Source organism: Carica papaya, unplaced genomic scaffold (assembly GCF_054855325.1).
Source record: "Carica papaya isolate Zhongbai unplaced genomic scaffold, ASM5485532v1 h2tg000034l, whole genome shotgun sequence".
NCBI classification, from domain to species: domain Eukaryota; kingdom Viridiplantae; phylum Streptophyta; class Magnoliopsida; order Brassicales; family Caricaceae; genus Carica; species Carica papaya.
The window spans coordinates 27,364-99,452 of NW_028277155.1; the positions used below are offsets into that span (position 1 = coordinate 27,364).

Genomic DNA, 72,089 nt, shown 5'->3' on the forward strand with positions numbered 1-72,089 from the left:
TATTCCAAAAATTTTTTTTTGTGCCCAATAAAATAAAATTGGATTGTTCCATCACTTTATTGGCACTTTTTGTTCCTACAGGATTACTTTTTATACTAACATTTTCACAAGATATAAATTCGTCACTCAAGTATAGACATCATATAATTGATGAAGAATTCTATCAAACTTGTGTCCATAAAGTTAGTGAGAGATGCAACATAGAAGTGTTAGAATACTTTTTTTTCCAAAAAAATTAAGTTAACATGAGTCGAGATTGTTGTTTGAAAATAAAAAATTCCGGGATAAATTATCACCATCTTGTGATGGATGTCGTTTTGTCAATAAAATAATTACAGGCATATGAACCTGTAGCTCACCAAAAAACAAGGAAGTATGGAATGCATATTGAATTACAGAAAGGAAACGCGTGCTCCAATCACTCTTGACAAACGAGTTATAATACATAATCATAGTTGATAATTTCTCCCACATATATCTATTTTTCTGGGCTATTAATGTTAATTTTAATTTGAAGCATATAAAGTATCGAGCTTTTAGCAAGGTATATGTATACTTACAAAGTTATATATTGATATATCCTTCATATATTATTTTATCAAAATATTTAAAAGTTATATATTGTAAAATAATTTAATTTCATCACATAGACCTGGTTAAATTATATGAATTCACAAAAAAATCAGTTGAAAATTAACATTCAAATAATAGGTTATGTATGATATTTCATGAGTTTTTATTAATATGAAAGAAGATTGAATTAGATCAAATAGGCCAAAAAAAAAAAAAACTATCTAAATTTATTTGGTTAAATTTAAATTAATTGTAAATATTTTTCCTTACATGAGTTTTAATTAAAAAATAATTAATAAATCTAATAAAAATAAAACTAAATAATAAATTTCATAAACAATAATTATTTATTTAATAGATCATTTATGGAATTAATAAGATAAAATAATAATCTAAGAATATATATACCTTAAAATCTCGGTCCATTTAATCTGGACGGAATGAAATAAAACTCTTTAGGACATCTAATTCCAAATTGAAAATTAAATCAAACTATTGTATTCTAATTCGTTCTATTTAATTTCATCTAATATTAATTGTCTAGTATATGCCGAATTTTACCACTACTATAAACTCTAGGTACCATAACAGACTTTGCACTGAACTTGCTAATGAGTCCAATGATCTGCCCAAATAAGGAAAATTTGACCCATAATTTGAGGGATTGGAGAAATATTTTCTTTTGTTTTTCTCTTTTTGAATGATTGGGCAAATATTTTCAATCTTGTGGATTGAATATAAAATACCTCAAAGCCAATAAATATGAGAGTAATTTTTTTTAACATAATATATTTGTTAATATCATTTTGCTTAATGATTAAATTTTGAATTTCTATCTTAAATTAATAATTTAATTAAGAGATATAATTAATGAAGGGTGTACATATTAAATTAATCTATTACAGCGAGCATTACAAAAAAGTATCTATCTAATTAGTCGTTGAAACTAAAGAACTATTGTACACAAGCTATTCCAAAAACTAAAGAACCACTGTACACAAGCTATTCCAAAAACTTTCTTTTGGTCCCAATAAGGCAAAATTGGATTGTTCCTTCAATTTTCTGGCACTTTTTGTCACTGCAGGACTACTCTTTATACCGATATTTTCACAAAATATAAGTTTGTCACCCAAGTATGGACACCATATAATTGATGAGGAATTCTATCAAACTTGTGTCCATAAAATTAATGGGAGATGCAACATTGAAGTGTTAGAATATTTTTTTCTCAAGAAAATAAGGTTAACGTGAGTCGAAATTGCTGTTTGAAAATAATATATTCTAGGATTGATTGTCACCATCTTGTGGTGGATATCGTTTTGTCAATGAAACAGTTGCAGACATATGAACTTGTAGCTCACAAGAAAAACAAGGAAGTATGGAACTATTGCATATTGAATTATGGGAAGGAAGTACATGCTCCCATCTCTCTTGACAAATGAGTTATAGAACATAATTGTAGTTTATAATTTTTCCTATATATGTCCATTTTTTTGGATTATTAACAATAATTTTAATTTGAAGCGTATAAAATATCGAGTTTTTTGCAAAGTATATATATCTACAAAGTTATATATTGATATATATCCTTCATATATTGTTTCATCAAAATATTTGAAAAGTTATATATTGCAAAATAATTTAATTTTATCATATAGACCTAGTTTGTAACAACCCCAGTTTTCAAAGTTGGTTGTTATACTAATCAAACATGTAAGATTTATTCACATTATTTTTAATAAATAACACATCAAATCTCAAGACATCAACCTGCATAAATTTTCATTCCATTTGAAACTCATGTATACATATATATACTCGTGTATACTAAATCTCATTTACCTCATTTACAATGCCAAACTAGATTATCAAGTGTTAATAATGGAAGTATAAGTAATTCCATCTAAATGAGACATGTATATGTGTAATTATATCAAAACAATCTCATACCATGCTCTAAATCAACGATAATTGCTCTATGGTACGCCTTACTTATTCCAAAGTTTGAACACACGCTTCTTGTACATCCGATTCTTACTCTTGTTTTATCTGCTCTGTAATATATAACATGTAATGAGCTATATAGCCCAGTAAGTAAAATTTAAAATTCACATCAAAACAAGTAAAAAATTTACATCTAACTTCCCGGTACTGGGCATTATCCAACTTAACCATTTCCCTTCCTTTCTCTCACTATCATTGGTCATATATGTAGTCTCTGCATTCAGCATAGCAAACCCTAACCCATTACAACAAGTTTTTGCTCTGCTTACTCCTAATTTCCCTCCTAAAAAGTCATCTATTCACAACCATATACCTCCATTTGCCTGTCCCTAATTCTTCCCAACTTAGTCTACCCCTAGCAGGTCTATTTTCCTTTAACCATAATTTGCCCAGTATCTTAGTCTAACTCCCACCGTAAACCTCTCCTCAACTTCTTAAATTTGCCTAATGGAGCACCAACGCCTCTCAAATTATTAAGAACACCCTCACCAAACTCCCTACGTTTTTCTCTTCAGTTCAGCCCGTATTTCCCCCCTCTTCCCCTGATTTATTTTATTTCCCACAGCCCCTATCCTAATTTCTACCCCTAACGCTAATTACCATCAATCCAGCTTCCCTCTTGACATATTTACAACATTTCCATGGTGCTTAAGCCACTGGATATTCACCCATTCCACAGTTATAGCCATTAGATGTACCAAGATTGCAAACATAAAAGAAAAGAGAAAAGTAACTAAAACGAAGAAGAAAGAAGGAAAAAAATATAGATAAATAATTAGTTCTTGGGTCATCAAACCCTCGACCCAGCCACTTGGCCACAATAGAATCCCATATTCCTTCACCTCCAGATCATAGAACCGCAAATATTACAATTGCCCACCAATTGCATGTCAATGCCAATCACACACACCTGACGCATCGAACCCTCGACCCAACCACTAGGCCATAATAGAATCCTATATTCCTTCAAATTTGGATCACAGAATGGTAAATATTACAATTTCCCACCAACGACATATCAATGCCAATCACACACACTCAGGGCATCGACCCCTCAACCAAATAACTGGGACTACTGTATTGTAATTTTAGCATATTCCAAGCACAACAAGCACATGAACACAATGAATATACTAGAGTAAAGCAAATGTGTAAATCCCCAAGCATTAAACGTATGAGGGTCACCATGCATTTTTTAAAAAATATTCACCAAGAAAATACATATATATATAAATCGACACACATTTCAATTTTCCTCTTCCCCCTCTCTTCTCTTAATTAGTTCGGTTAGCCATTTTTTCCTCTCTCTGTCCAAGCTTAATTAATCACAGAATTTTCTCCATTCCCTTAGTTCAGAACCTCTTTAAACCAATCCAGTAAAGACCTCCCAGTTTTGAGCTCCTTCCCACAAACTTTTACTCTGTCTCTCTTTTCGTTCTTCTCTATTATTATTAGGAACTTTAACATAACTATCTTTGCCTCCTAGATCCTCCTCCTGAATCAGTTCTATACCACCCAAACACAAAAAGAAGAAATCACAAAGAACTTATAATGTAAATTTCTATTTGAGCAATGAAGAGCAAATGGTACTTGCTTCTCGGATATGTATAATGATGATTCAACACAGTCTCTCCTTCCTCTCCCTACACCCCCGCGTCAATGATGTTGCTCTGGTAAGTTCACTTATTGTTCACCCTCCCCTTAGCTTCTTTCGATATCACTATTCCCTCTCTCTTTTTCTCTCTAGGTCACCACTCTCATTCTCCCTCAAGTTTCCTCTCCTCTCTTTATACTAAACTCATCCTCCCCCCTTGTTGTGTTACAGGTGAGAAGAGAAAAGGGAGGTCATTCAGGCTTGGGGCTAGGCCTATGGGCTTAGGTCTTTTGGATTGGGCTGAAGAAAACATTGTGCTAGCTGGGTGTTACAAATCTCTCCTTTAAAAAAAAAGATTGGGTTCTCAAAATTTACGAGCAGGGGTTCAAAACATATTTACTCATTTCCAAGTTCTTCCTCAACTTGGTGGTGTCGTTATAATGTTATTACTGAAAAGATTTGTTTAGTTTGTAAACACTTCTTTCCTAACTTCTATGACTAAGGTATAATTGTTAGGATTTGGTCTCTTAATTCTAAATATTTTAACAGTTATAGTTATTAGTGTCTCACTGTAATTTCTTTAGAATTTTTTATCAAGCAAAAGGAATATTGATGTGATCTTAGACAACCTATAATTAGTTCTAAAAATGAAACCTTGCATCAATGAGGAATGCCCAGAATGGGAGAGTAGTTTCATCCCTGAACGCTGTCCTAATTGGGATTATTCCAATACATGGCCCAAGTTTTTCCAAGCTAGAATGCTTAAGGCCCAAGTAAGATTAATGGGTTTGAAGAATTGTAAGAAAGCCCACGCTCGAGGAGGAGGCCCACACGTGCGCCGAAAAAGTGGCCCAGCCCATATGGCCCATGAACATGCACATGTGCCCACATGAATCGTGTGTTTGAGTGCCAGGAGCGCCCACGCACGCGACCCTCTAGGCCCGCATGGAACCAACCACACGCGCGTAGGCCCAAGGGGCCAAACACTTGCACCCCACGCGGACAGGCCCGTAGACGGCCCAAACGGCCGAAGCCTAGCCTGTGCTTCTCGCGAACCTCCTCCCGCACAACACGCGCAGCCCAACTGGGCCGGCCCATCCGGGTAGCCAAAACCAGCCGACCCCTCTTTTTCCCTTTTTAAAATATTTAAATTACTTAATATTTATTTATTTTATTATTTTAAAATTTTTTAAAAGGCTTGGGACCTACTTTTCAAAATACCCTTGTGTTAAAATTAATTTTCACATATTTTTTAAATGGATTTCACATGGGATAAATACGGATTTAAATTAATTATTATTTTAATTATAAATCTATAGGATTATTTAATTAATTTATTTGGGATATAATAATTATTTTATTTTGTATTTATCTTACATTAAGATATAATTTTATCTAGGATATTATTTTATTAATTATCTGAAGATTTTTGTACTCATCTAGATTGTCCAGAAAAGGCTATAAATACACATTTACCCCTAGGATGTAAAACACACATTTGAGAATAAATTTGAGAGAATTCTTGAGAGTTTTGACTTTTTTTCTTTTATCATTTTTGCTAAAAATTAACTTCTTCAAGTTTTTCGGGAAGAAGGAGTATTTAGAAGTGTTGTTGAGTCAATGAGCGGTGATCAACTTATAGGTAACTCTGTGATTTTTTTTTTCTTGTTTATTTCTCTAGTCTTTGTTTTTACTTTCCTTTAGGATTATAAATTTAATTAGAGAGAAGAGTTTAATTCTAAGTGGTTATTTTTTTGGTATTGCATACGCTCAGTGAGTTTCAAGAGTAAATTCGATCCTCCCCCATACCTTATCGCGTCATCTGGTGTAAGAGCTTTGGCTCCTTGAAACCTAAATCTATCTTTATTTGATTTAGCATTTTGTTCTTAAATTAGCACTCAAAATTATTTGATTATTAATTCATATTACATCCTGCTTGAATTCATATCTATCCGTTCAATTCAAATAGTTCGTGTTATTATTCAAAAAAAAGTTAAATATCCAAAATTACCAAAAATGCCCTAGTTGCACCCTATAAGGCAATTGGCACATGTTTGCATTTTGTATTACAAAAACAAAATAACTGCCTACTTGGTGATCGGAAATCTTTTGAGAAATCAAAGGCAAAGTATGTTGCCTAACTGGTGTGAGCGAAAATTTTTATTTTCTTTCCGCACGCTATCCACATTTAATTCTAATTTGCATTTCTGTAATCTGCATCAACGTTGCATAAAGAAACTTAATCGGTCGTAGAGCGTAGCCGACGAATTGGGTGTAGTATAGGAAGATACACCTACTAATTATATCCATCAAGATTGATCAGATCCTTACGCATCAATCCAAATTGTCATTCTTTGTGATCTATATTTTTGTTTTCTTTATTTTATGACTGTTACATAATTAAGTGACTAATTATTACTAGTTGTTTAACGTATAAAGAGCACACCATTCTTTTTTTCTGTGTGCTTGTTTCTGAGCTTCAGTAGAAATCAGAATCCTTTAGGGTTCCTTGTGTCATAAGGACTAACGTGTAGACCTGATTCAAGTGATTTCGATTTCAAACGCTCAACTCGACAGACGAAGCTGTCAACTGAGAGATTGCAAGGTAAACATGAGTGAAGGTGAGAGAGAGATTTTCTTTCATTAACCTTTACCTTGCAGGAAAATTCACTATGTTTCAATAAAGTGACATGCTTTCATTCCGAGAAAGCATCATTGTTGTCCGAAGGGTCGTGAACCTATAAGCCCAATGAGAGGACAACGACCAGAGGGAGAACATATTCCACACGCGATGCCTTGTCCATGATAAGGTATGTGGAATGATCATTGATAGTGGTAGCAGTGCTAATGTGGCAAGCACTCTATTCATGAAAAGAGCAAGGTTGACATGCATCAAGCATCTAAATCCTTATCGGTTACAGTGGATGAATGAGTGTGGCGAAATTCAAGTTACCAAACAAGTCATAGTATCGTTCTCCATCGAAAAATATCACGACGAGGTATGTTGTGATATCGTACCTATGCATGCTAGTCACTTGATACTTGGAAGACCTTGTAGTTTAATAGACAGGTACAACATTACGGTCGCACCAATTGATATTCACTGAGAAAGGAAGGTTTGAATCATGTCCTTACATCTTTATCAACAAAAGAGGCACATGAAGATCATGTCAAAATTAAATAGTCCTTTAATGAATACTCAAGAAGGGTAGAAGAGAGAAAGAAGGCCATAGAGAAAGTCAATGGCCCATTAAGCATAAAGGATGCCCAACAGACAGCTAAAGATGGTCCATTGCGAGGAAGACCAAGACAGAAAACAAAGGAGTGTCCTGAAGACAGAGACATAATGTTGAGGAATATCTCTTATGAAAAGGGACGTTCAATTGTAATTACCTACAGGGAGATTCATTTTGACCTTAACCACTCTTTTCAAAGTCGTACTGTTTTTCTCTTACAAATAATTACCATAGTAAGTGGGCTACGAAGATTTGATCAAGATCCTAGAGGAATTATGAATGAAGTCATGACGTGCATCAACAACAAAGCAAACATGCCAGGGAGGTATGCGTGTTCCCTACTATAATCCCTAATCTTCTCCCTTGTGATGAAGGCTCAGATTCGAGGATGAATCTTTTTAAAGAAAGGGGAGATGATGTGATCCCAGACAGCTTAGAATTAGTTCAAAAAATACAACCTTACATCAACGAGGAACGCCCAGAATAGGAGAGTAGTTTCATGTTTGAACGCTTTCCTAATTGGGATTATTCCAAGAGATGGGCCAAGTTTGTCCAAACTAGAAGGCATAAAGTGCAAGTAAGATTAATGGACTTGAAGAATTGTAAAAAAGCCCATGCCTAAGGAGGAGGCCCACACGTGCGCCAAATAAGTGACCTAGCTCGCACGACCCATGAACATGCATGCATGCCCATACGGATCGCGCGCGCAGGCCCAAGGGGCCGAACACCCGTACCCTGCGCGGACGGGCCCGTAGATGGTCCAAATGGCGTAAGTCAGTTCCGGACGCACGCAGGCCCAAACGGCTGAACACCCACACCCCTCGCGGACGGGTCCACGAACAGCCCAAATGACCCAATCCCAGCCCGCAATTCTTGCAGGCCTCCTCCCTCGCAACCCGCACGGACCAGCCGGTCCGGCCCATCCGAGTAGCCCAAATCGGCCGTCCCCTCTTTTCCCCCTTTTAAAATATTTAAATTACTTAATTCTTATTTATTTTATTATTTTAAAACTTTTAAAAGGCTTAGGACCCACTTTTCATAATATCCATGTGTTAAAATTAATTTTCACATGGTTTTTAAAAGGATTTCACATGGGATAAATATGGATTTAAATTAATTATTATTTTAATTATAACTCTATCCGTTAATATTAATTAATTTATTAATTTGAGATAGAATAATTATTTTATTTTGAATTTATCCTACATTAAGATAGAATTTTATCTTAGATATTATTTTATTAATTATCTGAAGATTTTTGTACTCATCTAGATTGTTCGGGAAAGGCTATAAATAGACCTTTGCTCCTATGATGTAAAACACACATTTGAGAATAAATTTGAGAGAATTCTTGAGAGTTCTGGCTTTTCTTCTTTTAGTATTTTTGCTAAAAATTAGCTTCTTTAAGTTCTTCAAGAAGTAAGAGTCTTTAGAAGTCTTGTTGAGCCAAAGAGTAGGGATCAACTTATTAAGTCTGTGACATTTTTTCTTTCCTTATTTATTTCCCTAATCTTTATTTTTACTTCCCTTTAGGATTGTAAATTCAATTAGAGGGAAGAGTTTAATTCTAGGTGGTTATTATTTTGGTATTACATACATTGAGTGAGTTTCAGGAGTAGATTCGATCCTTCCCATACCTTTCTGCGTCAAATACTGTCTTGGGCTATAATGATCTTCAAAATTCATTAACGTCTAATGTTTTCCAATCATAGTATATGCAATTGTTATTACTGTACTACATGTTTTGAAAACATCATTTCCTATTCTCATTACATGGATCAATTTTTGATTACCTAGAAACCTTATCACTGCGGTACATCTGCAGTCTCCCAAGTTTCCCATGTCTACTTTAAGCTATTGTTTCCTAATTTTTGAAATTCAATATTTGATTATTTGGAGTATATTATCTTAAATCTTTAATAAAACCTCTAAGTATCACCAACATAGACATCATTCGTAAGGGCTTAGAGTTTTAATCTACTGTGGCTGTTCGTATTCATATAGGAAAGTTCACCAATACAACGGTTACTTTTACTATTCTGTTTCATATTCACATCCTCCAGGATAGGTGTGTACGAAACTAAATGGGTGTGATGGTTTTTGAAGTAACAGATGTTATTTGTGGTTCCTTATCATACTAGAGTTTTCAAGATCCTTTTTCCCTTTTTCTTTTAATTATTGGCATCTTCATGAATTTTACTTACATAAATTTTACATTTTTTGCTTACATGATATTTTTAATTAAAAAATAATTAATAAATCTAATCAAAATAAAAAGTAAATAATAAATTTCATAAACATTAATTATTCATTTAATGTGTAATTTACAGAATTAATAAAACAAAACAATAATCAAAGAATACATATATCTTAAAATGTCATTCCATCTAATCTGAAAGGAATCATATAAAATTTTTCTGGACCTTTAATTCCAAATTGAAAATTAAATTAAACTACTGTATTCTAATTCGTTCTATTTAATTCCATCTAATATTAATTATTTAGTATATGCCGAATTTTACTACTATTATAAACTCTAGGTACCATTACAAACTTTGCATTGAACTTGCTAATAAAACCAATGGTCTGCCCAAATAAGGAAAATCTGACCCATAATTTGAGGGATTGGATAAACATTTTCTTTTGTTTTTCTCTTTTTGAATGATTGGGCAAATATTTTGAATTATGTGAATTGAACATAAAATACCTCAAAGCCAATAAATATGAAAGTAATTTTTTTATAACATAATATATTTGTTAATATAAGTTTGCTTGATGATTAAAATTTGAATTTCTATCTTAAATTAATAACTTAATTAATGGATGTAATTAACGGAGGAGGGTGTAGATGTTAAATTAATATGTTATAGTGAGCGTTATAAAAAAAACATCTATATAATTCATCTCTAAAATTGAAGAACCATTGTACACAAGCTATTTTGAAAACTTTCCCTTGCTCCCAGTATGGCGAAATTGGATTGTTCCATCACTTTTCTGGCACTATTTTTCGCCGCAGGACTGCTTTTTGTACCGGCACTTTCAGAGGATATAGCCCCGTCACCCAAGTCCGAGCATCATATAGTCGATGAGGAATTCTTTCAAACTTGCGTCCAGAAAGTTAACGGGAGATGCAGCATTGAAGTGCTGGGATACCTTTTAGCTCCCAAAAATCAGCTCAACGTGAGTCGAGATTGTTGTTTGAAAATAATAGAGTCCGGGATAGATTGTCACCATATTTTGGTGGATGTCGTTTTGTCAATGAGACAGTTAGAGGCATATGAACCTGTAGCCCACAGCAAAAGCAAGGAAGTATGGAACTATTGCATAACGAATTACGGGAAGGAAGCCCATGCTCCGATCTCTCTTGACAAATGAGTTATAATACATTAATTGTAGTTTATAATTTCTCCTGTATTTGTCCATTTTTCTGGACTATTAATAATGATTTTAATTTCAAGCATACAAAGTATAGAGCTTTAAGCAAGGTATATATGTATCTACAAAGTTGCACATTGATATATCCTTGATATATTGTTTTATCAGAATATTTGAAAAGTTATATGTCGCAAAATAATTTAATTTTATCAAATGGACAGGGTTAAAATTTTTTTTTTATGAATTCATGGAGAAAATATCATTAGAAAATTAACACTCAAACAGTAAGTTATGTATGGCATTTCATGGGTGTTTGTTGATATTAAAAAGGAGACAATCAGTCCGGATAGGGCAAAAAAAAAAAAAAAAAAAAAAAACGCTAACGCCATCTAAATTTATTCGGTTCAGCTCAAATTAAATTGTATATTTTTTTTTCCTCACATGATGTTTTTAATTAAAATAAATAAATAAACCTAATAAGAACAAAACTAAATAATAAATTTCGTAAACCATACTTATTCACTTAATATGTAATATACGGAATTAGCAAAACAAAACAATAATCTAAGAATATACGTATCTTAAAATCTCAGTCCGTTTTTTCTGGAAGGAATCAATAAAAATTTTTAGGACCTCCAATTACAAATTGAAAAATAAATCAAACTACTATATTCTTATTGATCTATTTAACTCAATCTAATAATAACATTTTAGTACATACTGAATTTTAGCACTATTGTAAATTCTAGGTCCCATAACAAACTTCGCACTTAACTTGCTGACGAGTCCAATCAGCCTGCCCAAATAAGGAAAACCTGCCTCGTAGTTTGAGGCATTGGAGAAATATGTTCTTTTGTTTTTCTCTTTGAGAGAGGTTGGACAAGTATTTTAATCTAGTGGATCGAACGTAAAATACCTCAAAGCCAATAAATATGAAATTAATTTTTTATAAGGTAATATGTATGTCAATATTAGTTCGTTTAACTATTAAAATTTGAATTTCTATATTAAATTAATAACTTAATTAATGGATGTAATTAACGGAGGAGGGTGTAGATGTTAAATTAATATGTTATAGTGAGCGTTATAAAAAAAACATCTATATAATTCATCTCTAAAATTGAAGAACCATTGTACACAAGCTATTTTGAAAACTTTCCCTTGCTCCCAGTATGGCGAAATTGGATTGTTCCATCACTTTTCTGGCACTATTTTTCGCCGCAGGACTGCTTTTTGTACCGGCACTTTCAGAGGATATAGCCCCGTCACCCAAGTCCGAGCATCATATAGTCGATGAGGAATTCTTTCAAACTTGCGTCTAGAAAGTTAACGGGAGATGCAGCATTGAAGTGCTGGGATACCTTTTAGCTCCCAAAAATCAGCTCAACGTGAGTCGAGATTGTTGTTTGAAAATAATAGAGTCCGGGATAGATTGTCACCATATTTTGGTGGATGTCGTTTTGTCAATGAGACAGTTAGAGGCATATGAACCTGTAGCCCACAGCAAAAGCAAGGAAGTATGGAACTATTGCATAACGAATTACGGGAAGGAAGCCCATGCTCCGATCTCTCTTGACAAATGAGTTATAATACATTAATTGTAGTTTATAATTTCTCCTGTATTTGTCCATTTTTCTGGACTATTAATAATGATTTTAATTTCAAGCATACAAAGTATAGAGCTTTAAGCAAGGTATATATGTATCTACAAAGTTGCACATTGATATATCCTTGATATATTATTTTATTAGAATATTTGAAAAGTTATATGTCGCAAAATAATTTAATTTTATCAAATGGACAGGGTTAAAATTTTTTTTTTATGAATTCATGGAGAAAATATCATTAGAAAATTAACACACAAAAAATAATTTATGTATGGCATTTTATTAGTGTTTTTAGATATTAAAAAGGAGACAAACAGTCCGGATAGGGCCAGAAAAAAAAAAAAAAAAAACGCTAACGCCATCTAAATTTATTCGGTTCAGCTCAAATTAAATTGTATATTTTTTTTTCCTCACATGATGTTTTTAATTAAAATAAATAAATAAACCTAATAAGAACAAAACTAAATAATAAATTTCGTAAACCATACTTATTCACTTAATATGTCATATACAGAATTAGCAAAACAAAACAATAATCTAAGAATATACGTATCTTAAAATCTCAGTCCGTTTTGTCTGGAAGGAATCAATAAAAATTTTTAGGACCTCCAATTACAAATTGAAAAATAAATCAAACTACTATATTCTTATTGATCTATTTAACTCAATCTAATAATAACATTTTAGTACATACTGAATTTTAGCACTATTGTAAATTCTAGGTCCCATAACAAACTTCGCACTTAACTTGCTGACGAGTCCAATCAGCCTGCCCAAATAAGGAAAACCTGCCTCGTAGTTTGAGGCATTGGAGAAATATGTTCTTTTGTTTTTCTCTTTGAGAGAGGTTGGACAAGTATTTTAATCTCGTGGATCGAACGTAAAATACCTCAAAGCCAATAAATATGAAATTAATTTTTTATAAGGTAATATGTATGTCAATATTAGTTCGTTTAACTATTAAAATTTGAATTTCTATCTTAAATTAATAACTTAATTAATGGATGTAATTAACGGAGGAGGGTGTAGATGTTAAATTAATATGTTATAGTGAGCGTTATAAAAAAAACATCTATATAATTCATCTCTAAAATTGAAGAACCATTGTACACAAGCTATTTTGAAAACTTTCCCTTGCTCCCAGTATGGCGAAATTGGATTGTTCCATCACTTTTCTGGCACTATTTTTCGCCGCAGGACTGCTTTTTGTACCGGCACTTTCAGAGGATATAGCCCCGTCACCCAAGTCCGAGCATCATATAGTCGATGAGGAATTCTTTCAAACTTGCGTCCAGAAAGTTAACGGGAGATGCAGCATTGAAGTGCTGGGATACCTTTTAGCTCCCAAAAATCAGCTCAACGTGAGTCGAGATTGTTGTTTGAAAATAATAGAGTCCGGGATAGATTGTCACCATATTTTGGTGGATGTCGTTTTGTCAATGAGACAGTTAGAGGCATATGAACCTGTAGCCCACAGCAAAAGCAAGGAAGTATGGAACTATTGCATAACGAATTACGGGAAGGAAGCCCATGCTCCGATCTCTCTTGACAAATGAGTTATAATACATTAATTGTAGTTTATAATTTCTCCTGTATTTGTCCATTTTTCTGGACTATTAATAATGATTTTAATTTCAAGCATACAAAGTATAGAGCTTTAAGCAAGGTATATATGTATCTACAAAGTTGCACATTGATATATCCTTGATATATTGTTTTATCAGAATATTTGAAAAGTTATATGTCGCAAAATAATTTAATTTTATCAAATGGACAGGGTTAAAATTTTTTTTTTATGAATTCATGGAGAAAATATCATTAGAAAATTAACACTCAAACAGTAAGTTATGTATGGCATTTCATGGGTGTTTGTTGATATTAAAAAGGAGAAAATAAGTACGGATAGGGCCAGAAAAAAAAAAAAAAAAAAAAAACGCTAACGCCATCTAAATTTATTCGGTTCAGCTCAAATTAAATTGTATATTTTTTTTTCCTCACATGATGTTTTTAATTAAAATAAATAAATAAACCTAATAAGAACAAAACTAAATAATAAATTTCGTAAACCATACTTATTCACTTAATATGTAATATACGGAATTAGCAAAACAAAACAATAATCTAAGAATATACGTATCTTAAAATCTCAGTCCGTTTTTTCTGGAAGGAATCAATAAAAATTTTTAGGACCTCCAATTACAAATTGAAAAATAAATCAAACTACTATATTCTTATTGATCTATTTAACTCAATCTAATAATAACATTTTAGTACATACTGAATTTTAGCACTATTGTAAATTCTAGGTCCCATAACAAACTTCGCACTTAACTTGCTGACGAGTCCAATCAGCCTGCCCAAATAAGGAAAACATGCCTCGTAGTTTGAGGCATTGGAGAAATATGTTCTTTTGTTTTTCTCTTTGAGAGAGGTTGGACAAGTATTTTAATCTCGTGGAGCGAACGTAAAATACCTCAAAGCCAATAAATATGAAATTAATTTTTTATAAGGTAATATGTATGTCAATATTAGTTCGTTTAACTATTAAAATTTGAATTTCTATCTTAAATTAATAACTTAATTAATGGATGTAATTAACGGAGGAGGGTGTAGATGTTAAATTAATATGTTATAGTGAGCGTTATAAAAAAAACATATATATAATTCATCTCTAAAATTGAAGAACCATTGTACACAAGCTATTTTGAAAACTTTCCCTTGCTCCCAGTATGGCGAAATTGGATTGTTCCATCACTTTTCTGGCACTATTTTTCGCCGCAGGACTGCTTTTTGTACCGGCACTTTCAGAGGATATAGCCCCGTCACCCAAGTCCGAGCATCATATAGTCGATGAGGAATTCTTTCAAACTTGCGTCCAGAAAGTTAACGGGAGATGCAGCATTGAAGTGCTGGGATACCTTTTAGCTCCCAAAAATCAGCTCAACGTGAGTCGAGATTGTTGTTTGAAAATAATAGAGTCCGGGATAGATTGTCACCATATTTTGGTGGATGTCGTTTTGTCAATGAGACAGTTAGAGGCATATGAACCTGTAGCCCACAGCAAAAGCAAGGAAGTATGGAACTATTGCATAACGAATTACGGGAAGGAAGCCCATGCTCCGATCTCTCTTGACAAATGAGTTATAATACATTAATTGTAGTTTATAATTTCTCCTGTATTTGTTCATTTTTCTGGACTATTAATAATGATTTTAATTTCAAGCATATAAAGTATAGAGCTTTAAGCAAGGTATATATGTATCTACAAAGTTGCACATTGATATATCCTTGACATATTATTTTATCAGAATATTTGAAAAGTTATATGTCGCAAAATAATTTAATTTTATCAAATGGACAGGGTTAAATTTTTTTTTTATGAATTCATGGAGAAAATATTTTTTTGGCTTTGGTTTTTTCTTTTTCCTCAGTTTTTATGTTTTTATTCTGGCTTTGGCAATTGAATTGCAAACCTCAGGCTTGTCTTGCCCACTAACAAATATGATAACCACAGAGACAAAGAGCTTGTGGTTACTTCTTTGGCCATTGTTGAGCTTCTGAATTCTATTATGTCTTCCATAAACCTTCTAAATGGATCTGACAAATTCAGCTAAAAATTATATTCTATGGCCAGCATATGGAATAAGGTTAAATGAGTTTTATTTATTAGATAAGGACCTAACATCACACCAGGATCTTAAACACACTTGAAAATCTCATACTGTTGAGATCCTAAAAAATCATGAATAGTTACAATAGTTGATAACAACTCTCATGTACTCGAATAGTCATGGTTGATCGGATTCTCATGTACTCTTTTGTGTCCATAAATAATAATTGTAAATCAAAACGAAGATACGTAATTTTTGAAGAATAAAATCTCAGTTTATTATTCTCTCTAAACTTTATATCCCTCTCTCTCTTCTCTTCTCTCTCTGTTATCTCTTCTCTCTATATATTTTTCTCTTTCTCTCTCTAACAACCTCTCTCTATATATATTTCTCTCTCTTTCTAAAACATTTTTCTTTCTCTCTCTATTTCTTTCTCCCTCTAAAATCTCCACTCTCTCTTTCTCACAAACTCTCTTCTTCTCTCTTCCCAACTTTCTCTCTTCTCTCTTTTCAGAATCTTCTTTTCTTCCCTAAAATTCAAATTCTGCACCAATATTTTCTTAAATTCAACTTCTGCCCCACTATTTCCTCAAATACAAATTTTGCCCCAATATTTTCTAAATTTTAGATTCTGCCCAACCTTTCAAATTTTCTCATAATCACCCCAAAATCATTCAAAGTTTAATATTTTTCTAAATTGAAGGTCCGGTGAATTACATGTCAAAACCAGATCCTAACAATTTAGTATCAGAGGCAGGTTCCAGATCCCAATGGGAGCCGATGATGGCCGACATTGCGAAATTTTTGATCAGATAGAGGAAAAACTCAATCTGATGATCCAGTTGTTGAGTTCTGACGTTACCTCTCTGGAGGACGCAAAACCAATGGCCTCTATTGCAGCTGTGCGCGAAGTGCAGAGTGGGACTCTTTTTTTCCCTATGCGGCATGACGAAGAAGATAAAACAAAAAGGGGTAAACTGGCTTTTAACAAGGCAAACCCTAAAACCGGTTCAATGACTAAATCAGTTGAAAAAACCCTAAAACTGCTGGTTCGAGCCGGACTAATTCAAAGACAATATGAGGCCAGACTAAACCCGTGTCAAACCGAATTAGTTTATTGAACCAAACCGATCAGACCCCAGTGGACCGAATCGAACCACTCAATCTCTCTGTCACTCATATTCCCTTGTTCTCTCTTGGTCTCTCACTAATGAAAACAAAACAGAAGAAGGAGAAGCGGAAGAAGAGGAAGTGGAAGAAGAAAAAACAGAAGAAAAATGAAAAAAAAAGTGGGAAAGGAAACAAAAGAAGCGAAAGAAGAAAAGATACAAAAGATCCACATGAAGTTCTTCGGTAGCACATTAAAATATATACATATATATAAATTAATAATATCTATATATAATCATAATAAATAGTAATAATATCCTTAGATAGCAAATGTTGGAAGCTGAATTTCAACCTTGGGGACAAGGTTGATATCCAAGGAGAAGAAATTGTTGAGATCCTAGAAAATCATGAATAATTGTAATGGTTGATAAGAATTCTCACGTACTCAAATAGTTGCAATGGTTGATAAAAATTCTCATGTAACCTTTCATGTTTATAAATAATAGTTGTAAATCAAATCTAAGGAATGTAATTTTTGTAGAATAAAATCTCAGTTTATTATTCTCTCTCTAAACTTTCTATCTCTCTTATCTCTTCTCTCTTCTCCCTGTTATCTCTTCTCTCTATAAATTTCTCTTTCTCTCTCTAAAAGCCTCTCTCTATATATATATTTCTCTCTTTCTCTCTCTAACAGTCTCTCTGTTTCTAAGACAATCTTTCTTTCTCCCTCTAAAATCTCCACTCTCTCTCTTACAAACTCTCCTCTCTCCCTGACTTCCTCTCTTCTCTCTTTTCAGAATCTTCTTTTCTTCCCTAAAATTCAAATTCTGCACCAATATTTTCTTAAATTTAACTTCTGCCCCACTATTTCCTCAAATACAGATTCTGTCCCAATAGTTTCTCAATTTCAAATTCTGCCCCAACCTCTCAAATTTTCTCAGAATTACCCCAAAATCATTTAAATTTATATATTTTTAACTAACTAATTATTATATATATTATTACTTTAACTGAAAATTTAAATATATTATCATTTTTTTATTTTTAAAAATTATAAGGAAACATCAAATTCAATTTCATCTGAAGATAAATCAGGCTTATAGTCCTTGAGGACGAGCAGGGATCCTTTCAAATTCCATACTTCACGACTGCAGACTCTTTTCTTATCTTCCTCTTGATATATATATATATATATATATATATATAGGTAAACACTACGAACATCTCTTTTATTATATATGGTGTTCTTCCCTTGTTAATAGATATGGATAAGCTCTGTACAGTATAGGACAGGTAAGCTGCGTAAAACCTATGAACAGCCACCATTAATCAAAGTCAGAGCCATACTTTACAAATTAAAATTCATGAAATAATTTCCCACATCTCCACCGAGCCGCCTCATATGCTATATAAATACCCTACAACCTCAGGAACTCATCCTCACTTGTTCTATTGAATTTTACATATAAGAGAAACAAAAACAATTTAGAGAAAAAGGAATGGCGTCTGAATGCCCAGGTAAGTACGGATCAACTCTTCTTTTCATATATAAGGGTAATTAATTAGTGCACAATTATAAGAAATTATATACATATACATATATGTATGGGTGTTGCAGGTAAAAACTCATGGCCGGAACTTGTTGGGAAAAACGGAGATGAGGCAGGGGAAACCATAAAGAGAGAAAATCCAAATGTCTTGGAAGCCATCGTGTTGTTGGAAGGAACTCCGGTGATCAAGAATTTTAGCTGCAACAGGGTTTGGGTTTAGGTAAGCGATTGCAAGATTGTTACTCTAGTTCCTACTATAGGCTAACATTGCCCCACGTAATTTCATATAATAAATGTAATAATACATGGGCTAGTTTCTTGACTGATCTAGCTTCCATTGTAACCAAATAAATAAATAAGTAGTTTTTATTTAATTTTCAATAATTAGTAAATTCTCTTATGTTATTTTTCTTTAGATATTTATTTGAATAATTGGAAATAAATAAATGTGACTGATATTTTATGTGATTTAATAGTTTATTATATATTAATATTATATCCTATTTTCTAATTATATACAATTTGGATTTTAATTTGATTTAAAAATTTTATTTAATTTCAATGCAAATCAAATTTTGGAGGGTAATTAGAAACCAAACTAAATTAAACTATTTCGGTTTAGTTTTTCATTTGGGTTAAATTTTTTAGTTTGGACAAAATAACTTGTAATACCCAAATTAATTTTTTGTAATTTAAATTAATTTGTAAATGTAGTTTTTTTAATTTTTTATTTTAATTTAGTATAAAAATGAAAAAAATTTGAAAGAGAATGAAATTGAAAAGAATTTTGAAAAAAAAAACAAGTGAAATTTTGGATTTTGAGGGTATTTTTGAAAGAAAAATCGAAAACTATGGGTCAAAATGTAATTTAAAAAAGTTATACCACATAAGATGCCCGGTTAGTAGCTCTTACGAACTAGAACGCGCCACGTGGCAACGAACACTGACACGGTGCCACACGGGAGGCCACGCGGGCGATCCGCGTGCCCGCGATCGAACCGTCCATATTCGCTCCCGCGTGCACAGACGACCTGGATGTGTTCTCTCCCTAAACGCGCTTGGACGGTCAGATTTAAATGCGATCAACGGTCCAGATCCACTTCTTATTTAAACGCGATTGGACGGTTCATATCAGATAGCGATGAACGGTCTAGATTCACTCCCTATTTAATTGTGATCAGACGTTTCAGATCAATCGCGATGGACGGCCCATATTAAAAGGGGACGAATATAAATAATCCTCTTCACACCAAATCCTAAGCCTAGCCGTCAGACACCCTCATCGGAGAAAAAGACCCAACCGCTGGAAAGGAGAACCACCACCATCCACCGCCGCGCCGGAGCCACTTCCGATCGCCAAAAGAAGTAACAAAATTTCTTTTTGCTCAGAATTCAATTTTAAACACCCCCGTGGCCATATCGGAGTAAAATGATCAACCAATTGGCCAAAAACTACGGGCAAAGCCCGGCAGTGCCGCTGCAAAAAATTTAAAAAACCACATCCGATAAGGCCCTTTCCGATTTCTGTTATGCAAAATTTTTTCACCGTTTCCTTCTCTACAGGTTGACCAAAGTAAAACACTCAACCGCAAAAGCGAGCTAGCGGAGCCGCCTCACCGAAGAGCCCTGCTGCTGGTGAGTTTCAGTTTTTCAATTTTTTCGGCCAACTGGGGTCCCTTAATGTGTTTTCTCGCAAGGATTGATGCAAAACTGGCCAAAAATAGGCAACCTGAGGTGGATCACCATCGCGGGCAGCGGCGTCGTCGCCGAAGCACGGTGGAGCCACTGTGCTGGAATTTCAAAATTAGCCAAAAAGAGGTCCTTATACTGTTTTTGGATTTTTTGGGATATTTGTAGATACCTGTAGCGTGTTTTAATTTCCGAAGAAAAATTCAGGGAATCCGGGGACCGCGACGGGCACAGTCAATAAGTTTCATTTTTTAGGCATCGAATTGAGTAAGAATCTCTTACTCTATTCTCTGTTATGGAATTGAAGTTAAATTAATAATAATACGGTATTTTATACAATTTAAAAAATATTCATAATTAATTATGTGTTCGAAAATTATATATTATTGTTTCTGTTAATTATTTTTACGGTTTGAATGCATGATAGTATCTGATTGATCGATTTTACAGCTTTGAATGCATGTATTGTTTATTTTATGGGTTTACAGTTGAATTGAAAAAAAGAGAGATTAAAGAAAAATGGAAAATTGTGTGATTAAGTGAATGGATGAAGCGACAACCTTACTGGATATCCTGAGAGATGGTAGACGAACTGGGCGTATAGAAAATCCTACCATGAATGTTGCTTCATACCGGATGGGGTATCGAAGTTTGGTAATTTGACACTCATACCAGATAGGGTATGGGGACGACCCATTTCACCATCACACTGGACAGAGTATTGAGGTTTAGTGGTTTGGCGCTCATATCGGACTGGGTATGGAGACGGCCCGTTAATTTGAAATGTTAAAGGAAATGGTTCACGTGTTGTAGGAACATCCTTATAAACCCCCATGGATACTAATAGGTTGATAAAGGATAGAATTGTTATTCAAATCGATTGCATATGAAATCATTATTTGAGTTATGTTATTATCTCTATAAGTTGTTTTGTAAATCTCACTACAGTAAATAGATGGCAAAAGATTTTGTTTATGATAAATGAATTTATTTAATTAAGAGCTCCATTAGTTGTTTTGATTTTTCTACCAACCTTCATTTCTATGTCGTTGAATAGCGTGATATTCTTACTGGGATAGCGTAGCTCATTTCTTATTTAACCATTTTAGATCAAGATGACCAGAATCCAGAGGCTGATCCATAAGAGAGTTGCGAGTAGCATACCAGTTTTATTTATTTTCCGTTTATTTCATTAATTTTTTGTATTTCCTTCAAAAATGTAATTTATGTAGCACTATTTAGTACTTTATTTATTTTCCGTTTATTTCATTAATTTTTGTATTTATTTCAAAAGTGTAATTTCTGTAGCATTATTTAGTACTTTAAGTTATTGTGTAAGAAATATAGACACTAACTAATTATTTCGTTTCCACACTTAATTTATGAATTATTTCTTTTAAAATTTCGGAACCGTTACATAACTTACAACCTACGCAACGCATTATTTACTTAAGGCACACATGAATATTACCTAAAGAAAACCAATAATATATTGACGTATAAATTAATGTCACTACAATGTATATAAATCTATTGAACTCAAGAATGGTCTTGCCCATAAATAACATCTTAATTTGTAATTAATTCCCTTCTTTAATGCATTTTTAAGTTTCTGATTTAAGAAAAAACACTTATATCCCACCTCATCAGCTATGTAAATCCATCAACTCATCTTCACTTGTTTTATTGAATTATAGAGAGAAAATGTCATCTGATTGCCCAGGTCAGTATGGATCAACCTTTTTTTCTCTCAATTTTATTTTAATAAAAGTGAATGATTAATTCTTATTTTCTAGTAATATCTTACTAATTGATACAATTGGTTAAATCTCGTAAAATTATTTCATAGAAATTTATTGATATATATATATATTTTATAATATTAAATAATCAGTATTCTTTCTGTTTTCATTGTAACAAAAAATTCAATTTTTGTGTAAAAAAGACCCCTATTATCTCTTTAGTTTATCACATATTTTATTAAGTAATCAAATTATTTAACCTAACATGTCCGGTTGACACCTAGACTAAACTCTTACAATTTTATTAGGAAAAAAAAAATGTAAAAAGTGAAGTCTCTTATTTTGTCAGTAATTTAATTTAGAAATATTACATGTGTATATATAAGTTAATGAATTAATGCATAGTTATAAGAAAATATACATATGTATATATGGGTGTTGCAGGTAAAAACTCATGGCCGGAGCTTGTAGGGAGAAACGGAGATGAGGCAGCGGAAATTATAAAGAGAGAAAATCCACTTGTGGCTGAAGCCACTGTGTTGCCGGAAGGAAATAAGGTGATCCTAGATTTTGACTGCGGAAGGGTTTGGATTAGGGTCAACGCGTGCAACATTGTAACCGTAGTTCCTCATACAGGCTAATATTCTCTACCTGGATTTTTAATTAATTTTCTTAAGTTCAGAGTCGTCCTCATAATATTGTGATATTAATTTAATTCCTTATAATAAATAAATAAATATATAATGTGTCTTTATTTGAAATTAATTAAAATTTTTGTGAATCATTTCCATTTTCGAGAATACTCAATACAAAGGTAATTTTTGAGAAAATATTTTTAATATTGTGGGTTGAACATAAAATACCTCGAAACCTATGAGACTAATTTTTTATGACATAATACATATGTTAATATTAATTTATTTAATAATTAAAATTTGAATTTCTAAGAGATGTAATTAATAGAGGGTGTACATTTTAAATTAATCTATTATAGGGAACGTTACAAAAAAATATCTAGGAGATTGGATTAAATTTTAATTGGACCGAGCCCAAATGGAAATGGGCTAGATATGTGTTCAGATTTTATTTGGTCTAGGAGACAAAAACAAAAAATGAAGGGATGTGAGGGATCTAAACCTGAGTTGGCCGACCCTAATAGAAAACCAGGCTAGGGAAGAGAGAGAAGCCCGTGGTGGGCTGAACGTTAAGAAAAAAAGAAATCATATATGTATATATAGAAGACAGCTGAAGTTTGATCCAAATAATAGTGGGTCGAACCCATAGAAAAGATCTTTTAGAAAGAAAGATTTTGGTCTAATGAACCTGGTGAGGCCAAGTCCATAGGAAGCGTATAAGAAAAATTTAAAATACTAGTGGGCCAAATCTTCCTAAAATGGATTAGAAGTGAAAAGGTTTTGGGTAGGTCGAAGGATGGGAAAGAAAATAAAACTTAGTTTGAGGTAATAAATATGAAATTAATTTTTTATAACATAATATATATGTTAATATTAGTTTGTTTGATGATTAAAATTTGAATTTCTATATTAAATTAATAATTTAATTAAGAGATGTAATTAATAGAGGGTGTATATATTAAATTATTACAAAAAAATATCTATATAATTAATTTCTGAAACTAAAGAACCATTGTACATAAGCTATTCCAAAAATTTTTTTTTGTGCCCAATAAAATAAAATTGGATTGTTCCATCACTTTATTGGCACTTTTTGTTCCTACAGGATTACTTTTTATACTAACATTTTCACAAGATATAAATTCGTCACTCAAGTATAGACATCATATAATTGATGAAGAATTCTATCAAACTTGTGTCCATAAAGTTAGTGAGAGATGCAACATAGAAGTGTTAGAATACTTTTTTTTCCAAAAAAATTAAGTTAACATGAGTCGAGATTGTTGTTTGAAAATAAAAAATTCCGGGATAAATTATCACCATCTTGTGATGGATGTCGTTTTGTCAATAAAATAATTACAGGCATATGAACCTGTAGCTCACCAAAAAACAAGGAAGTATGGAATGCATATTGAATTACAGAAAGGAAACGCGTGCTCCAATCACTCTTGACAAACGAGTTATAATACATAATCATAGTTGATAATTTCTCCCACATATATCTATTTTTCTGGGCTATTAATGTTAATTTTAATTTGAAGCATATAAAGTATCGAGCTTTTAGCAAGGTATATGTATACTTACAAAGTTATATATTGATATATCCTTCATATATTATTTTATCAAAATATTTAAAAGTTATATATTGTAAAATAATTTAATTTCATCACATAGACCTGGTTAAATTATATGAATTCACAAAAAAATCAGTTGAAAATTAACATTCAAATAATAGGTTATGTATGATATTTCATGAGTTTTTATTAATATGAAAGAAGATTGAATTAGATCAAATAGGCCAAAAAAAAAAAAACAGACTATCTAAATTTATTTGGTTAAATTCAAATTAATTGTAAATATTTTTCCTTACATGAGTTTTAATTAAAAAATAATTAATAAATCTAATAAAAATAAAACTAAATAATAAATTTCATAAACAATAATTATTTATTTAATAGATCATTTATGGAATTAATAAGATAAAATAATAATCTAAGAATATATATACCTTAAAATCTCGGTCCATTTAATCTGGACGGAATGAAATAAAACTCTTTAGGACATCTAATTCCAAATTGAAAATTAAATCAAACTATTGTATTCTAATTCGTTCTATTTAATTTCATCTAATATTAATTGTCTAGTATATGCCGAATTTTACCACTACTATAAACTCTAGGTACCATAACAGACTTTGCACTGAACTTGCTAATGAGTCCAATGATCTGCCCAAATAAGGAAAATTTGACCCATAATTTGAGGGATTGGAGAAATATTTTCTTTTGTTTTTCTCTTTTTGAATGATTGGGCAAATATTTTCAATCTTGTGGATTGAATATAAAATACCTCAAAGCCAATAAATATGAGAGTAATTTTTTTTAACATAATATATTTGTTAATATCATTTTGCTTAATGATTAAATTTTGAATTTCTATCTTAAATTAATAATTTAATTAAGAGATATAATTAATGAAGGGTGTACATATTAAATTAATCTATTACAGCGAGCATTACAAAAAAGTATCTATCTAATTAGTCGTTGAAACTAAAGAACTATTGTACACAAGCTATTCCAAAAACTAAAGAACCACTGTACACAAGCTATTCCAAAAACTTTCTTTTGGTCCCAATAAGGCAAAATTGGATTGTTCCTTCAATTTTCTGGCACTTTTTGTCACTGCAGGACTACTCTTTATACCGATATTTTCACAAAATATAAGTTTGTCACCCAAGTATGGACACCATATAATTGATGAGGAATTCTATCAAACTTGTGTCCATAAAATTAATGGGAGATGCAACATTGAAGTGTTAGAATATTTTTTTCTCAAGAAAATAAGGTTAACGTGAGTCGAAATTGCTGTTTGAAAATAATATATTCTAGGATTGATTGTCACCATCTTGTGGTGGATATCGTTTTGTCAATGAAACAGTTGCAGACATATGAACTTGTAGCTCACAAGAAAAACAAGGAAGTATGGAACTATTGCATATTGAATTATGGGAAGGAAGTACATGCTCCCATCTCTCTTGACAAATGAGTTATAGAACATAATTGTAGTTTATAATTTTTCCTATATATGTCCATTTTTTTGGATTATTAACAATAATTTTAATTTGAAGCGTATAAAATATCGAGTTTTTTGCAAAGTATATATATCTACAAAGTTATATATTGATATATATCCTTCATATATTGTTTCATCAAAATATTTGAAAAGTTATATATTGCAAAATAATTTAATTTTATCATATAGACCTAGTTTGTAACAACCCCAGTTTTCAAAGTTGGTTGTTATACTAATCAAACATGTAAGATTTATTCACATTATTTTTAATAAATAACACATCAAATCTCAAGACATCAACCTGCATAAATTTTCATTCCATTTGAAACTCATGTATACATATATATACTCGTGTATACTAAATCTCATTTACCTCATTTACAATGCCAAACTAGATTATCAAGTGTTAATAATGGAAGTATAAGTAATTCCATCTAAATGAGACATGTATATGTGTAATTATATCAAAACAATCTCATACCATGCTCTAAATCAACGATAATTGCTCTATGGTACGCCTTACTTATTCCAAAGTTTGAACACACGCTTCTTGTACATCCGATTCTTACTCTTGTTTTATCTGCTCTGTAATATATAACATGTAATGAGCTATATAGCCCAGTAAGTAAAATTTAAAATTCACATCAAAACAAGTAAAAAATTTACATCTAACTTCCCGGTACTGGGCATTATCCAACTTAACCATTTCCCTTCCTTTCTCTCACTATCATTGGTCATATATGTAGTCTCTGCATTCAGCATAGCAAACCCTAACCCATTACAACAAGTTTTTGCTCTGCTTACTCCTAATTTCCCTCCTAAAAAGTCATCTATTCACAACCATATACCTCCATTTGCCTGTCCCTAATTCTTCCCAACTTAGTCTACCCCTAGCAGGTCTATTTTCCTTTAACCATAATTTGCCCAGTATCTTAGTCTAACTCCCACCGTAAACCTCTCCTCAACTTCTTAAATTTGCCTAATGGAGCACCAACGCCTCTCAAATTATTAAGAACACCCTCACCAAACTCCCTACGTTTTTCTCTTCAGTTCAGCCCGTATTTCCCCCCTCTTCCCCTGATTTATTTTATTTCCCACAGCCCCTATCCTAATTTCTACCCCTAACGCTAATTACCATCAATCCAGCTTCCCTCTTGACATATTTACAACATTTCCATGGTGCTTAAGCCACTGGATATTCACCCATTCCACAGTTATAGCCATTAGATGTACCAAGATTGCAAACATAAAAGAAAAGAGAAAAGTAACTAAAACGAAGAAGAAAGAAGGAAAAAAATATAGATAAATAATTAGTTCTTGGGTCATCAAACCCTCGACCCAGCCACTTGGCCACAATAGAATCCCATATTCCTTCACCTCCAGATCATAGAACCGCAAATATTACAATTGCCCACCAATTGCATGTCAATGCCAATCACACACACCTGACGCATCGAACCCTCGACCCAACCACTAGGCCATAATAGAATCCTATATTCCTTCAAATTTGGATCACAGAATGGTAAATATTACAATTTCCCACCAACGACATATCAATGCCAATCACACACACTCAGGGCATCGACCCCTCAACCAAATAACTGGGACTACTGTATTGTAATTTTAGCATATTCCAAGCACAACAAGCACATGAACACAATGAATATACTAGAGTAAAGCAAATGTGTAAATCCCCAAGCATTAAACGTATGAGGGTCACCATGCATTTTTTAAAAAATATTCACCAAGAAAATACATATATATATAAATCGACACACATTTCAATTTTCCTCTTCCCCCTCTCTTCTCTTAATTAGTTCGGTTAGCCATTTTTTCCTCTCTCTGTCCAAGCTTAATTAATCACAGAATTTTCTCCATTCCCTTAGTTCAGAACCTCTTTAAACCAATCCAGTAAAGACCTCCCAGTTTTGAGCTCCTTCCCACAAACTTTTACTCTGTCTCTCTTTTCGTTCTTCTCTATTATTATTAGGAACTTTAACATAACTATCTTTGCCTCCTAGATCCTCCTCCTGAATCAGTTCTATACCACCCAAACACAAAAAGAAGAAATCACAAAGAACTTATAATGTAAATTTCTATTTGAGCAATGAAGAGCAAATGGTACTTGCTTCTCGGATATGTATAATGATGATTCAACACAGTCTCTCCTTCCTCTCCCTACACCCCCGCGTCAATGATGTTGCTCTGGTAAGTTCACTTATTGTTCACCCTCCCCTTAGCTTCTTTCGATATCACTATTCCCTCTCTCTTTTTCTCTCTAGGTCACCACTCTCATTCTCCCTCAAGTTTCCTCTCCTCTCTTTATACTAAACTCATCCTCCCCCCTTGTTGTGTTACAGGTGAGAAGAGAAAAGGGAGGTCATTCAGGCTTGGGGCTAGGCCTATGGGCTTAGGTCTTTTGGATTGGGCTGAAGAAAACATTGTGCTAGCTGGGTGTTACAAATCTCTCCTTTAAAAAAAAAGATTGGGTTCTCAAAATTTACGAGCAGGGGTTCAAAACATATTTACTCATTTCCAAGTTCTTCCTCAACTTGGTGGTGTCGTTATAATGTTATTACTGAAAAGATTTGTTTAGTTTGTAAACACTTCTTTCCTAACTTCTATGACTAAGGTATAATTGTTAGGATTTGGTCTCTTAATTCTAAATATTTTAACAGTTATAGTTATTAGTGTCTCACTGTAATTTCTTTAGAATTTTTTATCAAGCAAAAGGAATATTGATGTGATCTTAGACAACCTATAATTAGTTCTAAAAATGAAACCTTGCATCAATGAGGAATGCCCAGAATGGGAGAGTAGTTTCATCCCTGAACGCTGTCCTAATTGGGATTATTCCAATACATGGCCCAAGTTTTTCCAAGCTAGAATGCTTAAGGCCCAAGTAAGATTAATGGGTTTGAAGAATTGTAAGAAAGCCCACGCTCGAGGAGGAGGCCCACACGTGCGCCGAAAAAGTGGCCCAGCCCATATGGCCCATGAACATGCACATGTGCCCACATGAATCGTGTGTTTGAGTGCCAGGAGCGCCCACGCACGCGACCCTCTAGGCCCGCATGGAACCAACCACACGCGCGTAGGCCCAAGGGGCCAAACACTTGCACCCCACGCGGACAGGCCCGTAGACGGCCCAAACGGCCGAAGCCTAGCCTGTGCTTCTCGCGAACCTCCTCCCGCACAACACGCGCAGCCCAACTGGGCCGGCCCATCCGGGTAGCCAAAACCAGCCGACCCCTCTTTTTCCCTTTTTAAAATATTTAAATTACTTAATATTTATTTATTTTATTATTTTAAAATTTTTTAAAAGGCTTGGGACCTACTTTTCAAAATACCCTTGTGTTAAAATTAATTTTCACATATTTTTTAAATGGATTTCACATGGGATAAATACGGATTTAAATTAATTATTATTTTAATTATAAATCTATAGGATTATTTAATTAATTTATTTGGGATATAATAATTATTTTATTTTGTATTTATCTTACATTAAGATATAATTTTATCTAGGATATTATTTTATTAATTATCTGAAGATTTTTGTACTCATCTAGATTGTCCAGAAAAGGCTATAAATACACATTTACCCCTAGGATGTAAAACACACATTTGAGAATAAATTTGAGAGAATTCTTGAGAGTTTTGACTTTTTTTCTTTTATCATTTTTGCTAAAAATTAACTTCTTCAAGTTTTTCGGGAAGAAGGAGTATTTAGAAGTGTTGTTGAGTCAATGAGCGGTGATCAACTTATAGGTAACTCTGTGATTTTTTTTTTCTTGTTTATTTCTCTAGTCTTTGTTTTTACTTTCCTTTAGGATTATAAATTTAATTAGAGAGAAGAGTTTAATTCTAAGTGGTTATTTTTTTGGTATTGCATACGCTCAGTGAGTTTCAAGAGTAAATTCGATCCTCCCCCATACCTTATCGCGTCATCTGGTGTAAGAGCTTTGGCTCCTTGAAACCTAAATCTATCTTTATTTGATTTAGCATTTTGTTCTTAAATTAGCACTCAAAATTATTTGATTATTAATTCATATTACATCCTGCTTGAATTCATATCTATCCGTTCAATTCAAATAGTTCGTGTTATTATTCAAAAAAAAGTTAAATATCCAAAATTACCAAAAATGCCCTAGTTGCACCCTATAAGGCAATTGGCACATGTTTGCATTTTGTATTACAAAAACAAAATAACTGCCTACTTGGTGATCGGAAATCTTTTGAGAAATCAAAGGCAAAGTATGTTGCCTAACTGGTGTGAGCGAAAATTTTTATTTTCTTTCCGCACGCTATCCACATTTAATTCTAATTTGCATTTCTGTAATCTGCATCAACGTTGCATAAAGAAACTTAATCGGTCGTAGAGCGTAGCCGACGAATTGGGTGTAGTATAGGAAGATACACCTACTAATTATATCCATCAAGATTGATCAGATCCTTACGCATCAATCCAAATTGTCATTCTTTGTGATCTATATTTTTGTTTTCTTTATTTTATGACTGTTACATAATTAAGTGACTAATTATTACTAGTTGTTTAACGTATAAAGAGCACACCATTCTTTTTTTCTGTGTGCTTGTTTCTGAGCTTCAGTAGAAATCAGAATCCTTTAGGGTTCCTTGTGTCATAAGGACTAACGTGTAGACCTGATTCAAGTGATTTCGATTTCAAACGCTCAACTCGACAGACGAAGCTGTCAACTGAGAGATTGCAAGGTAAACATGAGTGAAGGTGAGAGAGAGATTTTCTTTCATTAACCTTTACCTTGCAGGAAAATTCACTATGTTTCAATAAAGTGACATGCTTTCATTCCGAGAAAGCATCATTGTTGTCCGAAGGGTCGTGAACCTATAAGCCCAATGAGAGGACAACGACCAGAGGGAGAACATATTCCACACGCGATGCCTTGTCCATGATAAGGTATGTGGAATGATCATTGATAGTGGTAGCAGTGCTAATGTGGCAAGCACTCTATTCATGAAAAGAGCAAGGTTGACATGCATCAAGCATCTAAATCCTTATCGGTTACAGTGGATGAATGAGTGTGGCGAAATTCAAGTTACCAAACAAGTCATAGTATCGTTCTCCATCGAAAAATATCACGACGAGGTATGTTGTGATATCGTACCTATGCATGCTAGTCACTTGATACTTGGAAGACCTTGTAGTTTAATAGACAGGTACAACATTACGGTCGCACCAATTGATATTCACTGAGAAAGGAAGGTTTGAATCATGTCCTTACATCTTTATCAACAAAAGAGGCACATGAAGATCATGTCAAAATTAAATAGTCCTTTAATGAATACTCAAGAAGGGTAGAAGAGAGAAAGAAGGCCATAGAGAAAGTCAATGGCCCATTAAGCATAAAGGATGCCCAACAGACAGCTAAAGATGGTCCATTGCGAGGAAGACCAAGACAGAAAACAAAGGAGTGTCCTGAAGACAGAGACATAATGTTGAGGAATATCTCTTATGAAAAGGGACGTTCAATTGTAATTACCTACAGGGAGATTCATTTTGACCTTAACCACTCTTTTCAAAGTCGTACTGTTTTTCTCTTACAAATAATTACCATAGTAAGTGGGCTACGAAGATTTGATCAAGATCCTAGAGGAATTATGAATGAAGTCATGACGTGCATCAACAACAAAGCAAACATGCCAGGGAGGTATGCGTGTTCCCTACTATAATCCCTAATCTTCTCCCTTGTGATGAAGGCTCAGATTCGAGGATGAATCTTTTTAAAGAAAGGGGAGATGATGTGATCCCAGACAGCTTAGAATTAGTTCAAAAAATACAACCTTACATCAACGAGGAACGCCCAGAATAGGAGAGTAGTTTCATGTTTGAACGCTTTCCTAATTGGGATTATTCCAAGAGATGGGCCAAGTTTGTCCAAACTAGAAGGCATAAAGTGCAAGTAAGATTAATGGACTTGAAGAATTGTAAAAAAGCCCATGCCTAAGGAGGAGGCCCACACGTGCGCCAAATAAGTGACCTAGCTCGCACGACCCATGAACATGCATGCATGCCCATACGGATCGCGCGCGCAGGCCCAAGGGGCCGAACACCCGTACCCTGCGCGGACGGGCCCGTAGATGGTCCAAATGGCGTAAGTCAGTTCCGGACGCACGCAGGCCCAAACGGCTGAACACCCACACCCCTCGCGGACGGGTCCACGAACAGCCCAAATGACCCAATCCCAGCCCGCAATTCTTGCAGGCCTCCTCCCTCGCAACCCGCACGGACCAGCCGGTCCGGCCCATCCGAGTAGCCCAAATCGGCCGTCCCCTCTTTTCCCCCTTTTAAAATATTTAAATTACTTAATTCTTATTTATTTTATTATTTTAAAACTTTTAAAAGGCTTAGGACCCACTTTTCATAATATCCATGTGTTAAAATTAATTTTCACATGGTTTTTAAAAGGATTTCACATGGGATAAATATGGATTTAAATTAATTATTATTTTAATTATAACTCTATCCGTTAATATTAATTAATTTATTAATTTGAGATAGAATAATTATTTTATTTTGAATTTATCCTACATTAAGATAGAATTTTATCTTAGATATTATTTTATTAATTATCTGAAGATTTTTGTACTCATCTAGATTGTTCGGGAAAGGCTATAAATAGACCTTTGCTCCTATGATGTAAAACACACATTTGAGAATAAATTTGAGAGAATTCTTGAGAGTTCTGGCTTTTCTTCTTTTAGTATTTTTGCTAAAAATTAGCTTCTTTAAGTTCTTCAAGAAGTAAGAGTCTTTAGAAGTCTTGTTGAGCCAAAGAGTAGGGATCAACTTATTAAGTCTGTGACATTTTTTCTTTCCTTATTTATTTCCCTAATCTTTATTTTTACTTCCCTTTAGGATTGTAAATTCAATTAGAGGGAAGAGTTTAATTCTAGGTGGTTATTATTTTGGTATTACATACATTGAGTGAGTTTCAGGAGTAGATTCGATCCTTCCCATACCTTTCTGCGTCAAATACTGTCTTGGGCTATAATGATCTTCAAAATTCATTAACGTCTAATGTTTTCCAATCATAGTATACGCAATTGTTATTACTGTACTACATGTTTTGAAAACATCATTTCCTATTCTCATTACATGGATCAATTTTTGATTACCTAGAAACCTTATCACTGCGGTACATCTGCAGTCTCCCAAGTTTCCCATGTCTACTTTAAGCTATTGTTTCCTAATTTTTGAAATTCAATATTTGATTATTTGGAGTATATTATCTTAAATCTTTAATAAAACCTCTAAGTATCACCAACATAGACATCATTCGTAAGGGCTTAGAGTTTTAATCTACTGTGGCTGTTCGTATTCATATAGGAAAGTTCACCAATACAACGGTTACTTTTACTATTCTGTTTCATATTCACATCCTCCAGGATAGGTGTGTACGAAACTAAATGGGTGTGATGGTTTTTGAAGTAACAGATGTTATTTGTGGTTCCTTATCATACTAGAGTTTTCAAGATCCTTTTTCCCTTTTTCTTTTAATTATTGGCATCTTCATGAATTTTACTTACATAAATTTTACATTTTTTGCTTACATGATATTTTTAATTAAAAAATAATTAATAAATCTAATCAAAATAAAAAGTAAATAATAAATTTCATAAACATTAATTATTCATTTAATGTGTAATTTACAGAATTAATAAAACAAAACAATAATCAAAGAATACATATATCTTAAAATGTCATTCCATCTAATCTGAAAGGAATCATATAAAATTTTTCTGGACCTTTAATTCCAAATTGAAAATTAAATTAAACTACTGTATTCTAATTCGTTCTATTTAATTCCATCTAATATTAATTATTTAGTATATGCCGAATTTTACTACTATTATAAACTCTAGGTACCATTACAAACTTTGCATTGAACTTGCTAATAAAACCAATGGTCTGCCCAAATAAGGAAAATCTGACCCATAATTTGAGGGATTGGATAAACATTTTCTTTTGTTTTTCTCTTTTTGAATGATTGGGCAAATATTTTGAATTATGTGAATTGAACATAAAATACCTCAAAGCCAATAAATATGAAAGTAATTTTTTTATAACATAATATATTTGTTAATATAAGTTTGCTTGATGATTAAAATTTGAATTTCTATCTTAAATTAATAACTTAATTAATGGATGTAATTAACGGAGGAGGGTGTAGATGTTAAATTAATATGTTATAGTGAGCGTTATAAAAAAAACATCTATATAATTCATCTCTAAAATTGAAGAACCATTGTACACAAGCTATTTTGAAAACTTTCCCTTGCTCCCAGTATGGCGAAATTGGATTGTTCCATCACTTTTCTGGCACTATTTTTCGCCGCAGGACTGCTTTTTGTACCGGCACTTTCAGAGGATATAGCCCCGTCACCCAAGTCCGAGCATCATATAGTCGATGAGGAATTCTTTCAAACTTGCGTCCAGAAAGTTAACGGGAGATGCAGCATTGAAGTGCTGGGATACCTTTTAGCTCCCAAAAATCAGCTCAACGTGAGTCGAGATTGTTGTTTGAAAATAATAGAGTCCGGGATAGATTGTCACCATATTTTGGTGGATGTCGTTTTGTCAATGAGACAGTTAGAGGCATATGAACCTGTAGCCCACAGCAAAAGCAAGGAAGTATGGAACTATTGCATAACGAATTACGGGAAGGAAGCCCATGCTCCGATCTCTCTTGACAAATGAGTTATAATACATTAATTGTAGTTTATAATTTCTCCTGTATTTGTCCATTTTTCTGGACTATTAATAATGATTTTAATTTCAAGCATACAAAGTATAGAGCTTTAAGCAAGGTATATATGTATCTACAAAGTTGCACATTGATATATCCTTGATATATTGTTTTATCAGAATATTTGAAAAGTTATATGTCGCAAAATAATTTAATTTTATCAAATGGACAGGGTTAAATTTTTTTTTTTATGAATTCATGGAGAAAATATCATTAGAAAATTAACACTCAAACAGTAAGTTATGTATGGCATTTCATGGGTTTTTTTTGAATTTAAAAAGGAGATAATCAGTCCGGATAGGGCCAAAAAAAAAAAAAAAAAAAAAAAAACGCTAACGCCATCTAAATTTATTCGGTTCAGCTCAAATTAAATTGTATATTTTTTTTTCCTCACATGATGTTTTTAATTAAAATAAATAAATAAACCTAATAAGAACAAAACTAAATAATAAATTTCGTAAACCATACTTATTCACTTAATATGTAATATACGGAATTAGCAAAACAAAACAATAATCTAAGAATATACGTATCTTAAAATCTCAGTCCGTTTTGTCTGGAAGGAATCAATAAAAATTTTTAGGACCTCCAATTACAAATTGAAAAATAAATCAAACTACTATATACTTATTGATCTATTTAACTCAATCTAATAATAACATTTTAGTACATACTGAATTTTAGCACTATTTTAAATTCTAGGTCCCATAACAAACTTCGCACTTAACTTGCTGACGAGTCCAATCAGCCTGCCCAAATAAGGAAAACCTGCCTCGTAGTTTGAGGCATTGGAGAAATATGTTCTTTTGTTTTTCTCTTTGAGAGAGGTTGGACAAGTATTTTAATCTCGTGGATCGAACGTAAAATACCTCAAAGCCAATAAATATGAAATTAATTTTTTATAAGGTAATATGTATGTCAATATTAGTTCGTTTAACCATTAAAATTTGAATTTCTATCTTAAATTAATAACTTAATTAATGGATGTAATTAACGGAGGAGGGTGTAGATGTTAAATTAATATGTTATAGTGAGCGTTATAAAAAAAACATCTATATAATTCATCTCTAAAATTGAAGAACCATTGTACACAAGCTATTTTGAAAACTTTCCCTTGCTCCCAGTATGGCGAAATTGGATTGTTCCATCACTTTTCTGGCACTATTTTTCGCCGCAGGACTGCTTTTTGTACCGGCACTTTCAGAGGATATAGCCCCGTCACCCAAGTCCGAGCATCATATAGTCGATGAGGAATTCTTTCAAACTTGCGTCCAGAAAGTTAACGGGAGATGCAGCATTGAAGTGCTGGGATACCTTTTAGCTCCCAAAAATCAGCTCAACGTGAGTCGAGATTGTTGTTTGAAAATAATAGAGTCCGGGATAGATTGTCACCATATTTTGGTGGATGTCGTTTTGTCAATGAGACAGTTAGAGGCATATGAACCTGTAGCCCACAGCAAAAGCAAGGAAGTATGGAACTATTGCATAACGAATTACGGGAAGGAAGCCCATGCTCCGATCTCTCTTGACAAATGAGTTATAATACATTAATTGTAGTTTATAATTTCTCCTGTATTTGTCCATTTTTCTGGACTATTAATAATGATTTTAATTTCAAGCATACAAAGTATAGAGCTTTAAGCAAGGTATATATGTATCTACAAAGTTGCACATTGATATATCCTTGATATATTGTTTTATCAGAATATTTGAAAAGTTATATGTCGCAAAATAATTTAATTTTATCAAATGGACAGGGTTAAATTTTTTTTTTTATGAATTCATGGAGAAAATATCATTAGAAAATTAACACTCAAACAGTAAGTTATGTATGGCATTTCATGGGTGTTTGTTGATATTAAAAAGGAGACAATCAGTCCGGATAGGGCCAGAAAAAAAAAAAAAAAAAAAAAAACGCTAACGCCATCTAAATTTATTCGGTTCAGCTCAAATTAAATTGTATATTTTTTTTTCCTCACATGATGTTTTTAATTAAAATAAATAAATAAACCTAATAAGAACAAAACTAAATAATAAATTTCGTAAACCATACTTATTCACTTAATATGTAATATACGGAATTAGCAAAACAAAACAATAATCTAAGAATATACGTATCTTAAAATCTCAGTCCGTTTTGTCTGGAAGGAATCAATAAAAATTTTTAGGACCTCCAATTACAAATTGAAAAATAAATCAAACTACTATATACTTATTGATCTATTTAACTCAATCTAATAATAACATTTTAGTACATACTGAATTTTAGCACTATTGTAAATTCTAGGTCCCATAACAAACTTCGCACTTAACTTGCTGACGAGTCCAATCAGCCTGCCCAAATAAGGAAAACCTGCCTCGTAGTTTGAGGCATTGGAGAAATATGTTCTTTTGTTTTTCTCTTTGAGAGAGGTTGGACAAGTATTTTAATCTCGTGGATCGAACGTAAAATACCTCAAAGCCAATAAATATGAAATTAATTTTTTATAAGGTAATATGTATGTCAATATTAGTTCGTTTAACCATTAAAATTTGAATTTCTATCTTAAATTAATAACTTAATTAATGGATGTAATTAACGGAGGAGGGTGTAGATGTTAAATTAATATGTTATAGTGAGCGTTATAAAAAAAACATCTATATAATTCATCTCTAAAATTGAAGAACCATTGTACACAAGCTATTTTGAAAACTTTCCCTTGCTCCCAGTATGGCGAAATTGGATTGTTCCATCACTTTTCTGGCACTATTTTTCGCCGCAGGACTGCTTTTTGTACCGGCACTTTCAGAGGATATAGCCCCGTCACCCAAGTCCGAGCATCATATAGTCGATGAGGAATTCTTTCAAACTTGCGTCCAGAAAGTTAACGGGAGATGCAGCATTGAAGTGCTGGGATACCTTTTAGCTCCCAAAAATCAGCTCAACGTGAGTCGAGATTGTTGTTTGAAAATAATAGAGTCCGGGATAGATTGTCACCATATTTTGGTGGATGTCGTTTTGTCAATGAGACAGTTAGAGGCATATGAACCTGTAGCCCACAGCAAAAGCAAGGAAGTATGGAACTATTGCATAACGAATTACGGGAAGGAAGCCCATGCTCCGATCTCTCTTGACAAATGAGTTATAATACATTAATTGTAGTTTATAATTTCTCCTGTATTTGTCCATTTTTCTGGACTATTAATAATGATTTTAATTTCAAGCATACAAAGTATAGAGCTTTAAGCAAGGTATATATGTATCTACAAAGTTGCACATTGATATATCCTTGATATATTGTTTTATCAGAATATTTGAAAAGTTATATGTCGCAAAATAATTTAATTTTATCAAATGGACAGGGTTAAATTTTTTTTTTTATGAATTCATGGAGAAAATATCATTAGAAAATTAACACTCAAACAGTAAGTTATGTATGGCATTTCATGGGTGTTTGTTGATATTAAAAAGGAGACAATCAGTCCGGATAGGGCCAGAAAAAAAAAAAAAAAAAAAAAAACGCTAACGCCATCTAAATTTATTCGGTTCAGCTCAAATTAAATTGTATATTTTTTTTTCCTCACATGATGTTTTTAATTAAAATAAATAAATAAACCTAATAAGAACAAAACTAAATAATAAATTTCGTAAACCATACTTATTCACTTAATATGTAATATACGGAATTAGCAAAACAAAACAATAATCTAAGAATATACGTATCTTAAAATCTCAGTCCGTTTTGTCTGGAAGGAATCAATAAAAATTTTTAGGACCTCCAATTACAAATTGAAAAATAAATCAAACTACTATATACTTATTGATCTATTTAACTCAATCTAATAATAACATTTTAGTACATACTGAATTTTAGCACTATTGTAAATTCTAGGTCCCATAACAAACTTCGCACTTAACTTGCTGACGAGTCCAATCAGCCTGCCCAAATAAGGAAAACCTGCCTCGTAGTTTGAGGCATTGGAGAAATATGTTCTTTTGTTTTTCTCTTTGAGAGAGGTTGGACAAGTATTTTAATCTCGTGGATCGAACGTAAAATACCTCAAAGCCAATAAATATGAAATTAATTTTTTATAAGGTAATATGTATGTCAATATTAGTTCGTTTAACTATTAAAATTTGAATTTCTATCTTAAATTAATGGATGTAATTAACGGAGGAGGGTGTAGATGTTAAATTAATATGTTATAGTGAGCGTTATAAAAAAAACATCTATATAATTCATCTCTAAAATTGAAGAACCATTGTACACAAGCTATTTTGAAAACTTTCCCTTGCTCCCAGTATGGCGAAATTGGATTGTTCCATCACTTTTCTGGCACTATTTTTCGCCGCAGGACTGCTTTTTGTACCGGCACTTTCAGAGGATATAGCCCCGTCACCCAAGTCCGAGCATCATATAGTCGATGAGGAATTCTTTCAAACTTGCGTCCAGAAAGTTAACGGGAGATGCAGCATTGAAGTGCTGGGATACCTTTTAGCTCCCAAAAATCAGCTCAACGTGAGTCGAGATTGTTGTTTGAAAATAATAGAGTCCGGGATAGATTGTCACCATATTTTGGTGGATGTCGTTTTGTCAATGAGACAGTTAGAGGCATATGAACCTGTAGCCCACAGCAAAAGCAAGGAAGTATGGAACTATTGCATAACGAATTACGGGAAGGAAGCCCATGCTCCGATCTCTCTTGACAAATGAGTTATAATACATTAATTGTAGTTTATAATTTCTCCTGTATTTGTCCATTTTTCTGGACTATTAATAATGATTTTAATTTCAAGCATACAAAGTATAGAGCTTTAAGCAAGGTATATATGTATCTACAAAGTTGCACATTGATATATCCTTGATATATTGTTTTATCAGAATATTTGAAAAGTTATATGTCGCAAAATAATTTAATTTTATCAAATGGACAGGGTTAAAATTTTTTTTTTATGAATTCATGGAGAAAATATCATTAGAAAATTAACACTCAAACAGTAAGTTATGTATGGCATTTCATGGGTGTTTGTTGATATTAAAAAGGAGACAATCAGTCCGGATAGGGCCAGAAAAAAAAAAAAAAAAAACGCTAACGCCATCTAAATTTATTCGGTTCAGCTCAAATTAAATTGTATATTTTTTTTTCCTCACATGATGTTTTTAATTAAAATAAATAAATAAACCTAATAAGAACAAAACTAAATAATAAATTTCGTAAACCATACTTATTCACTTAATATGTAATATACGGAATTAGCAAAACAAAACAATAATCTAAGAATATACGTATCTTAAAATCTCAGTCCGTTTTGTCTGGAAGGAATCAATAAAAATTTTTAGGACCTCCAATTACAAATTGAAAAATAAATCAAACTACTATATACTTATTGATCTATTTAACTCAATCTAATAATAACATTTTAGTACATACTGAATTTTAGCACTATTGTAAATTCTAGGTCCCATAACAAACTTCGCACTTAACTTGCTGACGAGTCCAATCAGCCTGCCCAAATAAGGAAAACCTGCCTCGTAGTTTGAGGCATTGGAGAAATATGTTCTTTTGTTTTTCTCTTTGAGAGAGGTTGGACAAGTATTTTAATCTCGTGGATCGAACGTAAAATACCTCAAAGCCAATAAATATGAAATTAATTTTTTATAAGGTAATATGTATGTCAATATTAGTTCGTTTAACTATTAAAATTTGAATTTCTATCTTAAATTAATAACTTAATTAATGGATGTAATTAACGGAGGAGGGTGTAGATGTTAAATTAATATGTTATAGTGAGCGTTATAAAAAAAACATCTATATAATTCATCTCTAAAATTGAAGAACCATTGTACACAAGCTATTTTGAAAACTTTCCCTTGCTCCCAGTATGGCGAAATTGGATTGTTCCATCACTTTTCTGGCACTATTTTTCGCCGCAGGACTGCTTTTTGTACCGGCACTTTCAGAGGATATAGCCCCGTCACCCAAGTCCGAGCATCATATAGTCGATGAGGAATTCTTTCAAACTTGCGTCCAGAAAGTTAACGGGAGATGCAGCATTGAAGTGCTGGGATACCTTTTAGCTCCCAAAAATCAGCTCAACGTGAGTCGAGATTGTTGTTTGAAAATAATAGAGTCCGGGATAGATTGTCACCATATTTTGGTGGATGTCGTGTTGTCAATGAGACAGTTAGAGGCATATGAACCTGTAGCCCACAGCAAAAGCAAGGAAGTATGGAACTATTGCATAACGAATTACGGGAAGGAAGCCCATGCTCCGATCTCTCTTGACAAATGAGTTATAATACATTAATTGTAGTTTATAATTTCTCCTGTATTTGTTCATTTTTCTGGACTATTAATAATGATTTTAATTTCAAGCATAGAAAGTATAGAGCTTTAAGCAAGGTATATATGTATCTACAAAGTTGCACATTGATATATCCTTGACATATTGTTTTATCAGAATATTTGAAAAGTTATATGTCGCAAAATAATTTAATTTTATCAAATGGACAGGGTTAAATTTTTTTTTTTATGAATTCATGGAGAAAATATTTATTTGGCTTTGGTTTTTTCTTTTTCCTCAGTTTTTATGTTTTTATTCTGGCTTTGGCAATTGAATTGCAAACCTCAGGCTTGTCTTGCCCACTAACAAATATGATAACCACAGAGACAAAGAGCTTGTGGTTACTTCTTTGGCCATTGTTGAGCTTCTGAATTCTATTCTGTCTTCAATAAACCTTCCAAATGGATCTGACAAATTCAGCTAAAAATTATATTCTATGGCCAGCATATGGAATAAGGTTAAATGAGTTTTATTTATTAGATAAGGACCTAACATCACACCAGGATCTTAAACACACTTGAAAATCTCATACTGTTGAGATCCTAAAAAATCATGAATAGTTACAATAGTTGATAACAACTCTCATGTACTCGAATAGTCATGGTTGATCGGATTCTCATGTACTCTTTTGTGTCCATAAATAATAATTGTAAATCAAAACGAAGATACGTAATTTTTGAAGAATAAAATCTCAGTTTATTATTCTCTCTAAACTTTCTATCCCTCTCTCTCTTCTCTTCTCTCTCTGTTATCTCTTCTCTCTATATATTTTTCTCTTTCTCTATCTTTCTAAAACTTTTTCTTTCTCTCTCTATTTCTTTCTCCCTCTAAAATCTCCACTCTCTCTTTCTCACAAACTCTCTTCTTCTCTCTTCCCAACTTCCTCTCTTCTCTCTTTTCAGAATCTTCTTTTCTTCCCTAAAATTCAAATTCTGCACCAATATTTTCTTAAATTCAACTTCTGCCCCACTATTTCCTCAAATACAAATTTTGCCCCAATATTTTCTAAATTTTAGATTCTGCCCAACCTTTCAAATTTTCTCATAATCACCCCAAAATCATTCAAAGTTTAATATTTTTCTAAATTGAAGGTCCGGTGAATTACATGTCAAAACCAGATCCTAACAATTTAGTATCAGAGGCAGGTTCCAGATCCCAATGGGAGCCGATGATGGCCGACATTGCGAAATTTTCGATCAGATAGAGGAAAAACTCAATCTGATGATCCAGTTGTTGAGTTCTGACGTTACCTCTCTGGAGGACGCAAAACCAATGGCCTCTATTGCAGCTGTGCGCGAAGTGCAGAGTGGGACTCTTTTTTTCCCTATGCGGCATGACGAAGAAGATGAAACAAAAAGGGGTAAACTGGCTTTTAACAAGGCAAACCCTAAAACCGGTTCAATGACTAAATCAGTTGAAAAAACCCTAAAACTGCTGGTTCGAGCCGGACTAATTCAAAGACAATATGAGGCCAGACTAAACCCGTGTCAAACCGAATTAGTTTATTGAACCAAACCGATCAGACCCCAGTGGACCGAATCGAACCACTCAATCTCTCTGTCACTCATATTCCCTTGTTCTCTCTTGGTCTCTCACTAATGAAAACAAAACAGAAGAAGGAGAAGCGGAAGAAGAGGAAGTGGAAGAAGAAAAAACAGAAGAAAAATGAAAAAAAAAGTGGGAAAGGAAACAAAAGAAGCGAAAGAAGAAAAGATACAAAAGATCCACATGAAGTTCTTCGGTAGCACATTAAAATATATACATATATATAAATTAATAATATCTATATATAATCATACTAAATAGTAATAATATCCTTAGATAGCAAATGTTGGAAGCTGAATTTCAACCTTGGGGACAAGGTTGATATCCAAGGAGAAGAAATTGTTGAGATCCTAGAAAATCATGAATAATTGTAATGGTTGATAAGAATTCTCACGTACTCAAATAGTTGCAATGGTTGATAAAAATTCTCATGTAACCTTTCATGTTTATAAATAATAGTTGTAAATCAAATCTAAGGAATGTAATTTTTGTAGAATAAAATCTCAGTTTATTATTCTCTCTCTAAACTTTCTATCTCTCTTATCTCTTCTCTCTTCTCCCTGTTATCTCTTCTCTCTATAAATTTCTCTTTCTCTCTCTAAAAGCCTCTCTCTATATATATATTTCTCTCTTTCTCTCTCTAACAGTCTCTCTGTTTCTAAGACAATCTTTCTTTCTCCCTCTAAAATCTCCACTCTCTCTCTTACAAACTCTCCTCTCTCCCTGACTTCCTCTCTTCTCTCTTTTCAGAATCTTCTTTTCTTCCCTAAAATTCAAATTCTGCACCAATATTTTCTTAAATTTAACTTCTGCCCCACTATTTCCTCAAATACAGATTCTGTCCCAATAGTTTCTCAATTTCAAATTCTGCCCCAACCTCTCAAATTTTCTCAGAATTACCCCAAAATCATTTAAATTTATATATTTTTAACTAACTAATTATTATATATATTATTACTTTAACTGAAAATTTAAATATATTATCATTTTTTTATTTTTAAAAATTATAAGGAAACATCAAATTCAATTTCATCTGAAGATAAATCAGGCTTATAGTCCTTGAGGACGAGCAGGGATCCTTTCAAATTCCATACTTCACGACTGCAGACTCTTTTCTTATCTTCCTCTTGATATATATATATATATATATATATAGGTAAACACTACGGACATCTCTTTTATTATATATGGTGTTCTTCCCTTGTTAATAGATATGGATAAGCTCTGTACAGTATAGGACAGGTAAGCTGCGTAAAACCTATGAACAGCCACCATTAATCAAAGTCAGAGCCATACTTTACAAATTAAAATTCATGAAATAATTTCCCACATCTCCACCGAGCCGCCTCATATGCTATATAAATACCCTACAACCTCAGGAACTCATCCTCACGTGTTCTATTGAATTTTACATATAAGAGAAACAAAAACAATTTAGAGAAAAAGGAATGGCGTCTGAATGCCCAGGTAAGTACGGATCAACTCTTCTTTTCATATATAAGGGTAATTAATTAGTGCACAATTATAAGAAATTATATACATATACATATATGTATGGGTGTTGCAGGTAAAAACTCATGGCCGGAACTTGTTGGGAAAAACGGAGATGAGGCAGGGGAAACCATAAAGAGAGAAAATCCAAATGTCTTGGAAGCCATCGTGTTGTTGGAAGGAACTCCGGTGATCAAGAATTTTAGCTGCAACAGGGTTTGGGTTTAGGTAAGCGATTGCAAGATTGTTACTCTAGTTCCTACTATAGGCTAACATTGCCCCACGTAATTTCATATAATAAATGTAATAATACATGGGCTAGTTTCTTGACTGATCTAGCTTCCCTTGTAACCAAATAAATAAATAAGTAGTTTTTATTTAATTTTCAATAATTAGTAAATTCTCTTATGTTATTTTTCTTTAGATATTTATTTGAATAATTGGAAATAAATAAATGTGACTGATATTTTATGTGATTTAATAGTTTATTATATATTAATATTATATCCTATTTTCTAATTATATACAATTTGGATTTTAATTTGATTTAAAAATTTTATTTAATTTCAATGCAAATCAAATTTTGGAGGGTAATTAGAAACCAAACTAAATTAAACTATTTCGGTTTAGTTTTTCAATTGGGTTAAATTTTTTAGTTTGGACAAAATAACTTGTAATACCCAAATTAATTTTTTGTAATTTAAATTAATTTGTAAATGTAGTTTTTTTAATTTTTTATTTTAATTTAGTATAAAAATGAAAAAAATTTGAAAGAGAATGAAATTGAAAATAATTTTGAAAAAAAAAACAAGTGAAATTTTGGATTTTGAGGGTATTTTTGAAAGAAAAATCGAAAACTATGGGTCAAAATGTAATTTAAAAAAGTTATACCACATAAGATGCCCGGTTAGTAGCTCTTACGAACTAGAACGCGCCACGTGGCAACGAACACTGACACGGTGCCACACGGGAGGCCACGCGGGCGATCTGCGTGCCCGCGATCGAACCGTCCATATTCGCTCCCGCGTGCACAGACGACCTGGATGTGTTCTCTCCCTAAACGCGCTTGGACGGTCAGATTTAAATGCGATCAACGGTCCAGATCCACTTCTTATTTAAACGCGATTGGACGGTTCATATCAGATAGCGATGAACGGTCTAGATTCACTCCCTATTTAATTGTGATCAGACGTTTCAGATCAATCGCGATGGACGGCCCATATTAAAAGGGGACGAATATAAATAATCCTCTTCACACCAAATCCTAAGCCTAGCCGTCAGACACCCTCATCGGAGAAAAAGACCCAACCGCTGGAAAGGAGAACCACCACCATCCACCGCCGCGCCGGAGCCACTTCCGATCGCCAAAAGAAGTAACAAAATTTCTTTTTGCTCAGAATTCAATTTTAAACACCCCCGTGGCCATATCGGAGTAAAATGATCAACCAATTGGCCAAAAACTACGGGCAAAGCCCGGCAGTGCCGCTGCAAAAAATTTAAAAAACCACATCCGATAAGGCCCTTTCCGATTTCTGTTATGCAAAATTTTTTCACCGTTTCCTTCTCTACAGGTTGACCAAAGTAAAACACTCAACCGCAAAAGCGAGCTAGCGGAGCCGCCTCACCGAAGAGCCCTGCTGCTGGTGAGTTTCAGTTTTTCAATTTTTTCGGCCAACTGGGGTCCCTTAATGTGTTTTCTCGCAAGGATTGATGCAAAACTGGCCAAAAATAGGCAACCTGAGGTGGATCACCATCGCGGGCAGCGGCGTCGTCGCCGAAGCACGGTGGAGCCACTGTGCTGGAATTTCAAAATTAGCCAAAAAGAGGTCCTTATACTGTTTTTGGATTTTTTGGGATATTTGTAGATACCTGTAGCGTGTTTTAATTTCCGAAGAAAAATTCAGGGAATCCGGGGACCGCGACGGGCACAGTCAATAAGTTTCATTTTTTAGGCATCGAATTGAGTAAGAATCTCTTACTCTATTCTCTGTTATGGAATTGAAGTTAAATTAATAATAATACGGTATTTTATACAATTTAAAAAATATTCATAATTAATTATGTGTTCGAAAATTATATATTATTGTTTCTGTTAATTATTTTTACGGTTTGAATGCATGATAGTATCTGATTGATCGATTTTACAGCTTTGAATGCATGTATTGTTTATTTTATGGGTTTACAGTTGAATTGAAAAAAAGAGAGATTAAAGAAAAATGGAAAATTGTGTGATTAAGTGAATGGATGAAGCGACAACCTTACTGGATATCCTGAGAGATGGTAGACGAACTGGGCGTATAGAAAATCCTACCATGAATGTTGCTTCATACCGGATGGGGTATCGAAGTTTGGTAATTTGACACTCATACCAGATAGGGTATGGGGACGACCCATTTCACCATCACACTGGACAGAGTATTGAGGTTTAGTGGTTTGGCGCTCATATCGGACTGGGTATGGAGACGGCCCGTTAATTTGAAATGTTAAAGGAAATGGTTCACGTGTTGTAGGAACATCCTTATAAACCCCCATGGATACTAATAGGTTGATAAAGGATAGAATTGTTATTCAAATCGATTGCATATGAAATCATTATTTGAGTTATGTTATTATCTCTATAAGTTGTTTTGTAAATCTCACTACAGTAAATAGATGGCAAAAGATTTTGTTTATGATAAATGAATTTATTTAATTAAGAGCTCCATTAGTTGTTTTGATTTTTCTACCAACCTTCATTTCTATGTCGTTGAATAGCGTGATATTCTTACTGGGATAGCGTAGCTCATTTCTTATTTAACCATTTTAGATCAAGATGACCAGAATCCAGAGGCTGATCCATAAGAGAGTTGCGAGTAGCATACCAGTTTTATTTATTTTCCGTTTATTTCATTAATTTTTTGTATTTCCTTCAAAAATGTAATTTATGTAGCACTATTTAGTACTTTATTTATTTTCCGTTTATTTCATTAATTTTTGTATTTATTTCAAAAGTGTAATTTCTGTAGCATTATTTAGTACTTTAAGTTATTGTGTAAGAAATATAGACACTAACTAATTATTTCGTTTCCACACTTAATTTATGAATTATTTCTTTTAAAATTTCGGAACCGTTACATAACTTACAACCTACGCAACGCATTATTTACTTAAGGCACACATGAATATTACCTAAAGAAAACCAATAATATATTGACGTATAAATTAATGTCACTACAATGTATATAAATCTATTGAACTCAAGAATGGTCTTGCCCATAAATAACATCTTAATTTGTAATTAATTCCCTTCTTTAATGCATTTTTAAGTTTCTGATTTAAGAAAAAACACTTATATCCCACCTCATCAGCTATGTAAATCCATCAACTCATCTTCACTTGTTTTATTGAATTATAGAGAGAAAATGTCATCTGATTGCCCAGGTCAGTATGGATCAACCTTTTTTTCTCTCAATTTTATTTTAATAAAAGTGAATGATTAATTCTTATTTTCTAGTAATATCTTACTAATTGATACAATTGGTTAAATCTCGTAAAATTATTTCATAGAAATTTATTGATATATATATATATTTTATAATATTAAATAATCAGTATTCTTTCTGTTTTCATTGTAACAAAAAATTCAATTTTTGTGTAAAAAAGACCCCTATTATCTCTTTAGTTTATCACATATTTTATTAAGTAATCAAATTATTTAACCTAACATGTCCGGTTGACACCTAGACTAAACTCTTACAATTTTATTAGGAAAAAAAAAATGTAAAAAGTGAAGTCTCTTATTTTGTCAGTAATTTAATTTAGAAATATTACATGTGTATATATAAGTTAATGAATTAATGCATAGTTATAAGAAAATATACATATGTATATATGGGTGTTGCAGGTAAAAACTCATGGCCGGAGCTTGTAGGGAGAAACGGAGATGAGGCAGCGGAAATTATAAAGAGAGAAAATCCACTTGTGGCTGAAGCCACTGTGTTGCCGGAAGGAAATAAGGTGATCCTAGATTTTGACTGCGGAAGGGTTTGGATTAGGGTCAACGCGTGCAACATTGTAACCGTAGTTCCTCATACAGGCTAATATTCTCTACCTGGATTTTTAATTAATTTTCTTAAGTTCAGAGTCGTCCTCATAATATTGTGATATTAATTTAATTCCTTATAATAAATAAATAAATATATAATGTGTCTTTTTTTGAAATTAATTAAAATTTTTGTGAATCATTTCCATTTTCGAGAATACTCAATACAAAGGTAATTTTTGAGAAAATATTTTTAATATTGTGGGTTGAACATAAAATACCTCGAAACCTATGAGACTAATTTTTTATGACATAATACATATGTTAATATTAATTTATTTAATAATTAAAATTTGAATTTCTAAGAGATGTAATTAATAGAGGGTGTACATTTTAAATTAATCTATTATAGGGAACGTTACAAAAAAATATCTAGGAGATTGGATTAAATTTTAATTGGACCGAGCCCAAATGGAAATGGGCTAGATATGTGTTCAGATTTTATTTGGTCTAGGAGACAAAAACAAAAAATGAAGGGATGTGAGGGATCTAAACCTGAGTTGGCCGACCCTAATAGAAAACCAGGCTAGGGAAGAGAGAGAAGCCCGTGGTGGGCTGAACGTTAAGAAAAAAAGAAATCATATATGTATATATAGAAGACAGCTGAAGTTTGATCCAAATAATAGTGGGTCGAACCCATAGAAAAGATCTTTTAGAAAGAAAGATTTTGGTCTAATGAACCTGGTGAGGCCAAGTCCATAGGAAGCGTATAAGAAAAATTTAAAATACTAGTGGGCCAAATCTTCCTAAAATGGATTAGAAGTGAAAAGGTTTTGGGTAGGTCGAAGGATGGGAAAGAAAATAAAACTTAGTTTGAGGTAATAAATATGAAATTAATTTTTTATAACATAATATATATGTTAATATTAGTTTGTTTGATGATTAAAATTTGAATTTCTATATTAAATTAATAATTTAATTAAGAGATGTAATTAATAGAGGGTGTATATATTAAATTATTACAAAAAAATATCTATATAATTAATTTCTGAAACTAAAGAACCATTGTACATAAGCTATTCCAAAAATTTTTTTTTGTGCCCAATAAAATAAAATTGGATTGTTCCATCACTTTATTGGCACTTTTTGTTCCTACAGGATTACTTTTTATACTAACATTTTCACAAGATATAAATTCGTCACTCAAGTATAGACATCATATAATTGATGAAGAATTCTATCAAACTTGTGTCCATAAAGTTAGTGAGAGATGCAACATAGAAGTGTTAGAATACTTTTTTTTCCAAAAAAATTAAGTTAACATGAGTCGAGATTGTTGTTTGAAAATAAAAAATTCCGGGATAAATTATCACCATCTTGTGATGGATGTCGTTTTGTCAATAAAATAATTACAGGCATATGAACCTGTAGCTCACCAAAAAACAAGGAAGTATGGAATGCATATTGAATTACAGAAAGGAAACGCGTGCTCCAATCACTCTTGACAAACGAGTTATAATACATAATCATAGTTGATAATTTCTCCCACATATATCTATTTTTCTGGGCTATTAATGTTAATTTTAATTTGAAGCATATAAAGTATCGAGCTTTTAGCAAGGTATATGTATACTTACAAAGTTATATATTGATATATCCTTCATATATTATTTTATCAAAATATTTAAAAGTTATATATTGTAAAATAATTTAATTTCATCACATAGACCTGGTTAAATTATATGAATTCACAAAAAAATCAGTTGAAAATTAACATTCAAATAATAGGTTATGTATGATATTTCATGAGTTTTTATTAATATGAAAGAAGATTGAATTAGATCAAATAGGCCAAAAAAAAAAAAACAGACTATCTAAATTTATTTGGTTAAATTCAAATTAATTGTAAATATTTTTCCTTACATGAGTTTTAATTAAAAAATAATTAATAAATCTAATAAAAATAAAACTAAATAATAAATTTCATAAACAATAATTATTTATTTAATAGATCATTTATGGAATTAATAAGATAAAATAATAATCTAAGAATATATATACCTTAAAATCTCGGTCCATTTAATCTGGACGGAATGAAATAAAACTCTTTAGGACATCTAATTCCAAATTGAAAATTAAATCAAACTATTGTATTCTAATTCGTTCTATTTAATTTCATCTAATATTAATTGTCTAGTATATGCCGAATTTTACCACTACTATAAACTCTAGGTACCATAACAGACTTTGCACTGAACTTGCTAATGAGTCCAATGATCTGCCCAAATAAGGAAAATTTGACCCATAATTTGAGGGATTGGAGAAATATTTTCTTTTGTTTTTCTCTTTTTGAATGATTGGGCAAATATTTTCAATCTTGTGGATTGAATATAAAATACCTCAAAGCCAATAAATATGAGAGTAATTTTTTTTAACATAATATATTTGTTAATATCATTTTGCTTAAATGATTAAATTTTGAATTTCTATCTTAAATTAATAATTTAATTAAGAGATATAATTAATGAAGGGTGTACATATTAAATTAATCTATTACAGCGAGCATTACAAAAAAGTATCTATCTAATTAGTTGTTGAAACTAAAGAACTATTGTACACAAGCTATTCCAAAAACTAAAGAACCACTGTACACAAGCTATTCCAAAAACTTTCTTTTGGTCCCAATAAGGCAAAATTGGATTGTTCCTTCAATTTTCTGGCACTTTTTGTCACTGCAGGACTACTCTTTATACCGATATTTTCACAAAATATAAGTTTGTCACCCAAGTATGGACACCATATAATTGATGAGGAATTCTATCAAACTTGTGTCCATAAAATTAATGGGAGATGCAACATTGAAGTGTTAGAATATTTTTTTCTCAAGAAAATAAGGTTAACGTGAGTCGAAATTGCTGTTTGAAAATAATATATTCTAGGATTGATTGTCACCATCTTGTGGTGGATATCGTTTTGTCAATGAAACAGTTGCAGACATATGAACTTGTAGCTCACAAGAAAAACAAGGAAGTATGGAACTATTGCATATTGAATTATGGGAAGGAAGTACATGCTCCCATCTCTCTTGACAAATGAGTTATAGAACATAATTGTAGTTTATACTAAATTAAAATAAAAAATTAAAAAAAACTACATTTACAAATTAATTTAAATTACAAAAAATTAATTTGGGTATTACAAGTTATTTTGTCCAAACTAAAAAATTTAACCCAATTGAAAAACTAAACCTAAATAGTTTAATTTAGTTTGGTTTCTAATTACCCTCCAAAATTTGATTTGCATTGAAATTAAATAAAATTTTTAAATCAAATTAAAATACAAATTGTATATAATTAGAAAATAGGATATAATATTAATATATAATAAACTATTAAATCACATAAAATATCAGTCACATTTATTTATTTCCAATTATTCAAATAAATATCTAAAGAAAAATAACATAAGAGAATTTACTAATTATTGAAAATTAAATAAAAACTACTTATTTATTTATTTGGTTACAATGGAAGCTAGATCAGTCAAGAAACTAGCCCATGTATTATTACATTTATTATATGAAATTACGTGGGGCAATGTTAGCCTATAGTAGGAACTAGAGTAACAATCTTGCAATCGCTTACCTAAACCCAAACCCTGTTGCAGCTAAAATTCTTGATCACCGGAGTTCCTTCCAACAACACGATGGCTTCCAAGACATTTGGATTTTCTCTCTTTATGGTTTCCCCTGCCTCATCTCCGTTTTTCCCAACAAGTTCCGGCCATGAGTTTTTACCTGCAACACCCATACATATATGTATATGTATATAATTTCTTATAATTGTGCACTAATTAATTACCCTTATATATGAAAAGAAGAGTTGATCCGTACTTACCTGGGCATTCAGACGCCATTCCTTTTTCTCTAAATTGTTTTTGTTTATCTTATATGTAAAATTCAATAGAACAAGTGAGGATGAGTTCCTGAGGTTGTAGGGTATTTATATAGCATATGAGGCGGCTCGGTGGAGATGTGGGAAATTATTTCATGAATTTTAATTTGTAAAGTATGGCTTTGACTTTGATTAATGGTGGCTGTTCATAGGTTTTACGCAGCTTACCTGTCCTATACTGTACAGAGCTTATCCATATCTATTAACAAGGGAAGAACACCATATATAATAAAAGAGATGTCCGTAGTGTTTACCTATATATATATATATTTATATCAAGAGGAAGATAAGAAAAGAGTCTGCAGTCGTGAAGTATGGAATTTGAAAGGATCCCTGCTCGTCCTCAAGGACTATAAGCCTGATTTATCTTCAGATGAAATTGAATTTGATATTTCCTTATAATTTTTAAAAATAAAAAAAATGATAATATATTTAAATTTTCAGTTAAAGTAATAATATATATAATAATTAGTTAGTTAAAATTTTTAAATATAAAATTAAAAAGTGATAATTTGTAACAGTTAACCAATTAATTTGAAAGGATTTTTCTTCTCTTGTTGTGACAAGAACTCTAAATTGATAAAGAATATAAGTTTTGATGAAGTAAATCTCTTAGAATCTCGTCTTAATTTGTAGGATAAGTATTTTTGAATTCTTATGAGATTTACTTGAAGTTGAAAGCTATTCATGAGGAGAGTTATGTTTGATTGCGGAAGAATGAATGATTATGTATAAAAAATCTTTAGAACTTTTATTATCTATATGACTCTTGTGTCTTAAAAGAGATGAGTATCAAGTTACGACTCTCCCAACAAGAGTAATGACTCTCTCATGGGAAATACTTGAGAGTTTATGATTGGAATGACTTTTTTGACCATTTGGTTATAATCATCTTTATCATAAGATCTTAGTGTGAGTTGCACCCCATTCTTTTCTCGCATCAACCCCCTTCTTCAAAATAATTTTTTCTCGAATTGGGATATTCTCATTAATTATTTAATTGACTCTCCTTCTTGTGAGAAAGGTATCTCAACACTTTAATGCTGTAAATCCCAACACTTCAATGCTCGGACTTGGGTGACGGGGCTATATCCTCTGAAAGTGCCGGTACAAAAAGCAGTCCTGCGGCGAAAAATAGTGCCAGAAAAGTGATGGAACAATCCAATTTCGCCATACTGGGAGCAAGGGAAAGTTTTCAAAATAGCTTGTGTACAATGGTTCTTCAATTTTAGAGATGAATTATATAGATGTTTTTTTTATAACGCTCACTATAACATATTAATTTAACATCTACACCCTCCTCCGTTAATTACATCCATTAATTAAGTTATTAATTTAAGATAGAAATTCAAATTTTAATAGTTAAACGAACTAATATTGACACACATATTACCTTATAAAAAATTAATTTCATATTTATTGGCTTTGAGGTATTTTACGTTCAATCCACGAGATTAAAATATTTGTCCAACCTTTCTCAAAGAGAAAAACAAAAGAACATATTTCTCCAATGCCTCAAACTACGAGGCAGGTTTTCCTTATTTGGGCAGGCTGATTGGACTCGTCAGCAAGTTAAGTGCGAAGTTTGTTATGGGACCTAGAATTTACAATAGTGCTAAAATTCAGTATGTACTAAAATGTTATTATTAGATTGAGTTAAATAGATCAATAAGAATATAGTAGTTTGATTTATTTTTCAATTTGTAATTGGAGGTCCTAAAAATTTTTATTGATTCCTTCCAGACAAAACGAACTGAGATTTTAAGATACGTATATTCTTAGATTATTGTTTTGTTTTGTTAATTCCGTATATTACATATTAAGTGAATAAGTATGGTTTACGAAATTTATTATTTAGTTTTGTTCTTATTAGGTTTATTTATTTATTTTAATTAAAAACATCATGTGAGGAAAAAAAAATATACAATTTAATTTGAGCTGAACCGAATAAATTTAGATAGCGTTAGCTTTTTTTTTTTTTTTTGGCCCTATTCGGACTGATTGTCTCCTTTTTAATATCAACAAACACCCATGAAATGCCATACATAACTTACTGTTTGAGTGTTAATTTTCTAATGATATTTTCTCCATGAATTCATAAAAAAAAAAAATTTAACCCTGTCCATTTGATAAAATTAAATTATTTTGCGACATAAAACTTTTCAAATATTCTGATAAAACAATATATCAAGGATATATCAATGTGCAACTTTGTAGATACATATATACCTTGCTTAAAGCTCTATACTTTATATGCTTGAAATTAAAAAAAATTTCTAATGATAGTGCTAAAATTCAGTATGTACTAAAATGTTATTATTAGATTGGGTTAAATAGATCAATTAGAATATAATAGTTTGTAGGAATTTTCACTTTTAAGGAAGGTGAGTATTGGTTGGTAGAGATAGAGAAGGCCTTCGCGACACTTGGGGTGATTCCCAAACAGAAGGTTATTCTTGCAACGTATATGCTTATTGGTGAGGCAAGACGGTTGTGGCAACTGAAGCTGGCTACTATGTCCACTTCGATCACCTAGAATAGTTTTTGGCAAGCTACAATACTAAGTACCTTCTGGAATATCTTCGACATCTGAAAGAAGTAGAGTTTGCACAACTAGTCCAAGGAGATTTATCAGTAACAGAGTATGCTCAAAAATTCCTTGAGTTGTTTGGATACTCCCCTGACAATATGACAGATGAAGGTAGGATAGTAAGGAGGTTTGAATGAGGTATTCGTCATGAGATCAGGCAGCAGTTGTTTGTGTTTTAGCTTGACGCATATTCGCCAGTCTTGGCCAAGACACAGTTGATCGAGAGAAACATCTATATTTTTTTCTCTACAATAGGCAACTCCAAGCCCCCAATTCCCCATCGCAAACTAGCACCCACTACACCAAACCAGCAGTACAAGAGGCCAAGGTCTTCACCTCAGGCTAAGTCCTAAGGCCCTGGTAGTAGGACGTGGCAAAATTTGCCAACACTGTGACAAGGATCATGCGGACCGACCTTATTATCATCTCAACAACACCTGTCGCATATGTGGGAGTACCCACACTACGCGAAAGAGTGTTCGAGGAATCATAATTAGGCCAGGCCCATGGTCTAGGGTAGAGTCTACACATTCTCCCAGCAGGATGCTGAAGCCAATCTAGATGTTATTGGGGATATGTATACTATCTGCAAACATCTTGCACATATTTTAATTGACACTAGTGTTTCACATTCTTTTGTTTCATATGCTTGTATTCAATATTCAAATGTACTACCTGAATGTCTATATTCTGTATTATTTGTGTCTATACTTGGGAACAGAACATTGCTGAAAAATGTTAAATACAAATCTTGTATCATAGAAATAACAAGTAGGGAACTGAGCGTATATCTAATAGCACTAGATACGGGAGATTTTGATGTAATCCTAGATATGAACTTGTTACCAACTTATCATGTTATCGTTGATTGTTAACACAAGAGACTTGTATTTAACATCCCTAATAAAAAATATTTTACTAATTAATAAAATCTCATATATTGTTCGTGTATGGTGGTAATATATTGAATTTAATCATATGTCATTAACTTAATTATTCCTTTTCTGTCATAGGCAAACTTGAGGAAAGATTTGCATCTAAGATACTATTGTTGTCAGAAACTTCCCTGATGTATTCCCTATTGAACTACCAGTGCTGCCAGTAGATCAAGAAGTAGAATTCGTCATTGATCTTCAACCTAGCAACCCATCTTAGTCACCCCATACCAAATGAGCCATGTTGAAATGGAGGAGATTAGAAAATAGATCAAAGAGCTGCAGGATAATGGTTTCATCCGGTGCAACATATCTCCTTGGGTGCTAGAGTTACATTCGTAAGAAAGAGTGATGGGACTTTGAGGTTATGCGTAAACTATAGAGAAATGAACAGTGTCACAATTAAGAATAAATACCCTCTCTCTAGGATAGATGACCTTTTTGATCAATTATAAAATGCCCAGATTTTCTCCAAGATTCACCTATGTTCAGAATACCATCAGGTAAAGATCAAAGTAGAAGACATCCCTAAGACGACCTTTAGAACCCGATATGGACATTTTGAGTTTCTTGTCATGTCGTTCGGATTGACTAACTCACCTGCAAGCTTCATGGATTCGTTTGTCATAGTTTTCATTGATAATATCTTGGTTTACTCTAAGAACAGGGAACAAAACACTCAGTATCTGACTCAAGTCTTACAGATTCTCAAAGAAAAGAAACTATATGCAAAGTTGAGAAAACGTGAATTTTAGCTTGAGCAAAATTCTTTCCTGGGACACATAATATCGAAAGAATGAATCTTTATGAATCTCGATAAGATTGAGGTAGTGACAGGCTGGAAAGAACTTACTACGGTCAAGGAAGTTAGAAGTTTCTTGGGTATGGCAGGTTATTATCGCAGGTTTGTGAAAGGATTCTCAAGCATAGCAGCCCCCTGACATGACTCACAAAGAAAAATATCAAGTTTGAGTGGAATGAACAATGTAAAAGAAGCTTTACAAAACTCAAAAAGTAACTAACTACCGCACCGGTGTTGACTCTACCAAATGGAACAGGCAAATATACAGTGTACAGTGACATATCCTACCAAGGTTTAGGTTGTGTTTTGATGCAGAACGGGAGGGTCATAGCTTATGGGTCTAGGCAACTGAAAAACCTTGAAAAGAATTACCCCACTCACGATTTGTAGCTTGTTGCAATTATCCATGCCTTGAAAATCTAGCGCCATTACTTGTATGGAGAGACGTTTAAAATCTATATAGATCATAAGAGCCTGAAACACATTCACATAGAAAGACCTCAACATGCGTAAGAGGTGTTGGATAGAACTTCTCAAGGATTATGATTGTAAGATCTTGTACTACCCAAATAAGGGCAACATAGTAGCGGATGCTCTCAGCAGAAATAATATAGGTATGTTAACTCATATGATGGTCTTCGAGTGCAGAATGATAAAGGTTAGGTAACGAAAATAACTCCAAGACTTAAAACGGGCCACATGTCTAACCCACTTAACAGTCCAATCCAAGTTAAGCCAGAGGATCAAGGAGGCTTAATTGGTTGATTCTACTTTAGGAGCCCTTAAAAAGGATAGAAAATTAGGGATGAATCCAAGGTTCCAAGTTTTTGTTGATGGGCTGCTTAAGTTCCAAGACAGGTTATGTGTTCCAAGCAATGTCGATTTAAAAAGAGATATCATGACAGAGGCTCATAATTGGAGTTCACCATACAGTTGAGAAGAACCAAGATGTATCAAAGTATGGAGTCCTGATTTTTATGGAATGGGATGAAAATGGGTATTGTTGATTTATCTCAAAGTGTCTCACATGCTAATAGGTTAAAACCGAGTATCAACACCCAGGCGGTCTACTCTAACCGTTACTAATTCCATAATAAAAATGGGAGTATATCACCATGGATTTTATAACATGATTACCCAAAGCTCGTTCTGGTCATGAATAAATTTGGGTAATAGTCGATTGACTCACTAAATTCTCCCACTTCTTAGCCATTAGAGTAACAGACCCCTTGGACAAGCTAGTTAGGATTTACATTCGATGGATAGTCAGGCAGCATGGGGTTCTAGTAACAGTGGTATTAGACCGGGATCTCATGTTTATGTCTAGGTTTTGGACCAGTTTTCAGCAGGCAATGGGGGCCAAATTATCACTCAGTACGACTTTTCACCCACAAATGGATGGGTAATTAGAGAGAACTATTCGAACACTAAAGGACATGCTCAGGGCTTGTATCCTAGATTTCGGAGAAAACTGAGATGATCATTTACCTCTGATAGAGTTTGTCTACAATAGCAGTTACCTAACAAGTATCGGTATGGCTCCTTATTAAGCATTATATGGTCAACCCTATAGATTACCAATCTGTTGGGAAGAGATAGTTGATAGGAAAGCGATTGGCCCAAACCATGTAGAGGATACCACAATGAAGATTGCCAAAATTAAGAAAAACATCTAAACATCCGAAAGTAAACTGAAGAGTTATGCAGACACCCGAAGGAGAGATTTGAAATTTGAGACAGGTGGTCGATTCTTCCTTAAGGTCACCCCCCTTAAGAGCATCACTAGATTTGGAAAGAGGAAAAAACTAAATCCTCGGGTTATCGGACCATTCAAAATTTTGGACAGGATTAAAAAGTTCGCCTACAGATTAGGACTGCCAAAAGAACTATCTGGGGTTCATGATGTCTTCCATGTGTCAATGTTGCGCAAGTACAACCCTGATCCTTCACATATTTTGTCCTACAAATCGTTCCCTTTCTGGGAGGATCTTTCTTAAGAAGAAGTACCTATCAGCATCTTGGATCGAAAGAAGAGAATACTCCGCAATAGGAAAATCTCCTTCATCAAAGTCCTATGGCATAATCACTCGCAGGACAAGGCTACTTGGGAGATACAGTCGGACTTTAGGGTTAGATGTCCTCAGCTATTTAGTGAGATAACAATTTGGAGAATAAAATTTTCTTAAGGGGGGGAGAGTTGTAACACCCCGAATTTGAGATGTACCCATTTGATTTTGAGTTAATAAAAACACTTTTATACGTTTAATTTCATGAATTTCCATCCATTTATTTCCCTTTTTTTCGTATTCGATTGAAAAGAGATTTTGAAAACAGGGATCAACTCGCAAAAAAAAGGAAAAATGGGCCACCTCAACAAGCATGACGAACCATAGCACGCTGAGTAGTGGTTGCGTCAGCATGCTTTTCCATATGGGAAGAAAGGTGGGGAATCTGCGTGTTAAACAGATCAGCTGGCCCACATCCATTCCCGCTCGCACGAACAGCTAGATCTCAATCCCGCCCGAATTTGAATGAATGGCCCCAATCGCCCATGTGATGGATCCAACGATCACATGATCGATGGTCCTGATTTGTGGAGCTTATCGATCAGACAGTCCCAAATGCATGAAGGAGAAAAATTCGGGTTGGTCCGAATAGGAGGGATTTAAATAAACATGCAAAGAATATAATCTTTAAACCTTTATTTTTCATGATCAATGAAAATTTGGGCATTTAAGTAAACATATAAGGAATATAACCTTTAAATCTTTATTTTTCATGCTCAATGAAAATTTCAATATTATTTATATTATTATTACGATCAGGCTAAATGCTCGAAATCCTTGTTAAGGGTTTGGGCTTTTATAGTCTATTTGGTCTTATTCAATCTTTTTTATATTAATAAACACTCATGAAATATTATACATAAGTTAATGTTTGAATGTTAATTTTCAATTGATTTTTTTGTGAATTTATGTAATTTAACTAGCTCTATGTGATAAAATTAAATTATTTTGCAATATATAACTTTTCACTATTTTGATAAAATAATATATGAAGGATATATCAATATATAACTTTGTAGATATATATATATACCTTGCTAAAAGCTTTATACTTTATTCGCTTCAAATTAAAATTATTGATAATAGTCCATAAAAATGGACATATTTATGAAAAATTATATACTACAATTATGTATTATAACTCATTTGTCCAAAGAGATTAGAGCATGTGCTTCCATTCCATAATTCAATATGCAATAGTTCCATACTTCCTTGCTTTTTTTGTGAGCTACAAGTTTATATGCTTGCAATTGTTACAATGACAAAATGACATCCACCACAAGATGGTGACTATCCCGAAATCTATTATTTACCAATAGCAATTTTGACTAACATTAACCTTATTTTTTTGAGGAAAAAATATTCTAACACTTCAATGTTGCATCTCCAATTAACTTTATGGACACAAGTTTGATAGCATTCCTCATCGATTATATGATGTCTACACTTGGGTGACAAACTTATATCTTGTAAAAATATCGGTATAAACAGTAGTCCTACAATGATAAAATGTGCCCAAAAATTGAAGGAACAATCCAATTTTGCCATATTGGGACTAAGAGAAAGTTTTTGGAATAGCTTGTGTACAGTGGGTTCTTTAGTTTTAGTAATTAATTATGTAGATACTTTTCTATAATGCTCTCTATAATAGATTAGTTTAATATGTACACCTTTCATGAATTACATCTCTTAATTAAATTAATAATTTAAGATAGAAAATAAAATTTTAATCATTAAACAAACTAATATTGTCGTTTATATTATGTTATAAAAAAATTAATTTCATATTTATTGACTCTGAGGTATTTTATGTTCAATCCAGAAGATTGAAAATATTTTCCCAATCTTTCTCAAAGAGAAAAACAAAAGAAAATATTTCTCCAATCCCCACAATTACGGGGTAGATTTTCCTTTTTTGGGGAGACCATTGGACTCGTTAGCAAGTTCAGTGCAGAGTTTGTTATGGTACCTAGAATTTATAGTAGTGGTAAAATTCGATATACACTAAAAAAATTAATATTAGATGGAATTAAATAGACTGAATTAAAATATAATAGTTTGATTTAATTTTCAATTTGAAATTAGGGTCCTAAAAATTTTTATTTGAATCCATCCATATTAAATGGAATGAGATTTTAAGATACATATGTATATTCTTATATTATTATTTTGTCTTATTAATTCTGTAAATGACTTATTAAACGAATAATCACTGTTTATGAAATTTATTATTAGTTTTATTTTGATTAGATTTATTAATATATTATTATTTTGTCTTATTAATTCCGTAAATGACTTATTAAACGAATAATCACTGTTTATGAAATTTATTATTAGTTTTATTTTGATTAGATTTATTAATTATTTTTTAATTAAAAAATCATGTAAGGAATAAAATGTACAATTTAATTTGAATTGAACTGAATGAATTTAGATTGCCTTTGTTTTTGTTTTTTTTGTTTTTTTGTCTATGTAACGTTCCGAATTTGAGATGTACCCATTTGATTTTGAGTTAATACAAACACTTTTGTTCATTTAATTTCATGAATTTTCCTCCATTTATTTCCTTTTTTTTCCTATTCTATTAAGGAATGAGTAAATAAAATTCATTTATCACAAAAATACAAAAAAAATAATTAAAGGAATTCATTTTGGACCTTTTTAAAAATAATTTTAGAAATCCGGGCACAAATGTAATATAGGGGAGGCCTATTTGAAAATAAATTTAGAAAATAGGGGTTAACTCACAAAAAAAGAAAAAAAAATGAGCCACCTTAGCAAGCATGACGAACCACAGCATGCTGAGTGGCAACTACGTTAGCATACATTTTCACGCGGGAAGCTAGGTGGATGATCCATGTGCTAAACAAATCGAACAACTCATATCCATTCCTGCTTGCACGAACGGCCAAATCTCAATCCCCCCTCTATTCAAATGAACAGCACTGATCACCCACATGATGGATCCAACGATCACACGATCGATGACCTTGATTCGTAAAGCTGATTGATTGGACGGTCCCAAACGCATAAAGGAGAAAAATCCAAGTTGGCCCGAATAGGAGGGATCAAACATCTCCCGTTGATCCACGCGGGCCTGAGTAGATGGCTGAGATTAGAAGAAGAGAGGTATTTAAACCTCTCTTTAGTTGGCACCCAAAAATCCTAGCCAACATCCCAACCGGAGAAGAAGAAGAAGGGGCAGCTGGAGGAAGCTCAGTTGCCAGAGGGATGATGTCGCCACTGTGCTAGAAACCTAAATATGGTCGGTAAGCACGATGTTTCTTTCAGTTCATCCTATTTTTTTACCTTAGGTCATTTAGATTAACCCTAATGTAGTATAGGCTAAGGAAAGCCGTAACTTGAGAGAGAGGGACAACAGAGCACGGCTGTGCCATCGCACCGAAAGCTAAAACCCGACTAGTTAGGCTGAAATTTCCTCCCTTTCTCCGTAAAACACTCTCCTCTCCATGATTTAATCTGATTTTCATCACAAGACCGCTAGGTTCGACTTGGCCAAGAGAAAATAGCTTCAGAGAAGGAGAACCAAACAGTAGAGCCCGGTGGCACCGCTGTGTTGGAACCCCAACCCGACCCCGATGAGTTCCTCTGCCCTTTTTTTCACCACTTTTTATGTACGTTCATGCTGTTTTGATGTGCATTTCTAATTGTACTAGAAAACCTAAAAAAATTGAGAGTTAGGAACTGCCGTGAACTTTAGTTAAAATAGGTGTATCCTGGTCTTCGACCCAGGGTAAGAATTCCTCAACCTTTTTCCTGTTACTATTAAATTAAATTTTAATCAATAGTAAATGGAAAATTCTAAATAGTTTTGTGATTCTTTGATGATTAAATACAGGTTATCGATGGAGCCAGTAATTGATTTGTTTATATTCGTCACTAGTTTATTCGTATTGCCTATTTGTTATTTTTATCTTTATTTTTATTTTATTTTATTTTATCTTATTTTATTATACTTTATTTTATTCTAGTCTATTTCTTTTCAGTTAGCCCAATTCGTTTCAATTTTCTTTCATTACATCAATTTAGAACCAATATACTAATCATGCACCTTGAATCGTGGAAGTGTACTTTATTGCGCTTCATTTTCACATTCTGCTTTGTTTAGTTCCATCTTTACTTATCATTTCATTTTATTATTCATGTTATCACAACCTGTGGTGTTGTTATTCTATTATGATATTTTATTTCATTTTTATTTACAATTTTATCCCTTAACAAATTTCAAAGCATGAATTTTGCTTTCTTGCATTTTAAAGTATGGGTCTCACGTGTTATTTAGGGTTAAATAATAATGGAAAACATGCATGCGTAAACCAATGTTGTTGAATGAAAAGGCTTATTAGGTATCATGGAAAAGAGTGTATGGACTTAGTACATAGGGTGAACCCTACCGTGGACATTACCCTCAACCGTACAGGGTTGGGAAGCCCCATACCAGATGGGGTTGGGAGTTTATAAGTTCCGCTCGTATCGGACGGGGTATTGAGATAGTTTTTAGTTATGGTGCCCATTATCACACAGGGTCTGGGGACAGCTGATTGATTTACAAGGAAAGTGTATGTATCCACACATAGTTAGGATCCCTATGGGCCCCTAATGATTCCGATGGGGAAAAATAAAATTGTAAAGTAGAGATGGGTATGATAAGTAACCCGACTTTAGGAAAAATAATGAAGAACCCAACGTTTCATGTCTATTGGAATGTATGTTATTTATGATTAAATCATCATTCTGATCTTATCTTCATGTATGGCGTTTGAGAGACTACTAGTTAAAGAAGAAAATCATAACGTTTTTAGTAAAACATATAAGGAATTCATTAGCATTCGGGTTTTATTAAAAGCACACTCCATTGGTCGTTTTATGTTTTCTATAATCCTTTTATTTCTATATCAATGGTAAAGTGTTGATATTCTTACTAAGTTAGTGTAGCTCACCCCTTTCTTATTAACCATTTCAGATCAAGACCAGGATCCCGAACAGCGAGAGACTAGTTAGGACATTATCACTTTTTGCTCTGCCAAATTTGAATTGAGGTTAATAATTACTTTGTAGCGGTTTTTCTCATTTTTAATAATTACTTTGTAGCGGTTTTTCTCGTTTTTAAGTTCTAAATATTTGTTTAGTCCCTTGGACATTTAAGTAAACGTGCAAGGAATGTAACCTTTAAATCTTTAATTCTCCCACTCAATGAAAATTTCAGTATTATTTATATTATTATTATGATCAGGCTAAATGCTCAAAATCCTTGTTAAGGAATTAGGCTTTTATCATTGGATCAGAGCCAGGTTCTTCGGAAATATTCCCTTCACATAGGATTGGAATGAATTTTATGCAATTCGAATCTCAAACTATTGTCATGTAATGTAGGTAAGGAAACATGAGAAAAGGAAGGCCCCTGCTAAAAAGAGCAGCCCGAGAGGGATCATTACGGGAGGATGTTGATTGGCTCTTCGAAATGCTTAAGAGGTTTATATCTACCCAGCAGGCTAAGGATGAGAGAAGGGAGTTGTTTGATCCCCCTCTACCCCTACCACAGTATGAACCACCTCAGCATCGAGAGGATCCAATACCCCCATGATACAACCCATTTCCTCCACAATACCATCTGACACCTCCACAGTACAATCTAATACCTCCATCGTATAATACGGTGTTCTAATAGCACCACCCATTTCCTCCCTAGCATAATCCAGTTCCCCTCCAGTAGGACCCAGCTCTGCCTACGATGGACCAGACTACATCGAGCAGCACAAGAGACTTAACTCATCTACTTTTGCAAGGATATCCACTTTTGAGGAAGCTAAGTACTAGTTGACAGAGACAGAGAAGGCCTTCACGATACTTGGGGTGATTCTAGAACAAAAGGTTGCCTTTGCCACGTATATACTCGTAGGTGAGGTAGGATGTTGGTGGCAACTCAAGCAGGTTACTCTGTCCTCTCTAATCACTTGGGAATAGTTTGTGCAGCCTACAATGTTAAGTACCTTCAGGAACATCTCTGACATTTAAAAAAAATAGAGTTTGCACAACTGGTCTGCGGTTGCATATGCGGAAGTGTCCAACACTACGTGAGAGAATGCCCGAGGAATCAGAATCAGGCCAGGTCTGCGATCCAGGGTAGAGTCTACACGCTCACCCACCAGGATACTGAAGCCAACCCATATGTGATTCAGGGTATGTATACTATCTGCAAACATCTTGCACATATTTTAACTGACACTTGTTTTTTGCATTCTTTTGTTTCATATACTTTTACTTAATATTTAAATGTACTACTTGAATCTCTTGATTTTGTATTATTGGTGTCTACACTTGAGAATAGAACATTACTGGGAAATGTCATATACAATCTTGTATCATGAAAATGGCAAGTAGGGAATTGAGTGTAGATCTAATAACACTAGATACGGGAGATTTTTATGTAATCCTAGGGATTAAGTCGTTAGCGACTTATCATGTTATCGTTGACTGTTACCACAAGAGACTTATATTCAACATCTCTAATAAAAAACTCTTTTACTAATTAATAAAATCTCATATATTGTTAACATATGGTGGTAATATATTGAATTTAATCTTATGCCATTAACTTAATTATTCTTTTTCTATGATAGGCAACCCCTTGGAAGATATTTGCATCCAAGATATTCCTTTTATTTGAAACTTCCCTGACGTATTCCTTGATGAAATAAATACTAGGGCTGCTAGTATATCGAGAAGTAGAATTCACCATTGGTCTTCAACCTGGCACCCAACCCATATCGATCGCCCCATACCGAATGAGCCATGTTGAAATGGAATTACTGACAAAATAGATCAAAGAGCTGCAGGACAATCGTTTCATCTAACACAACATATCTCCTTGGGGTGTCAGAATTATGTTCGCAAAAAAGAGTGATAGGATTTTGAGGTTATGCATAGACTACGGAGAATTGAATAGAGTCACAATTAAGAATGAATACCCTTCATCAGGATTGATGACCTTTTTAATCAGTTATAGGGTGCCCAAATTTTCTCTAACATTGACCTGCGTTAAGGATACCATCAGGTAAATATCAAAGTAGAAGACATCTCTAAGATGACTTTCAGAACCCAGTATGGACATTATGAGTTTCTTGTCATGCAGTTCGGATTGACTAACGCACTCGTAATCTTCATGGATTTGAAGAATAGGGTCTTCAGACCATTCTTGGATCAGTTTATCATAGTTTTCATTGATGATATCCTGGTTTACTCTAAGAACAGGGAATAACACACTCCACATCTTACCCAAGTCTTATAGATTCTTAGAAAAAAAAAACTATATACAAAGTTGAGTAAACGTGAATTTTAGCTTGAGCAAACTTCTTTCCTGGGACATAATATCGAGAGAAGAAGTGTTAGTGAATCCCGAAAAGATTGAGGCAGTGATGTGCTGGAAGCAACTGACAACGGTCAAGGAAGTTAAAAGTTTCTTGGGTATGGCAAGTTATTACTACAAGTTTGTAAAAGGATTCTCAAGTATAGTAGCCCCTCTAACACGACTCACAAAGAAAAATGTCAAGTTTGAGTGGAATGAGGAATGTGAAAGAAGCTTTACAAAACTCAAAAAGCAACTGACTACCACACCAGTGTTGACTCTACCAAATGAAACAGGTGGATATACAGTGTACAGTAATGCATCCTATCAAGATTTGGGTTGTATTTTTATGCAGCAGGGGAGGGTCACAGCTTATGGGTCCAGGCAACCGAAAACCATGAAAAAATTACCCCACTCACAATTTGGAACTTGCAGTAATTATCCACACCTTGAAAACCTGGTGCCATTACTTGTATGGAGAAATGTTTGAAATCTATACAGACCATAAGAGCCTGAAACATATATTCACACAAAAAGACCTCAACATGCGTCAGAGGCATTGGATAAAACTTATTAAGGATTATGATTGAAATATTTTATACCACCTAGGCAAGGGTGATGTGGTAGCTGATGCTCTCAGCATAAATAATGCAGGCATGTTAACTCATATGATGGTCTCTTAGTACAGAATAGTAAAGGCCACGCAGTGAATACAACTCCAACACTTAAAACGAGCCACATGTCTAGCTCACTTAACAGTCCAACCCGAGTTAATCCAGAGGATCAAGGAGGTTCAGTTGGCCGATTCTACTTTAGCAAACCTTAAAAATGATACAGAACTGAGGTTGAATCCAAGGTTCTAAGTTTCTACTGATGGGTTGCTAAGGTTCCAAGACAGGCTGTGTGTTCCAAGCGATGTTGATTTAAAAGAGATATCATGATAGAGGCTCACAGTTTGAAGTAAGGCTCACAGTTCGAAGTTCACCATGCACTTGGGAAATACCAAGATGTACCAAAATATATGGCCTTGGTTTTGATGGAATGTGATGAAAAGGGATATTGTTGATTTTGTCTCAAGGTGTCTCAAATGCTAACAGGTTAAGGCCAAACATCAATGCCTAGGCAGTCTACTCCAACCATTATCTATTCCATAACGGAAATGGGAGTATATCACTATGAATTTTGTAACATGATTACCTAAAGTTCGTTCTGGTCATGATGCAATTTGAGTAATAGTCAATCGACTCACTAAGTCCTCCCACATCTTAGCCATTAGAGTAACAGACCCTTTGGACAAGTTAGCTAGGATTTATATTTGAGGGATAATCAGGCAGCATGGGGTTCCAATAATAGTGGTATCAGACATGGACCCCAGGTTTACCTCTAAGTTTTGGACCAGTTTTCAGTAGGCGATGGGGACCAAATTATCACTCAATATGACATTTCACCCTCAAACAGATGGACAATCAAATAGGACTATTCGAACATTAGAGGACATGCTCAGGGCTTGTATCCTAGATTTCGGAGGACACTGGGATGATCAATTACCCCTGATAGAGTTTGTCTACAATAATAGTTACCAAGCAAGTATCGGTATGACTCTAGATAAAGTATTATACGGTCAACCCTGTAGATCACCAATCTATTGAGAAGATGTAGGTGATAGGAAATTAATCGGCCCAGAACTTGTAGAGGATACCACAGTGAAGATTGTCAAAATTAGGAAAAACATCTAAATAGCCCCGAGTAAACAGAAGAGTTATGCAGACACCCAAAGGAGGGATTTAAGAATTTGAGGTAGGTGATCAAGTCTTTCTTAAAGTCACCCCCCTTAAGGGCATCACTAGGTTTGAAAAGAGGGAAAAACTAAATCTTCAGGTTATCGGACCATTAAAAATTTTGGACAAGATTGGAACTTCTGCCTATAGATTAACACTTTCACCAAAACTATCCAAGGTTCATGATGTCTTCTATGTGTCAATGTTGCGCAAGTATAACCCTGATCCTTCGCATGTTTTATCCTACAAACTGTTCCCACTTCAAAAGGATCTTTCTTACGGAGAAATAACCATCAGCATCTTGGATCGAAAGGAGAGAGTACTTCACAAAAGGAGAATCCCTTTCATCAAAGTCTTATGGCTGAATCACTCGCAAGACGAGGCTACTACGAAGATATAGTCGGACTTCAGGGTTAGACATCCTTAACTGTTCAATGAGTAATAACAATTTGGGGGATCAAATTTTCTTGAGGGAAGGGGAGTTGTAGCACTTGAATTTGAGATGTGCCCATTTGATTTTCAGTTAATAAAAATAATTTCATTCATTTAATTTCATGAATTTCCATCCATTTATTTCCTTTTTTTCCTATTCTATTGCGGAATAAGTAAATAAAATTAATTCATCACAAAAATACAAAAAAATAACTAAAAGGAATTTGTTTTAGACCTTTTTGAAAATAATTTTAAAAATATGGGCATAACTGTAATATGGGGGGGCTATTTAAAAAGAAATTAAAAAAATCAGGGGTCAACTCGTAAAAAAAAAAGGAAAAACAGGCAACCTCAGTAAGCATGACAAAACATAGCACCTCGGGTGGCGGCTGCGTCAGCATGTGTTTCCACACAAAAAGTAGAGTGGTCGATCTGCGTGCTAAACAGATCGGATGGCCCACATCCATTTCCATTAGCACGAATGGCGAGATCTCAATCCTGCGCGAATCCAAATAGTTGACCCCGATCACCCACATGATGGATCCAATGGTCGCATGATCGACGATCCTAATTTGCAAAGCTGATCGATCAGACAGTCCCCAAAGCATGAAGGAGAAAAATCTGAGTTGGCCCGAATAGAAGGGGATTAAACAGTTCTTGTTGATACTCCCAGGCTCGAGTGGACGGTTGAGATTAAAATAAGAGATGTATTTAAACCTTTCTTTAGTCAGCACCCAAAAACCCTAGCAGACACCCCAACCAGAGAAGAAGAAAAAGGGGCGGTCGGGAGAAGCTTAGCCGTCGGAGGGACGATGATGCCACTGTGCCGAAAACTTAAATAAGCCGGTAAACACAATTTTTCTTCCCATTCATCCTATTTTTTCACCCTAGGTCATTATATTAACCCTAATGCAGGAGAAGCCAAGGAAAGCCACAACCTAAGAGAGAGGGATGATGGAGCACAGTTGTGTCGTCGCGCAAGAAGTCGAAACGCGACTAGTAAGGCTGAAATTTCCTCCCTTTCTCTGTAAAACACTCTCCTCTCCATGATTTAACTAATTTCGTTTTATTCTCGTTAGAAACCTATTTCTTTATTTCCAAATGTTGAATTTATTCATTCCAAATCATCGAACTCATTCCCTCTCAAGATAATTTAAGTTGTTCAAGGGTATCTAAAAAAGTTGATCACATAATTACACTTAATTATTTACTTCATGAAATTATTTACTCACTCCCTAATTTATACTCGTCCAACACTTCAATATTTCCTCATGATAATATTCGCTATTAATTTTAATTATTTAGACCCATTCTATGACGACGTAACTACGTTATTATTGCTTCTCATTCACTAATTCTTAATGAACTTTCCTTATTTTATTTAATTATTATTATTATTATTTTAATGCCATAGCTTTTATTGCAATCAATACTACTATACAAATAATACTTATCATTTCAGAAATTTAATAAAAGCTTTATTAAATTAACTTAACTAATTCTCAAGACTTTTAGTCCTTGAAATTTATTTTTATTTACACAACCCATTACTGTTTATTCACAATACGAGTAGATGATTTGTTTGGATGTTTCTTTGGGCACAAATAACCATTAGCTTCAACCTGCTTTATATATTTTTTTTTCTAGGCTAGAAGTCCAATAAAATATTCCTCCCTAACCCATCTTAATAATCAGAACTAAGTACCCTTTCCAGTAAACCAGAAGCCCACTAAGGCTTAGCCCATTTGGTAGTACTTTTAATTTTTCTAATTTACTTATGTTTTAATTTATTTTTAAATCAGTGTAACACCTCATTTCATTCTTATTTCCTTTCTTTTCTTTTAGTTGGCCCAACTCTTCCTTCCCAGCCCATTTAAGGTATGCCCAATCAGTATTTAAGTCTCTATTACAGCTACCCCCTTTTTAAAAAAAAAATCAAGCCTAGAGGCTTACTGGACTTGGTTTGACCCAATTTGCTGCAGCTTTCTAATTTGGGCCTAATGGGTTGTAAACCCAACCTGTTACCCGCCCCCAAAAAAGGAAGGCTCATCTTCTTCCTCCCGACGCCTGGGAGATCCAGGAAACCTCAATCACTCCTTGTTTCACCATATTTCAAACTTATCACTCTACACCATCATATACATAATGATTTCCAAATTTTTCAATATCTTCATTTTCAAATATTCTTAAAATAACTAACCTCCACATAATACCATAATATTCATTCAATGAAAAAAATCAAATCACTACATAATTTCAAAAATGGGGATTTAGAATAATAAACTACTCTTATTTTTCCCTAGATTTTGGGATGAATGATGGTCGTAGTGCGGTGAATCTTTCTTTTATCAGTTATCTGTAAAAAATGAGTTGACAAACCTTATGTTACCTCGGCATTTCGTGTAGGATACCAAACTACTTTCGGGTTTAAGATTAAAATGAATAGAGGTCATCTAAGGTGAAGAATTTGCCTTTGGATTGACGATGGTACGCCACCAAAAGTGAGCTCGTGCGGCTACTCCCCCTCTCCTTCCTTCCTTAGCCGATGGCTCCTAAGTCTCTTAAGGCTCTTGTTGCTAAAATTTTAAAAAATCCTTCTTACTTTTATAGCATTTCTAATTAAATCTGAACCGTCGAAATTTGAGAAATAGATCATAACTGTTAATTATACAACTTTAAATTTCTCAGTAACTTTTCAATTAAATCCCTGTGGTCTAATTTTTTTCTCAATTTATTAAAATTTTTCAATATTTTAAATTTATTTAATAGATTTTACCAATCCACTTCATCTATCATAAAACATCCATATACATTTTTTTTTGGGGTCATTACATCATTGATTATATGATGTCCATACTTGAGTGACGGACTTATATCTTGCAAAAAGGTTGGCATAAAAAGTAGTCCTGCAGCGACAAATAGTGCCAAAAAATTGGAGAATCCAATTTTGCCATATTGGAACCAAGAGAAAGTTTTTGGAATAGCTTGTATACAGTGGTTCTTTAGTTTCAGTGACTAATTATATAGATACTTTCTGTAACGCTCGCTATAATAAATTAATTTAATATGTACACCCTTAATTAATTAGATCTCTTAATTAAATTATTAATTTAATATAAAAATTCAAATTTTAATCATCAAGCAAACTTATATTAACAAATATATTATGTTATAAAAAAATTACTTTCATATTTTTTGGCTTTGAGGTATTTTATGTTCAATGCACATGATTGAAAATATTTGCCTAATCATTCAAAAAGAGAAAAACAAAAGAAAATGTTTATCCAATCCCTCAAATTATGGGTCAGATTTTCCTTATTTGGGCAGACCATTGGACTCATTAGCAAGTTCAATGCAAAGTTTGTAATGGTACCTAGAGTTTATAATAGTGGTAAAATTCGTATATACTAAATAATTAATATTAGATGGAATTAAATAGAACGAATTAGAATACAGTAGTTTAATTTAATTTTCAATTTGGAATTAAATATTCTGAAAAATCTTATCTGATTCCTTTCAGATTAAATGGAATGACATTTTAAGATATATGTATTCTTTGATTATTGTTTTGTTTTATTAATTCTGTAAATTACACATTAAATGAATAATTAATGTTTATAAAATTTATTATTTACTTTTTATTTTGATTAGATTTATTAATTATTTTTTAATTAAAAATACATGTAAGCAAAAAATGTAAAATTTATTTCGAACTGAACCAAATGAATTTCGATAGTCTTTGTGGTTTTTTTTCGTATTCATTTTGATTCAATCCAATTTTATATTAATAAACATCCAAGAAATATCATACATAACATATTGTTTGAGTATTAATTTTCGAATGATTTTTTTCTTTGTGAATTTTTATAATTTAACCAGATGTATTCCATAAAATTAAATTATTTAGCAATATATAACTTTGAAAATATTTTAATAAAACAGTATATGAAGGATATATCAATATATAACTTTGTAGATATATATTTATATTTACTTTACTAAAAGATCTATACTTTATACGCTTAAAATTATATTTATTATTAATAGTCCAGAAAAATGGACATATACATGACAAATTATAAACTACAGTTATGTATTATAACTCATTGCTTCCTTCCTATAATTCAATATGCATTAGTTCTATATTTCCTTTTTTTTTTTACGAGCTACAAGTTCATATCCCTGTAACTATTTCATTGAC

The 72,089-nt window shown here is 33.0% G+C and overlaps 8 protein-coding genes and 1 pseudogene across 8 annotated transcripts; all 9 read left to right on the forward strand.

The window, feature by feature from the left end:
- Positions 1-10,371: 10,371 nt before the first annotated feature.
- LOC148239663 (protein DOWN-REGULATED IN DIF1 11-like) lies at positions 10,372-10,782 on the forward strand. Its single transcript, XM_088212215.1, has one exon. It carries the CDS (start codon positions 10,372-10,374, stop codon positions 10,780-10,782), a length of 411 nt encoding a protein of 136 aa, XP_088068341.1.
- A 2,752-nt stretch (positions 10,783-13,534) lies between these two features.
- On the forward strand, positions 13,535-13,945 carry LOC148239664 (protein DOWN-REGULATED IN DIF1 11-like). The gene has a single exon (XM_088212216.1). It carries the CDS (start codon positions 13,535-13,537, stop codon positions 13,943-13,945), a length of 411 nt encoding a protein of 136 aa, XP_088068342.1.
- Positions 13,946-15,118: 1,173 nt separating this feature from the next.
- Positions 15,119-15,529, forward strand: LOC148239665 (protein DOWN-REGULATED IN DIF1 11-like). Its single transcript, XM_088212217.1, has one exon. It carries the CDS (start codon positions 15,119-15,121, stop codon positions 15,527-15,529), a length of 411 nt encoding a protein of 136 aa, XP_088068343.1.
- A 2,823-nt stretch (positions 15,530-18,352) lies between these two features.
- LOC148239666 (proteinase inhibitor pseudogene) lies at positions 18,353-19,018 on the forward strand (annotated as a pseudogene).
- Positions 19,019-34,124: 15,106 nt separating this feature from the next.
- LOC148239667 (protein DOWN-REGULATED IN DIF1 11-like) lies at positions 34,125-34,535 on the forward strand. Its single transcript, XM_088212218.1, has one exon. It carries the CDS (start codon positions 34,125-34,127, stop codon positions 34,533-34,535), a length of 411 nt encoding a protein of 136 aa, XP_088068344.1.
- A 1,174-nt stretch (positions 34,536-35,709) lies between these two features.
- Positions 35,710-36,120, forward strand: LOC148239668 (protein DOWN-REGULATED IN DIF1 11-like). The gene has a single exon (XM_088212219.1). It carries the CDS (start codon positions 35,710-35,712, stop codon positions 36,118-36,120), a length of 411 nt encoding a protein of 136 aa, XP_088068345.1.
- Positions 36,121-37,294: 1,174 nt separating this feature from the next.
- LOC148239669 (protein DOWN-REGULATED IN DIF1 11-like) lies at positions 37,295-37,705 on the forward strand. The gene has a single exon (XM_088212220.1). The coding sequence runs from the start codon at positions 37,295-37,297 to the stop codon at positions 37,703-37,705; it is 411 nt and encodes a 136-aa protein (XP_088068346.1).
- Positions 37,706-38,867: 1,162 nt separating this feature from the next.
- Positions 38,868-39,278, forward strand: LOC148239670 (protein DOWN-REGULATED IN DIF1 11-like). Its single transcript, XM_088212221.1, has one exon. It carries the CDS (start codon positions 38,868-38,870, stop codon positions 39,276-39,278), a length of 411 nt encoding a protein of 136 aa, XP_088068347.1.
- Positions 39,279-40,447: 1,169 nt separating this feature from the next.
- LOC148239671 (protein DOWN-REGULATED IN DIF1 11-like) lies at positions 40,448-40,858 on the forward strand. Its single transcript, XM_088212222.1, has one exon. The coding sequence runs from the start codon at positions 40,448-40,450 to the stop codon at positions 40,856-40,858; it is 411 nt and encodes a 136-aa protein (XP_088068348.1).
- The last annotated feature ends 31,231 nt before the right edge of the window (positions 40,859-72,089 follow it).

Bases quoted from the DNA above. Each gene is read 5' to 3' on its own strand.
- LOC148239664 (XM_088212216.1), top strand. From the start codon at position 13,535: ATGGCGAAATTGGATTGTTCCATCACTTTTCTGGCACTATTTTTCGCC.
- LOC148239668 (XM_088212219.1), top strand. From the start codon at position 35,710: ATGGCGAAATTGGATTGTTCCATCACTTTTCTGGCACTATTTTTCGCC.
- LOC148239669 (XM_088212220.1), top strand. From the start codon at position 37,295: ATGGCGAAATTGGATTGTTCCATCACTTTTCTGGCACTATTTTTCGCC.
- LOC148239667 (XM_088212218.1), top strand. From the start codon at position 34,125: ATGGCGAAATTGGATTGTTCCATCACTTTTCTGGCACTATTTTTCGCC.
- LOC148239671 (XM_088212222.1), top strand. From the start codon at position 40,448: ATGGCGAAATTGGATTGTTCCATCACTTTTCTGGCACTATTTTTCGCC.
- LOC148239663 (XM_088212215.1), top strand. From the start codon at position 10,372: ATGGCGAAATTGGATTGTTCCATCACTTTTCTGGCACTATTTTTCGCC.
- LOC148239670 (XM_088212221.1), top strand. From the start codon at position 38,868: ATGGCGAAATTGGATTGTTCCATCACTTTTCTGGCACTATTTTTCGCC.
- LOC148239665 (XM_088212217.1), top strand. From the start codon at position 15,119: ATGGCGAAATTGGATTGTTCCATCACTTTTCTGGCACTATTTTTCGCC.